The following is a 72,089-nucleotide window of genomic DNA, read 5'->3' as shown; positions in this document are numbered from 1 at the left end:
CTACCTGCACTCTACCTTTGTAGACTGTGGAGGGTCGTTGTTTCTGCAAAGATCTGGTGTTTGTATTGGATCGTGTGTTGCGCCAGTACTCAGCGATATTTTTCTTAGCAGGGTTGACCGTGCCATTGACCGAAACCTGTGTGGTATGGCAAGTAACATTTTTAGATATGTGGATGATTACCTTGCCTTTGTGAACTCTGCTGATCTCCCAGCATGGCCATTGATCTCTTGCAAGTGTTCCGAGAAAGTGGTTTCGGGTTGAAGCTTCCACAAAAGCAAGAGCTGCAGTTCCTTGACCTCTGTTTGAGATTTGAGGTAGGCCATGTCTGTTGGGTATACTTGCCTCGCTCTGAGAAATCCCTCCTAAGTTATGACTCAGGTCATTCAGGTCTAGTGGGCACGTCAGCTGGCCACCTGTCAGAGCCATGACGATCCCGTTGTGGTTTTTCACGCAGATCCTTCTATCAGCGACAGCGATGGCCGGTGCCTTTCAAGACACGCGCAGCAGCATCACGCCCGCACTCCCCCCTTCCCTGCCCAGCGGAGACTGCGCAATGGGTCCCCTGCCTCACTTGGATGCCTTGGCAAGCCTTCACCGGAAACCACCGCACTCAACGTCCGTTCCACCCGACTACTTAAACAGCCTCCTGCCTCGGGATACCTTCAGTGGGCACGTCAGCTGGCCACCCGTCAGAACCATGACGATCCCGTTGTGGTTTTTCACGCAGGTTAGTAACACGCACTCTTCGGTCAAAACCTCTAGCCAATGTCTTGTCCAGCTGGCGTGCCCTACCAGTGTTTGTACTGCCTACATGTGCCCCAAAAATTTTTTGCTCTCGTTGCTACTGCTTTGTGGTGACATCGAATCCAATCCTGGATTCAATACTGAAGAGTTGCTGAGGGAAATTTTACATGGCCAAAAAAATATGCAGAAGCGATTAGAAGCCATTGAGTCCAAACTTGCGAATGTGGAAGCTATAGCAGCAAAACAAGCGGAACTCGGAGTACACGTGGAGGACATGCAGCGAACAATACAGAGCCTAGAAAAGAAGCTAACAGATTTAGAAGACAGGAGTAGACGAAACAACCTAGTAATATTTGGCATTAAAGAATCTGCTGACGAAACACTGGATTCCCTTTTGACTACGCTTAAGGAAGAAGTACTTGCTAAGCATTTAGGTGTCCGAGTATCCTCAGTTGAAAGACTACATAGGATAGGCCGTAAGCAGGGAAAGAAGCCCCGGCCAATTATTCTGAAGTTCATAGATCACCAAGAGAAATATAACGTGCTTAGCAACTGCCACAACCTCAAAGGGCAAACCATTTCTATCTCGGAAGATTTTTCGTCAACGACACGACAGATAAGGAAGCACCTCTGGGACAGCACGGTTGACGAGAGGAAAGCAGGTATGAAAGTAAGTCTCCAGTACGACAAAATTAAGGTTGACAATCAAACATTCCGGTGGGACAGTGATGAGATGAAAAGAGTACCTATAAGTCCGCGCCAGGAACGTCCTAGTGATGAGATGAAAAGAGTACCTATAAGTCCGCGCCAGGAAAGTCCTGAAAGGCCACAATGACAGCGTTCCTGTGTTCCCGAAGAAAAACAAGAGTTCCGGTGTTTAAACCTAAACGCCCGGAGCATAGTAAACAAAACCGCGGAATTAGAGAGTGTCGTAGCTGCCCACAAACCCCACGTTGTAATTATAACAGAAACCTGGTTGCATAGAGATATCGCCGATTCTGAAATAGCGCCTCGTGGTTATGGAATCTACAGACATGACAGGGACTCGCGTGGCAGTGGTGTTGCAATTCTTTTTCAATAGACATTGCGTGTTGTTAGGCTGCCTGATATATCAGGAATCGAATGTGTTGTCACGAAATGTTTTTTAATGAGTGCAATCTAATATTGGGAGGGTTCTATCGGCCCCCGAATAGCGGCAACATATTCTTTGAAAATCTTAACGAGTTCTTGTGTGCCCATAAGAATAAGCGCTGCAGTATGTTACTTGCGGGCGATTTTTACGTTCCGTGTGTAAACTGGGCAAGCGAGTTCCCTGAGGCCCTTTCAAGTTCTGCTTAACCTTTCGTTGATATAGTTGTACTTCACAACCTTTCACAACTCGTCAAAGAACCCACCCGTATTCAAAAAAATACGCTATCAATTTTGGACCTTTTTCTTGTAAACGCAGCCGCTGCCCGCCGAACGCCACGAATTGAGGTTTTCGAAGGCCTATCAGAACACAAAATTGTACACCTTTCGTTGGAAGTGAATTTTTCCCCACAAACAGAAAAACAAGAAAGAATGGTTCCAGTATTCTCGCGTGCCAGTGATGTTGATGTATTGGACGCGCTGGATGGCTGTTTGTCTGAATTTCATGCCATGTGTGAATCAAGCAAATATTCTATTGATGAAATATGGGACTTCTTTAAGCTTTTAGTTCTAAATGGTGTCCGTGACTTTGTACCTGTGAAGCGAAAAGTGCTGCGGAACCGTAACCCTTGGGTGACAAAAGAAATAGTGCGAATCAAACGGAAGCTAAAAAAGGCAAGAAAACAACACAAGCAACGCCCAACCCCTACCACAAGCGATAGGTTTATCGGTTTACGTGCATTACTAGCTGATAAAATAAAAAAAAGCGAAAGAGTACTACCAAAAAAATCGCGCCAATCCACCCCGTGAATGTGGTTGAAAAGCAAAGCTGTAAACGGCCCCCTTAACGATTACCCATACGACGTCACTAAAATTCACTCACATCGCTCTACAAATAGCAAAACCCGAGAGAAGTGTAATGCACTTAACAACACCATTTATTACTTCAAAGAGATATTCTTGGTAAAGTTAAATCAATGCAAGATGCATGAACGGTGTTTGGTTGAGTTGTATTGGTGTAGCACAAGAGTGGAAACTTTTTTTATAAAATCAGAGTAAGCTCCAACTCGGTGTTAGACGATCTGACTTCTCCGTCTCTGCGCCGCGGACGGAGGCGACGAGATTTGCGGCAGAGAAGGAGCAGCAGGAGGAAGAAATACTTCTGTTCAGATTTCTGAACGGCCCAGAGTGCAGCCCTGGGGAGTGATTCCTTCTTTTGTGGGGCCCATACGCAGCCCGCGCGGCCTGTGTTCTGTCCACCCGCTGAAGCTGGGTAGGTAGAGAGGGCCTCGACAGCAGGATCTCCCATTGCTCTTTTTGGGTAGTTGACGGAAAGAGAGGAGGGTGCTCAGGGATAAAGTCGCACACCCCGATTACGGGGCGGAGTGTTCCTACTTCTGAGCAAAATTTCCATTCAGCGTCGTAGGGATTCGGATACATTAAGTGAAGACGCGTAGGCTGTGGGAAGGAGCCAGGATTTTATGAGCCGTAGGGTAGTTTGTTGTTCTCTGGAAAGGTCAGGGTAAGGCGAAGGTACGGTCTGTCTCAGACGGCGATAATGCTGGGTTATCTCCCTGAACGTGACAAGCGGGTGATTGTCCTCGTGCAGCTCAATAGAACGGGAGGTGAAAGCGCAGGCTTGTTGGGTTGGCGTATTTGTTGCCCTCCATTGAAGCGTGAGAGGGGTCCAGATGAGCTGAATGGAACCGTTTGGGGAGTGGTTTTTTAGCACGCGAAGTGCAGGTCAGGACACCAAACCCGACTGGTAATTCCAGTAGGCTTGCTGGGAATCGGTGACTACCCTCCGCACTCCTGGTTGAGCGAGAGCCAAGGTGATGGCTGCCTCTGCTGCTGCCGTCATTTCTTGGGTCCTAAGCGAGGTACACGCAAGGAGGTTGGTTCTGGAGGTAGCCACGATGATGGCGTATTGCTGCCCTCGATGTTTGGAGGCATCTGTGTAGATAACTCCATGATCCCCACCGAGGGTGGTATTTAGCGCTTGAGCCCGTGCTTTTAGGTGAACCCTCGTCATGTGAGGGGTTCATATTTGTAAGCAAAGGGAGCATCTTTAGTTTTAGTCGCCAAGAGTCTGGGAGAACGTCAAGCGGAGTGACATTCTGGGCCGCCCAGCCAATCTGGTGAAGCATGCGGTTACCCACCGCAGTTCTGAGTCGGACCTTCTGGTTAGAAAGACGGCCTTCTATCAGCTCTTCCACCGTGTTGTGGAGCCCCGTGCTAAGCAGCCCCTGTGTGGACGCACTCATGAGAAGACCGCCTTTCTAAGCATTATATAAAGAATCTCAATGTCTTCCTTGTCGACAAGAAGACAGTGGGTTGACGTAAGTGACTCTCGAGAGGACAAAAGCTTCAATTAATCGAAAGGTAGCGGATTCCTTTAGGCCTCGCTGCTTGGTGGCAACTCGCCTGATCATGTGTATGATTGGATTAATGTTGTTTTTGAGGCGCTGCAAGGATACGTCACTCTTGGTGTTGGCCTGGAAAAGTAGGCCCATGATCTTGATGCAGGGGCTTGGAGTGATGGCCTGGCCATCAAGGGATATTTGAATGTATTCCTTGGTTTGGTGTGAGGGCGGATGACAAGTAGCTGTGATTCTTTACGTGAACACTGGAGGCCACAGGGTTTAGCCCATTGGCGTACTAGAAGTGAGATTCCATTCATTGGTGTGAGCTTCCTTTAATTTTTGGAACTCAGCACATGAGCAAGGTGCGCACAGGGCCGCTAGACGGGCGTGAGTGGTCGCGTGACGCTTTCACGTGGCATTCAGCGATAACGCAGGGCGTAAACCCGCAGATGTGCTTGGTGAGTACACCACCTGTTTTCCACGTCTTCGCGTGGGCTCGTAGCTAAATCGGTAAGACAACGGGCTCTCGCTTTGTTAGTCTATTAGTTCCAGGTTCGATTCCCGAAGGTGCCAGTAAATTCTTTTATTTGTTCGCTGGAGTTTTCTGGTGACACCAACGGTCGCGAAAGAACCCTTGGGGGGTAGAGGTAAAAAGCTTTCCTTGAAAAATAATGCTAAAGAATTTCCTTGTGTCTTCTCCGGGAAAGTTCTGGCAGCACTTATCGTCAAAAAAGATAGTTACACCCAAACTCTGTATTGGTGATAACATTTTAACTGAAAGTGGCGAAATCGCAGATGCGCTTAACAAATACTTATGCACGGTGTTCACGCGTGACGACGGTATCAGCCCGCAGTTTTCTAGCTATGAACACATTATGCCAATTGGTAATGTTAGAATTTCAGAGGAAGGTGTCTTAGCTCTTCTGCTTAATCTGGACGCAAAAAAATCACCCGGAGCTGACGGAATTCCGAATGCATTTCTTTCTCGGTACGCCGAGTGGTGTTCAAAATATTTAACCTTATTATTCGAGAAATCACTGTCATGCGGGGAACTCCCAGCTGATTGGAAGTACGCCAAAATAGTCCCCATACCAAAAAATCACGCCAATACACCCCGTGAATGTGGTTGGAAAGCAAAGCTGTAAACGGCACCCATAACGATTACCCATGCGACGTCAGATAAATTCACTCACACCGCTCTGCAAATAGCAAAACCAGAGAGAAGTGAAATGCACTTAACCACGCCATTTATTACTTCAAAGAGATATTCTTGTTAAGGTTAAATCAATGCATGAAGCATGAACGGTATTTGTTGAGTTGTATTGGTGTAGCACAGGAGTGGAAACTTTTTTTATAAAATTAAACTAAGCTCCAACCCGTTGTTAGACGATCTGACTTCTCCGTCTCTGCACCGCGGACGGAAGCGACGAGATTTGCGGCAGAGAAGGAGGAGGAGGAGGAAGAAATACTTCTGTTCAGATTTCTGAACGGCCCACAATGCAGCCCTGGGGAGTGATTCCTTCTTCTGTGGGGCCCATATGCAGTACGCGCGGCCGGTGTTCTGTCCACCCGCTGAAGCTGGGTAGCTAGAGAGGGCCTGGACAGCAGCATCTCTCATTGCTCTTGTTGGGTCTTGGGTCATTGCTCTTGACGGAAAGAGAGGAGGGTGCTCAGGGCTAAAGTCGCACACCCCGATTACGGGGTGGAGTGTTCCTACTTTTGAGCAAAATTTACATTCAGCGTCGTATAGCGATTCGGATACATTAAGTGAATTCGCGTAGGCTGTGGGAAGGAGCCCGGATTGTATGAGCCGTAGGGTAGTTTGTTGTTCTCTGGAAAGGTCAGGGTAAGGCGAATGTACGGTCTGTCTCAGAAGGCGATAATGCTGGATTATCTCCCTGAACGTGACAAGCGGGTGACTGTCCTCGTGCCGCTCCTCACACGGGAGGTAAAAGCGCAGGCTTGTTGGGTTGGCGTATTTGTTGCCCACCATTGAAGCGTGAGGGGGTGTCCAGATGAGCTAAATGGAACAGTTTGGGGAGTGGGTTTTTAGCACGCGCCGTGCAGGTCAGGACACCCAACCCTACTGGTAATACCAGTAGGCTTGCTGGGAATCGATGACTACCCTCCGAACCCCTGGTTGAGCAAGAGCCAAGGTGAAGGCTGCCTCTTCTGCTGTCGCCATTTCTTGGGTGCTAAGAGAGGTACACGCAAGGAGGTTGGTTCTGCAGGTCGCCACGATGATGGCGTATTGCTGCCCTCGATGTTTGGAGGCGTCTGTGTAGATAACTGCATGATCCCCACCGAGGGTGGTGTTTAGCGCTTGAGCCCGTGCTTTTCGGTGACCCTCGTCATGTGAGGGGTTCATATTTCTAAGCAAAGGGAACACCTTTAGTTTTAGTCGCCAAGTGTCTGGGAGTACGTCAAGAGGAGTGACATTGTGGGCTGCCCACCAATCTGGTGAAGCATGTGGTTACCCATCGCAGTTCTGAGTCGGACCTTCTGGTTAGAAAGATGGCCTTCTATCAGCTCTTTCACCGTGTTGTGGAGCCCCGTGCTAAGCAGCCGCTGCGAGGACGCACTCATGAGAAGACCAATGGCGTGCTAGACCGCCTTTCTAATCATTATATAAAGCATCTCTATGTCTTCCTTGTCGAGAAGAAGTAACTCTCGTAAGTAAGTAACTCTCGAGAGAAGTAACTCTCGAGAGGACAAAAGCTTCAATTAATCGAAAGGTACCGGATTACTTTAGGCCTGGCGTTTTGGTGGCAACTCGCCTGATCATGTGTATGATTTGATTAATGCTGTTTTTGAGGCGCTGCAAGGATACGTCACTCTTGGTGTTGGCCTGGAAACGTAGGCCCATGATCTTGATGCAGGGGCTTGGAGTGATGGCCTGGCCATCAAGGGATATTTGAATGTATTCCTTGGTTTGGCGTGAGGGCGGACGACAAGGAACTGTGATTGTTTACGTGAACACTGGAGGCCACAGGCTTTATAGCACATTGGCGTACTAGAAGTGAGATGCCATGCATTGGTGTGAGCTTCCTTTAATTTTTGTAACTCTTAGCACATGAGCAATGTGCGTACAGGGCCGCTAGACGGGCGTGAGTGGTCGCGTGACGCTTTCACGTGGCATTCAGCGAGATCGCAAGGGGTAAACCCATAGATGTGCTTGGTGAGTACACCACCTGTCTTCCCAGTCTTCGCGTGCGCTCGTAGCTAAATCGGTAAGACACAGGGCTCTCGCTTTTTTAGTCTATTAGTTCCAGGTTCGATTCCCGGCGATGCCAGTAAATTCTTTTATTTGTTCACTGGAGTTTTCTGGTGACACCCTTGGGGGGTAGAGGTAAAAAGCTTTGCTTTAAAACAGGAAATCTGTCTGTCCCCACATCGTACAGGCCAATATCTTTACTCTGCGCATGCACCAAAGTCTTGGAGCACATAATTTTCAAACACATTTATACCTTTCTAAACGAGAACGCAATAATTGATGCAAGACAACACGGCTTTCGGCGAGGCTTTTCGACCGTAACCCAGCTCGTCGAAACAGTTCACGACATGGCAGCAGCTCTAGATAGGCAAAGCCAAATTGACCTCATATTCTTAGATTTCGAGAAAGCATTCGACCGTGTCGCTCACTCCAAACTACTGCTTAAACTAAAACCTATTTTAAAGAACGACACTTTAGTTAACTGGATTGAAGCTTATTTGTCACTACGAAAACAATGTGTGCAAATCAATGACACTTCATCGTCACCTGCAAATGTAGGCTCAGGCATTCCGCAAGGATCAGTATTAGGGCCGCTCCTGTTTATCGTCTTCATAAACGATATCGTTAGCGACATACGCATCAAGATAAAGCTTTTTGCAGATGACTGCATCCTGTATAACGAAATACGCAATTCAAGTGACCAGGCAGACTTAAACACCTCGCTAGCGGTAGTACACACATGGTGCTCGAAATGGCAGATAACTATAAATTTAAAAAAGTCTGTTACAATGACCGTTACCCGCAAAAAGAATCCCTTAGTTTTCTCTTACAGCATCAACAACCAGCCTCTATCCGTCGTGTCTTCTTACAAATACTTGGGGGTAGTAATCACATCAGATCTTAAGTGGAATGAGCACATAACATACATTTACAATAAAGCAATGAAGAAACTTGGATTTTTAAGGCGGTCTATAGGAAACGCATCCCCTGAACTAAAAGTTTTGTGATATAAAACATATATCCGACCTTTTATAGAATACGCTTCGGTTGTCTGGGATCCCCACACGCCAACCAACATCACTAAAATTGAGAAAGTTCAGAGAAAATCGGCTAGATTTATTTACAATTCATACAGCTGGCGGACGTCCCCGTCAAATCTTTTAAAAGCTGCAGAACTAGAGAACCTTGCAACAAGACGTTATCGAGACCGAATGAAATTTTTCTACCTACTCTACAATGGTCAAAGAGGAATAGATAAAACTTTATACATTCTACCGGCTAGCCACCGTTGCACGCGCTCCTATCACGATAAAAAGGTCAAAAACTTTTCATCAAACCGTGCCTGCAGCTAACCAGAAGAGGAACTCTAAACGATTACAACGTCATGTGATCATTATTTGTTATACGGGTCTTCCCTTTTTCTTTTCCCCCCAACCCCCACCAGGGCCTCAGGCCTCTTCCCAAATAAAGGTCATTCATTCATTCATGCAGGACTAACGCGTTTAAAAATTCTTTCTTCCCACGCACGGTTTCTGAATGGAACGCACTGCCCGCCCCCATTGTTGACTTCCAGACTGTTTCATCATTTCTTTCTGCACTTTCAAATAAATGATAGCTTTCATATCCCGTCTTTCCCCGTAAAATCGCGGCACGGAAAAATATCCTGTCCTGATTTTTGTGCAGTTTCTCGTTCGTTGCCTGCTTTCTTGTTAATTTTTGTCAGTTTCCGAAGTGGCAAGGAAAAACATTTCTTTGTGCTGAATATTGTGCATTTATTTGTTTATTGTCTTCTAGCTTGTTGATCTGTGCTTGTATCGAATGCCGACTCCTGCCTAAGGCCTTGTTACAAGGCTGGCAGTACTTATAAAGTAAATAAAAAATAAATAAATAAATTAGTGAAGAATGGAGTGTGTTTTTCTGTGTTGCGCTCAGCCTCAACCCACTCCTGCCACCATACAGTGAAGGAGAGCTTCGAAGGTCAGTTAAAGAGGCTAGAGGCGGCAGGTTACCCTAGGGCAGCGATCTGGAGTTGCGGTAACAAGTTGATCAGGCATGTTAAGTCTCGCGGGGACCCTGATAAGGAAAGGAAAAAAACCGGATGGAAGTAAATTGGCCGTTATTCCCTATGTGCACCATACGTCGCATGGTTTGAAGACGTTGCCAGTCGGTATGGTGTCAAGGTGGTTTTTTCCGCCCCACGTAGATTGGAGGGAATGTGCGTTGCCGTACAAAGAAGGCTTCGTTGGAAGAAAGGGCCCCAAAATCAAGGTGTGGCACAAACCATGAGCACACGTATGTGGACTGCCAATCCGGTGTCGTGTACCGAGTCCCTCTCACGTGTGGCGCATCATACATAGGGCAGACTGGCAGGTGTGCTAATGTTAGATTGCGAGAGCATGCGCTCTCCTTTGACAAGCGTCCGCGACCGCGTCTGCCCTCACACTGCCACACGTGCGACTGCGACCCAGTGTTTCAAGAAACTGATATTGTTACCAAGCACCCGAAGCAGCTACACCGCCAGATAGTTGAAGCCTATCACATTAGCAAGAGGGGCGAAAAGTGTGTGAGCCACCCTTCAGTGGTACTTACTGATAAAGAGGTCCAGTTCATGCATAACGACAAATAAGTCAGGTTCCCGCTTGCACTTTTATCTGGTTCTGTTTGTTTTCTTTGTATGCTACTCTGACACGTGCGGCGTTGTTTGCCTTCAGTATAAATGTTTGTTGCGGGTTTTCAATAAATTAAGTTGAGAGTCAGCGCCTGTCCAGTGGTTGTTCTTTCTGTCTGCCCGTCCTTCGCGCTGTGGTTAAGTATGAACACGTACCAACTCGCCCAACTTGCAACTGTCCTGCACTTGGACTCCCACAGCCCACACCTATGATAGGCTGATCATACGTTCATTCATACATACATACATGTGGAGAGCCGAAGACGACGAAGGCAGGACTAGGGGCAGGGGAAGAAGAGAAGGTTGAGGAACAGAATAAAAGGATGGTTCCCAAGTGAACAGCATCGGATCATTACATTGGCGCAGTCGACAGGATTACTCTGCATGCCACGCGGAACTCACAAGGCAAGTTTTACTTCTCGTCATGCCAAGTCGACGACGAAGTGCCGTACGTCTTGCCCGAGTGTATCGCAACACCACAACTGTGTGACTGGGTGGCAAAGTCCGGCCAGACAACTGAGGACCTGACTACCCAGTCTTCTCTCAAACTCAGTGTGAAGCTGTCCGAGTTCCAGGAATACTTCATGGAGCCAACCATGAGGGCGTCAGGGAACACGAACACGACACCGAATGTTAACTTTACCACCATTGACCCAGGCCTTCTTCTGGTTCTGCAAGAGCAACAACGGCAGGCAGAGAGGCAACAGCTGCTCATGGAGACCCTCATCGCTACGGTCCAAGCTCAACAAAGACAGCGCACAGAAATGGTGAAGCCGGATCGGTTTGACGGAGAGAGTTCAAGCCCTGAGGATTGGATTCGTTCCTATGAATACACATCCGAGAAGAACTCCTGGCACGAAGCTACCGACCGAGTGGAAAATATGCGGCTGTTTTTGACTGGACTTGCAAAGAAGTGGTATGAGCTGCACTTCTCCCTCCACACACGCGTCAGACAGCTGGGACAGCTGGAAGGCAAGCTTTCTCGCAGCGTTCAAGGAAAACCCCGTGGAAAGGTGGGACCGTGCAATTTTCTATAAATACCTATCGGGCAAACCCTTGGAGTATTTTTACGAGAAAAGGCGCCTACTAAAAATGGCTGATTCTAATCTCCCGGGGTCTTCATCTGTGCCACTGATTATTCACGGTTTGCCTAAGGATCTTCAGAAGCAGGTGCAGCTTAAGTCCCCAAAGACAATCGAGTAATTTTTGGAGTGTTTTCAAGGCTTGTGCATAGATGCTCCTCCGAGAATGCAGGGTACGCGACGTTTCAATTTCAAAACCGGGCAAGTGTCAAAGAGGTCTGGAACTTCCGAAGTGTCATCGGGTACACAAAGAAATTCGTACCGAGGACATGGTGTCATTAACCCTGCAACCCCTGTAGTGACAATATAACCTCGGATGAGTCCCGTCAAGTCGAAGCACATAGTGACACTGAAGCAACCAAGAAAAAAAACAAATAAATGAGGGTGATCAGTCCCACCCAACGACAAAAATTGAGACTGTTTACTTCACCACATTAAATCTTCTTTTCATAACTTTGGGAGTTAACGGCACCGACGTCACAGCACTAGTTGATAGTGGCGCTTCCGTGTCGATTATAAACAAGTCACTTGTGTCTGAAAAAGATATTCTTAAAGGGAGACCAGTACAAATACAGGGCTTTGACGGAAGGAGACAACTTTACGATGAGTGCATAAAAGCCAAGGTGCCGTACCAAGGTCAAAGCACAGAGATCGACGCCTCAGTTGTTAATGGGTGGGAATACCAATTTCTACACTCAAGACCTGATATGAAAAGACTTAAAATAAGCTTATACTGGAATGATAATGTCTGCGTTGACATGGAGGCCTGCGGTTTCCTGAGCACAACAGACCGACTTGTTCGGTGTGAGGAGGACGTTCGCCTCAAGTTTCCAGAGCTCGTTTGCGTCGGTACTTACCCGCCAGCAACAACAAAATTCTCTGTTCCTTTCAAGCTTGCTGATGTAACACAAAGCCTTACAATATGTCCCGTGAAAGAAGACTTTGGCTAAAGAAAGAACTTCAGCACATGCTGGAAGCTGAAATAATACGCCCGTCAGTCTCCAAATTTGCTCCCCCCATTACATTAGCGTTAAAAGAAGATGGCTCATTGCGTTTTTACACAGATTACAGGATTCTAAACAGACAAACTGACCTTTTCCCATTTCCGATGCCACGAATAGACAACATCATTGAAGAGACGGGAGGCTGCCACGTCTTCTCTCGCATACACTTGTGCAAGGGATTTTCGCAGATTCCTCTAGAGGAAGAGTACAAACAGTACACGGCTTTTGTCACACCCTTCGACGTGTACGAATACAACCGACTACCTTTCGGGTGGAAGAACAGCCCTGCCTGGCTTCAGAAGATGATGAATTTTGAAACCATTTTTGAAACCATTGAAACCATTTTTGGGCCTATTTTGCAATGTTTATGTTGATGACATTATAGTGTACTCCAAGGATGATAGCTCACATGCGGAACATTTGACCGCTGTCTTGACCGCCCTGAGTGCAGCCAAGCTGAAAGTCAATTTTAAGAAAAGTGAGTTCTTTAAGCCGAAAATCACAATTCTCGGGCGCGTGCTGGATGGCTTCACTAAAAGCACGAAAGAGGAGTCCGTTGAACGGGTACGAAATATGAAGCGACCTGAAAACATACACGCACTGCGAGTTTTTCTCGGTCTGGCAGGACACTTCCGGAGCTTTATTCCGGGTTTCGCTGCTCGTGCCAAACCACTAACAAGCCTGCTTCAAAAGGGTGCGGCTTCTCAGTGGACAGAAGAGTGCGAAAAAGCGTACCACGACTTAGTGTTAGCCATTTCATCTGACCCCGTGCTCACGCTGCCAGACTTCTCACTTCCTTTTGAGCTCCCCACGGACGCTTCTCATTATGGTGCAGGCGCCGTCCTATACCAACGAGGACATTCGGCTACAAACGATCAAAAACTACACGTGGTTGGATACTACTCGTATACGTTCAACAAGTCTGAAGAGAACTACTGTACAACAGAGAAAAAGGCTCTGGCTGTTGTGCTAGCGGTGAGGTACTTTCGATCGTACCTCGAGGGCAAGAAGTTCAAGCTTTTTACTGACCACCAGGCCCTTACATATCTCCTGCATGACAGTCAACCTAAAGGACGAGTATCTCGTTGGATTAGCGAATTGCAGCAGTTCGATTTCGACGTATTGCACCGATCCGGGCAGTTGCTTTCAGATGCTGATGCCCTTTCCCGTCTTCTTATTGACATAAGCTGCAAGACGGGTGAAGAAGTAAATGCACTGATGGCTCTGAGGCTGTGGGAAGGAACAGAAGAACTACAGTGTGTAGATGGACGGTTTCACGTTCCACCTACACTGGTCAGAAAAGTTCTGGAGTTCTACCACGACAGTCCAGAGTCAGGAGGTCACGACGGCTTCTGGCGAACCTATTACAAGATGAGGAAGAGGTTCACTTGGCCACACATGAAAAGAGATGTAAGCGCATACATCCGCTCTTGTCACTCATGCCAAATCAACAAGGCCAAATACAAACAGAAAATGGATGCAATGACTTTGCCAGCCCATTCAAAAATACCATTTGAGACAGTGCATCTCGATTTTGCGGAGCTCTAAAAGAAGGGTGAAGAGGTAAGAAGGACACAGTCTTTCTTATTGTGTATCGATGAATGCTCCAGGATAGTGGCTGCAAAACCAGGAAAGGAGGACGCAAATACTGTAATAGCGCTTTTGAACACAGAGATGTTTAATGGCGTAAAATACGTTGTGTCTGACAATGGACCTGCTTTCAGGAGCCGATCAATGATACGCTGGGCGGAAAGCAGAGGCATCACACTCAAGTTTGCAGCCCCATATCACCCGGCGGCTAATGGTCTTGCAGAACGTGCCATACGAGATATTAAACAGTACATCCACTTCTGCCCTAACTTTCCCGGGGGTTGGAAGTGCTGTCTGGAGGCGGCGGTGACGCATCACAACCGGTCGCACACAAGTGCGCTGGGGTGCAGCCCTCAGTATGCAGCCTTTGGTAAGCCATCATACGTGCCCGCTGACGAGATCCTTGGTCTGACGACAAGGCTTAGACTTCAAGAAACGAAAAGGACAGTCGAGAGTGAAATGAAGTATAGGGAGACGATGAAACGTTTCTTCGACAGGCGCCACAACACGAGTATTCCGGCTATTTCTCCAGGCGATTTGGTCTTGGTGCGAAAAGGATGTGGCAACTCAAAAACCAGACCTATCGGGCCCTTCGAAGTTATCAAGACAGCATCTACCAATGGCGTTTTGAAGACCGTGTGGTACATGACGGGCAACGGGACTGTGGAAGTCGCGGCCATCAGCAACGTGGTTCCCTACACACAGAGGAAGGACGAAAACAGGGCCCCGGAGAGTGTGGAGAGCCGAAGACGACGAAGGCAGGACTAGGGGCAGGGGAAGAAGAGAAGGTTGAGGAACAGAATAAAAGGATGGTTCCCAAGTGTAGTTCAATAAAATTGACAGTTGGGCTAGTTGGTTTTGATTCATCGTAAGTAGCGCTAGAGACGGGACACAGACGAGAAGACACACACGACGGCGCTAACTCGCAACTGACTTTATTAGGCGTAAACACAAATATATACCCAGAAAGAAAGATTACGTGCCCAGTTCAACCCCTGGAAGTCTATTTCGAGGTGCGTTCCGGAAGAAGACCGTCCACGATTCATCGCGGAAACCGTTGATGTCATCTCCAGGACTCAAGGCGCACGGCGCAAGCCTCAGCCGGTACGCGAGTGTGTCGAGTTTGCTGTGAGTAACCGGTTGCACGTGATGACCTCTGATAAGGAAGGGTGCTTTGTCATCGTTCCAGACAAAATGTTTTCCATGAAAGCTTTAGACGCCGTTCGTAAGAATTTCCGCCCCGTAGATGTTAAATCCTCAAAGGTAAAATCCTCATAAGCCCGATGTGCCTTTTCGAGCCATTGTTTCTGAGCGGAGCTCCTGGCAGAGGTTAGTGTCGGGGTATTTGCAAAAGCACTTGGACTGCCTACGGTTTGATGATCCGCTTTTGATCCCGAATTCGGACAGCCTTGTAGAATTTTTGAGTTCGAACAACCCCGGCACGTGCCAAATGTTCAGCATAGATGTTGAAGATTTGTATTACTCTATTCCTCATGATGAACTGATGAACAGTGTGAAGAGGTGCATTACCGAGGAAAATGGTGAAATGCGGTTTGCGAGTAATTGCGGTGTTCCTATAAGTGGTTTTCTCGAAATCCTGTCTTTTTACTTACAGTCCACCTTTGTAGAGTCGAACGAGGGGTTGCATTTGCAGAAAACTGGAATATGTATAGGTTCCAGGGTGGCTCCCGTCCTCAGCAATATTTTCCTGAGTGCAATTGACAGACATATACAGCAAAACCTGTGCGGATTGGCTTTCAAAATAGTGAGATACGTGGATGACTTTCTTGTGTTTGTGGAGAACTGTTATGTTTCGCGCCAAGCCGTTGATGAGCTTAAATTGTTTCTGGACTTTATTTCACGTGTGAGCTTCCGAGAAAGGGATGCCTACAATTCCTTGATTTGCGCTTACATTTGGAACCAGGGCATGTCTGCTGGCAGTATTGCCCTAGATCTGCGAAACCACTTCTAAATTTCATTTCAGGGCACTCCAAATTGGTGAAAAGTGGAATAGCCTTTTCTGTGTTAAGGTCTGCGGTGTTGAAGTCCTGTTTGCATAAAACTGAAAATAGTTTCCAGGCGCAAATTACCAGGCTGGACGCCTCCGGTTTTCCGGAGCACATAATGCACAAGACTGTCCAGAAGGTAATTAAAGTAGTGGGTGCTGCAGCGCAATCTAGGAAAGATGGGCTTGGGGCAGAAAAAATGAAAACTAGTGTGATTCCATATATCCACCGTTTATCACATGGTTTGAAGAATGTTTCCGGGCGTTTCGGGGTTAGAGTCCTTTTTTCCGCTCCGAATAAGCTTGGTAAGTTGTGTAACATGGTGGAAAGAAGGTTGTCCGGTCAGAAGTCTGACAGATATTGCAATGTTAAGCATGCTTCGCCTTTTGTCCCGTGCAAGACAGGAATTGTGTACTCATTGCCATTATCATGTGACAACGTTTATATCGGCCAATCAGGCAGATGCATCAATGTTCGTATGATGGAACACCGGAGTTCGCTCAAAAACAACCCTCATGCACATATCACTCGACATTGCGCGACCCACAAAGATAAGACCCAGGCGCAATGCTGTCCACTTTTTGAAAACAGTAGTGTGTTATGGCGACACAGGCACCAATTGACACGCGAGGTAACCGAAGCTTTTTATATAAGAAAGCACGATGATAAGCCACGCGTCGGTGGCACTTCATGAAAAGGAATTTCTGTTCTTGTCAAATGCCTTAACTTAGATGTTTCGCTGGTTGGTCGTTGACTATGTGCAGTGTAATCGTTGTGTTTTTTCGAATCGTAATCCTGTGACCTTAGTGTTTATGAAACTGCATTTTCGGGGTTGACCTGGGCACGTGTTCTTTCTTTCTGGGTATATATTTGTGTTTACGCCTAATAAAGTCAGTTGCTAGTTAGCCCCGTCGTGTGTGCCTTCTCGTCTGTGTCCCGTCTCTAGCGCTACTTACGATGAATGGTTCAAGTGAACAGCATGGGATCATTACAACACACACACACACACACACACACACACACACACACACACACACACACACACACACACACACACACACACACACACACACACACACACACACACACACACACACACACACACACACACACACACACACACACACACACACACACACACACACACACACACACACACACACACACACACACACACACACACACACACACACACACACACACACACACACACACACACACACACACACACACACACACACACACACACACACACACACACACACACACACACACACACACACACACACACACACACACACACACACACACACACACACACACACACACACACACACACACACACACACACACACACACACACACACACACACACACACACACACACACACACACACACACACACACACACACACACACACACACACACACACACACACACACACACACACACACACACACACACACACACACACACACACACACACACACACACACACACACACACACACACACACACACACACACACACACACACACACACACACACACACACACACACACACACACACACACACACACACACACACACACACACACACACACACACACACACACACACACACACACACACACACACACACACACACACACACACACACACACACACACACACACACACACACACACACACACACACACACACACACACACACACACACACACACACACACACACACACACACACACACACACACACACACACACACACACACACACACACACACACACACACACACACACACACACACACACACACACACACACACACACACACACACACACACACACACACACACACACACACACACACACACACACACACACACACACACACACACACACACACACACACACACACACACACACACACACACACACACACACACACACACACACACACACACACACACACACACACACACACACACACACACACACACACACACACACACACACACTTACACACACACACACACACACACACACTGACTCACTTGCTTGCTTGCTTGCTTTGGAGAAGGTAGCGGCCTCAGACCTTTGCCAACGTTTCGACAAGGGGACTTGTCTTTTTCAAGGCATCAGGGTTCATCTCAGGCACACTGTTTTATAGATCCAGATTGAGTTGGAGAGAGAGGGGGGAGGTTACGAGCGGGGCCGGAAGGAGGACAGCAGAGTGGATCAACGGTGGGTTGATAGGAGCGAAATAGTGAGAGAGAAACGGAGGTGTGGCTATTGAACGGGACCCCGCAAGAGACAAAGAGGGAAGACTACGAGGGGGTCGGGGGAAACAGGGGGGAATGGTTTCAGCTGGGCTGCGGTGGTGCCGGGAGACCTCAAAGGAGGCTTCCGGGACGTTTGGGGCCGAGAGGGGCTTCTTCGGGGTGCAATTGCAAGGTTACTGAACTGCGTGTAAGAGTGAAAACTCGTAAACAACAACAGCCAGTGACTTAGCCAACACACTGGCTGCTGATACTGCACTCTGCACTGCCCTGTGAATCATGTCACAGTATTGGGACTGATATCGTGCGGCCCAGACGCGTGCGGCAATGGCCAGCTTGGGCCACTCTAGGGCGCGCATCCAGTCTGACCATGATGCAATGAGAACAGTGACATCAAGAGTGCCATTCTCATGGCGGCCGCTTTGGTGTTCGTTTTGTCCAAGCCAAAACTGATACGAATAAACAAGGCTCGAAATAATTACATACCCTGAGGTCGACTATCTAATGTTCCATTCTATGATTCAGGCCTGGTCTGGTAGGCACCCATAGCAATGGGAAAAATGTAACACGAAAATTTCATACCAGTACTTTTTAGAATATTTACATAGACACATGAACTGCGTGCTAATGGCCCTTTCTGCCAGTTGTTGCCCCCATCTGTCCACCATACCTCAGCTTAACATGAAAGACTGGTACAATAACGTGTCAAGTTTAGATTTGACAAGTTTGCAAGCTCAGTGATTCACATTGAACTTTTTGTGATCTTTCTTCACAAGGATTTAACCTATAACCACTCCTGCCTGGCTTGGCTCATGTACAATGCTTAAGCTTCATGCACATACTTTACTTGGTAGTTTCATTTACTAAAGTGAAGCTTCCAGCCTCTCCCTGATGTGTCTGTAGTCCACTCAAAATGCACTGCAGGAAAGCCAACTTTTTCTGATGATGACGATCGTGGGTGAAGTGAAAAAACATTAAAACGCTTCCCGTGATCTGAACTGAACCTGGGTCCCTCATGTTATGAAGCTGACGTCTATCCCATTGCGCCATTCCAGCACAGTCGAAGCAATTTGGATTTGCATGGACGTGGAAAATTACACAGAAAGTGCACACCTCCATCTAACGACAATGGTTGTACGTTACGGAAGGTCATGGATTGCCTGCATCAGTAAAGCTCTAGAAAGCACAACTGCAGTGCAGCAGACCATCCGGATAAGGAACAGGTGCTCAGTACCGGGCTGGTTAATTTGGTGTTGGACTTGATTTTGCAAAGCTACACGTCCCCCGTTTTTGTCGTTTCAGCAGATGGGCAGTTGATTTTTTTATTATTATGTCTTCCCGTCAGTAACTAGGCCACAGCTACATATTTGGTTCTCATACTACCAGGGTGGTCTGCGAGCACACGCAGTCTGCCTGCTGCTAATTTCGAGTGTACCACAAAAACAGCCACTTCTAGAGGCGTTCACCTGCTTTCCATGGGTACCCAGAAAGGATGTAGACCAAGGCTTGCCCTCCAGGCCCTGCACCAAGATCGTACGGGCCAGGTCCAAGCACTTTTTTTCCACTGGAAGCCCTCCTATGCAGATGCTGCAGGAACAGGATAACAAGAATCATTCAAGGAAAGGGAGGAACGAGTGCAGTGTTAACCATGCGCAGCCTTTAGTTCGGTGTACGATTGTCATGGTTTACAGAATTCCGTTGTCGTGTAAGTCCGTGTATGTGGGCCAGACAGCACACTGTCTAAACGTTCATCTCCAAGAGCATGTGTTTACAATAACGAATTCAACGGGTGCAAATCTTCCTGCGCATTATAAAAAGTGTGGATGTCACCCTTTGTTTGACGAGACTGTGGTGTGTCCCTTCTGCCTGTACGTGTTATTTGTGCGCTTTCAAATTTTCAGTGGCTTTATGCCCTGCCACGTACTATTTGTCCCATACGCAGCTTCTTCCATTCACCTTCAATGTACACTTTACTGACAGTTGCTCCTGGTGCCTCCTCATAAAGGGCCCAAAATTCCGCGTATCCTTCACAGCCCCTCGGACGCTCTGATTCTGCCGCCGTCATTTGGTCTATCGTTTCTCTCTCTCTCTCTCTCTCTCTCTCTCTCTCTCTCTCTCTCTCTCTCTCTCTCTCTCTCTCTCTCTCTCTCTCTCTCTCTCTCTCTCTCTCTCTCTCTCTCTCTCTCTCGTCTTTTTTGGATCACGGTATTCACGCTTATTTTTTCCTTCGGCAGCGATATCCTTACGTTCTCTGTACAGAAGCGACGTTTCCCATTCATCTCCCGCAATGCAACTTAATTGCCCGAAGAGCTAGAACTCTGATGCGTGCACACGACATACTCGCAAGGCTATCAAACACATGCATATTTAGGTTTGAGGAACTGCACCTCACACAACCAGGACTGCGCTTCTGAGAGTACACGTCACCGGTTCGATCAAACTTGAGTAATGTTATAGGCTCATACACAAAAGGAGCAACAACGAAACGCTTGAAACTGGGGCCGGAAAGTGTGGGTACATAGCATCGTAATTTGAATTTTGCGTGTGCTGCATACTTGGACGAGAAACAGGGACTGGGAAAAGACCAACCACAGGCACGTTGCATTGATAGACGAAGCAGGTGTTGGTTTGCGCGCCAACGTCTGGTTTGTCTTTTTCCACTGTCTCCGTTCCTCGTCAAAGTATGCAGCGCACGCTAAATTTGAATTCAAGATTATACATAAATTGTTAAGGTCACAATACTAACGGGAAAGAGAATGACAGCTAGGAGGCCGAGGGGGCCACGCAAACAAGATTTTACGCAGCTTTAGGTACACAGTACAGTGGTATAAACACACAAACTACAACAAACATAAAATAACGACGTTACTGACCTTGCTGGGAAAATGAGCGCATCGATGCACTCTTTTCCGCTCTTCCGTGTCTGTGACAGTAAACGCCGGAGACCGGCATGGCTGATCAACGCTGAGCTCAGGCTGCAAGTCTCTCTTGAAATGTCGCAGTAGTACACCTAATCGGATCTGGAGATCGCACCAATACTAGCATTCACGGTATATTCACGCATTTGCAACTGCATTTGGTAGCAATCAACACAAACTGACACGCTGGAGTGCCGACAGCGCAAATAGCCCACTCGGGGGGACCCAGGGAAAATGCTGCGCCTACTTCGGCGTTGTCCCTATGCGCTCAAAAACAAGTCCAGTGACGTCACGTTTTGATCACGTGACCCAAGGATTTCTTTCCTCCTCCTAGCCGCTCCGCCCGCAAGCTGCCAGAGCCGCCCGGGTGCTCGTGGTCTGGCGGCGAGCGGACGTCCATCTGGCAGATAGCAGACGACGCTGCTAGCAGACGACAAAATGAGAGCGGCACGGCCAGTTTCAAAATAAAATTGCGAATATTTTTCGTCCTTTCGGATTTTATGGTTCGGAGTTTATTTGATCTGAAAAATCACTTTTGCGCACATTTAAGTTTATTTCTCTCATTGCAACACCCGTTTTTTTTTAACGAGAAGTGAGATTACATATGATTCGCGCCTAAATGGTCATTTGCGGTTCGTCTTATGGCAGTCATGGAGGGCCTATTTCAGCGCGTGGGCGAGGACGGCGTCGCAATTTATGTGACGGCATGTCTGTGTTTATTACTTCGTGTAAGCGGTTCTAAGTGAGTACATTGGTTGTCGGCGTGTCATGAATGAAAGTTTTCGTTTATTTCCCCGGAAAGAAAAAAAAGCTCTCCCGCAGCACTCTGGCGTCATGGGCGCTGCAAGGAAAGCCGGCGAACACGTCGATGAACACCATGTCCGCATTGTAGATCCCCTGGCGTACGTGAAACGTCTTGCGACCTTCGGACTCCGAGGGTCTAGAAATGCGGCACCCATAAATCGCGCCGATCATGTCCTCGACGGAGGAGAGCGTGGAACGTCGGCTTGTTTAGCTCCAATACTGCTCAGTTGAGCCAGAATATTTCCAGTCCTCTGATAGAAATAAACAAATCAGATGACTTCGGGCACTGTGGCGTGAACAATTGACTCGCTCACGTCGAATTCGCGATCATGTACATGGTACACTGTGTATCGATGTACGACAGGGCAATCCGAACTGTCCCCGCACGGGGCACCTTGAGTAATCTTGGTGACGGTGTTGGCGACACCGCGGACCCCGAGCCCCCATACTCTTGCTGTAATCTACCGTGGCTACGAGTTGTAAGGTGAAGGGCAGAAACCACAAACGGTGGCCGTCGGAGCCCAGGTCAAGCTCCGGCGGATGGGCTCCCTGTCTGTTTACCAGGCAGGGAGCTCCGGGACCTCTCAGGCTATCAGGGTAAGGTTTGAGAAGGAAGTACCCCCGTCCCCTGCTTTTTTCAATATCGCATGGCTTTTTCTTTATCCCCCCAATCCAATGATCGGCCCCCTAAAAGGGGCCGCACTGAAGTACTAGCTAAAGGTAAACCAGAACATTTCCATACATTTCTTGTCATTCACTCTGCAGAAACCACTCCTGTTGCAAAGAAGTTTGTCATTCTGTTGGCAAAGTGCATTGAGTCTGTTGTTGGTTCAGACTATGATGCTAAGAAACTCGCCTCAGGTGATGTACTGGTCGAAGTAAAAAGGAAAAATCAGAGTGAGAACCTACTGAAACAGACGACGTCGGCCAACTTGACTGTCACTGTGACACCACACCGGACCCTCAACTCCTCGCAAGGAGTCATATCAGAGAAAGAACTAGAGTCTGAGACGGAAGCAGATCTTCTTGAGGCGCTCCAACCTCAACATGTAACTGCAGTAAAACGAATCGTGATTCAGAGAGCAAACCAAGAAATTCCGACAAAGCATCTAATCCTAACGTTTGATCGCAGAACGCCTCCAGAAAAGGTCAAAGTGGGTTTTCTTAGCTGCAACGTACGACCGTATGTCCCAAATCCGAGGCGCTGCTTTAAGTGCCAACGATACGGCCATGGAACCCAATCATGCAGAGGGAAGTTGACATGTGCCAACTGTGCTGAGACAGGTCACTCCTCAGAAGCTTGTGAAAGCACCACTCAGAAGTGCCCGAATTGCAGCGGACCGCACGCTGCTTATTCGCGTGCGTGTACACAATTCAAGGCCGAAAAGGAAATAATTCACATAAAAGTAAACGAAAACATCACCTATCCAGAAGCGCGCCAAAAGCACAAGCTGCTTTCGGCCACATCGTACGCAGACGCCGCCCGCCGGGGGTTGGGGCGGCGTTTGGTCAGCACGGCAACACAGTGCAGCCTTCTTGCTGACGTGTTGTTGTCCCAACCCCCAGCTGAGCAGCCACCTGCTGCCTCTACAACACCTGTAGAGGCTGCGGGGGCCCCGTCTCTTGCCGGACTGCCTTCGGTAGTCCAGAGTAGTCAGGAATCGCCCAGTGTGGCGACTCCAACGAATGTGGCGAGTGCGATCGCCGCTGGAGCTCTGCCACTCTCACTGTGTCCTCTCCACGGGCCCTAGGGACACCTGAGGGCACGGAGGAGATGGACACGGTAGGGCCCACAGAAGCTCCCATCCTAGCCCCGCCGCCTGCCCCGCCCGCGGCGCTTGCGGCAGGAACCAAAGGCACCCGTAAGGGTGCCAAGTCCAGGGGGCCCGGTCCGCCGGACACCCCCCGAACATCTGATGAGGAAATGGACGTCGGACCGTTCCTGTCTGCATCACTCCGCAAGGAACGGGCTGCGGCGTCCAAACCAACAGAAAAGCCAAAGAAACCCGCTCCAAGAATACAAGCCCCGATAGACAAAACATGAACCCACACACACATTCCAGTAGCTCTTAAAGGTACATAATGGGAACAGAAAATATCATCCAGTGGAACTGTAGAGGCCTCCTTAACAATCTTGATGATGTCTACGAAATATTGCATTCCAATCAGCCAAGTGTGATGTGTCTACAAGAAACACATTTAAACTCCAAACACACAAATGTCTTGAATAGTTACATGGTATTTAGGAAGGACAGGGCTGGTGGTGGTACATCTTCAGGTGGTGTGGCCATCATTGCCCGAAAATCATTGGCATGCCACCCTATCCAAATACAGACTGTCCTTGAGGCTATTGCCATTAGAACCATAATTTTAAATAGGCTAATAACAGTGTGCTCCATCTACATCCCTCCTGATTTCCAGCTTTCAAGCTCCGATTTCGAGGGCCTTGTAGATCAGCTACCAGAACCTTTCATTCTTATAGGTGACCTCAATGCACACAACACTCTTTGGGGCTCTCACCGCACAGATGCCCGAGGTCGCCTAATCGAAAAATTTCTAATATCTTCAGGAGCATGCCTATTTAACAAAAACAAACCTACATACCATAATATAGCACACAACACTTATTCACACCTCGACTTGGCCATTGGCTCTGCAGTACTCTTTCCATCACTTGAATGGGATGTTGGCACTAACCCATACGGTAGTGACCACTTCCCTACCTCACTAACATACATAGATAAAGGCCCTAGCAGTTCCCCTTCCCATTGCAAGTTTATAGAAGCAAGAGCAAACTGGAACACATTCACAGAGACATCTCAACTACACTACACAGACATAACACACTTACCTGTAGAGAAGGCAACCCAGCTCGTCACGGAGCACATTCTCGCCGCCGCCAAAAAGCCAATACCCCAGGCCTCTGGGGCCCCGCGCAACCCGAGAAGGCCCTGGTGGAATGACGACTGCAAGCGTGCGCGGGAGGCCCAGAACAAGGCGTGGGGCATCCTCCGTAGACACCCCACAAGTTTTAACCTTATTTCTTTCAAAAGAGCGAAGGCATTAGGTAAGCGTGTGCGCCGTGAGGCAAAACGGGAGAGCTGGCGCGCCTTTCTCACATCCATAAATTCATACACGGACACCCACAAGGTATGGACCCGAATACGTAAACTAAAAGGACAACACACACATAGCCTGCCCCTGGTTTGCACCACAGGGGACACTCTGGAAGATCAGGCTAACACACTTGCACAACACTTCCAACACGTCTCTAGTTCTGCGCACTATACAAACACTTTTATGCAACACAAAACATCTGCCGAAAAGAAGCCTATACGCGACAAGAACAAGTCAAAGTCTGGATACAACTGTGAATTTACACTCCATGAGCTGAAGATTGCTCTTGCCACTTGTAAACCTTCTGCTCCAGGTGCAGACAACATTACATACACTATGATTCAACACCTACACGCAGACACCCTTGAGACACTCCTGCACCTATACAACCAAATATGGCTATCGGGGCACCTTCCAAGGCTTTGGAGGGAGGCCATAGTTGTGGCTTTTCTGAAAGAAGGGAAGGACCCTTCTTCTCCCGCAAGCTATAGACGTATTGCCCTGACAAGCTGCCTGTGCAAGCTCTTCGAGAAGATGATTAACCGGAGGCTCATGTACTTTCTTGAGTACAATGGTCTTCTCGAGAGCTGCCAGGCAGGCTTCCGGGCAGGGCGATCCACAAACGATCAATTAGTTGCACTGGAATCTTACATTAAGGATGCCTTTATACACAAACAGTACTGCATGACCGTATTTTTTGATATCGAAAAAGCATATGATACGGCATGGCGTTACGGCATCCTTGCAGACTTAAAATTGTATGGTGTAACAGGTAATATGTTGAACACTCTTGATAGTTACCTGTCCAAACGAACATTTCGTGTGAGAGTCGGGTCAGCACTGTCCAGAGTTCACATTCAAGAAAATGGCGTGCCTCAAGGCGGAGTTTTGAGCTGCACGCTTTTTATCGTCAAAATGAATTCGCTTCGGAAAGCATTGCCTCCATCGATCTCCTGTTTAGTATATGTGGATGATGTACAAATATCTTTTAAATCTTGTAACATATCCATATGTGAACGTCAAGTCCAGCTTGGGGTAAAGAAACTCTCTCGCTGGGCAGACGAAAATGGTTTCAAACTTAATCCCACAAAAAGTACCTGTGTCGTATTCTCAAGGAGACGTGGAGTAAGGCCCGATCCTGAAATAAACCTCAATGGTGACCCAATTCCTGTTAAAAAGGAACATAAGTTTTTGGGTGTGGTGATGGATGAAAAACTTACATTCATATCTCACATCAAACAACTCAAACAAAAATGTCTAAAAACAATGAATATTTTGAAAGTCCTATCTCACCAATCATACGGTGCAGATAAACAACTCCTGCTGCGCCTTTATACCGCTTTGGTAGGGTCTCGTTTGGATTACGGTAGTGTTGTCTACGGGTCGGCCACAAAAACAGCGCTAAAAATGCTCGACCCAGTGCTGCACCTCGGGCTTCGCCTCTCGTGTGGTGCTTTTCGTACAAGCCCTGTCGAAAGCCTGTATGTGGAGTGTGACAAGTGGTGCCTGGAGTACCAGCGAATTTATGTTGATCTTTTATATGCTTGTAAAATATCATCAATCGACAACCATTCTTTTAAACCGGTTTTTATGGATACATCCACGTCACAGCTGTTTTTAAATCGTCCATCTCTGTCTCTACCTTTCTCACTTAGGGTGAGAAGGGAAGCTTCTGAACTGTCAATCTCCTTTTTGGACACATTCAGAACATCTACCATTGACTTTATAGCCCCCTGGCAATTTCGCCCTGTATTGTGTGACCTGTCCTTTACACAATTACAGAAAAGCAGGGTACCACAAATCGCGATTTCACAACGTTTTCAGCATCTGCAGAAAAAATACCAGGCTGCAGAATTTTTTAGTGATGCATCGAAAACTTCCATTGCGGTGTCTTGTGCTGCGCACGGACCCAACTTTACGGCCTCTACATCGATGCATGTGAATTCGAGCATGTTCACGGCGGAAGCGTATGGCATTTTTCTTGTTGCTGGTCATATTGTTCAACATCACATTCAAAAATCCATCATCTACACAGATTCACTCAGCGTTGTACGAGCATTATCATCCCAAAAGCGTTCTAAAAATCACGTCATAAATCTAGTTTTTAAGACTTTAATGTCAGCGTATGTCAAAAATCTTGAAGTGATTGTATGTTGGGTACCGGGTCACTGTGGGATTGCGGGAAATGAGACCGCAGACCAAATGGCCGCCGCTGCGGCACACACGAACACAGTGGACATTACAAAAGTACCGTACACCGACCTCAAGCCATACATAAGAGAACACCTTCGCAGAACCTGGCAAGCCGACTGGAGCACACAGACAGACAAGTTACACCTAATTAAACCACACCTAGGACCATACACTACTGACTCACACAACAGATTCATTGAAGTTGCACTAGCTAGATTGCGGATAGGCCACACACACGCAACACACTCCCATCTGCTCACTAGTTCTCCAAGACCCTTGTGTAGCACGTGTGGGGAGGGCCTATCTGTAATTCACATTCTCATTACATGCAGAGCACTCCACAGAACAAGACGCAAATATTTCCCACGACTATACAGAGAACACATCCCACTACATCCAGCACTGTTTTTAGCGGATGATCCCATAGTCCCCCTACAACGTACTTTTAGGTTTCTTAGCAAAATCAAATTTTTACAGCTTATTTCCTATCACGCGTAATTCTTGCACGTAGTTTCATGCCCTGCACTATCACACCCTGGCCTTTTACACCAGCCATCCTCATCGTCTCACTGATTTTACTATTTTAATCTCTGCTCTTATTGAGTAGTCTTAGGGATTACATCTTCAACCGTCATACATAACCATTGCTTTGGCGCTCTTTGCCCTAGTTGGCCTTGCGCCATAAACATCCAATCATCATCATCAGCAATCCGAACTGTCTTCTGGGCAGGCATTTCGGGGCATCCTCCCCAGACAACACTCGATGTCCTCAGGACGTACTAAAAACGCACAAATGTCCTCAAGGGTTCAAGAATGTCCCCAAAAAGTGCTGAAAACGTCTAAGGCTGGACGATCCCCAAAACGTCCTCTTAGTGACACGTTCAGGACATGACGATGCTGGTATAGTCCTCACAATGTTTTTTTTTTGAGGACGTATGCTGGAAAACTGCTCAATAATTTCTATAGATTACATTATTTTCAGAAATTAAACGTTGCCAAGTGCTGAGACATGGGCATCTGCCCATTTATTTTTTTTTTGGGGGGGGAATCGAGTGGTTGGTGGACAAACTTATTTTATTTGCAAAATTAAAAACAATTTTTACTTCACTGCACTCGTTAAACCACAATAATCAAAGGCGCTCTACCGCACTACCCAGCATTGCCACCGTAACAAATAGCATGGCATGGTACGCCGGCTTTATCATTTGGAATTGCTCAGAACTGCTCCAGAGAAGCTCTGTACTTTATTATAAAGACGATAGTCTTTCTTGGGCTACTTAAACCCAGAAATTTCGGCCTGTCTGTATGTCTGTCTGTCTGTAACTCGATTCAGCCTCCCGGCCAAAGCAAAGTAGATATTGCGCAATAGTCTTATATACTCACAGCCAAAGTCTAAGCCCGGTTTATATGTTCATACTTGTCAACTTTGTTGAACAAGAACAAGACATAATGCAAATATAAGACAGGAAATTAGTACACAAGGGATATTTACAGTGTTCCTTTGTTAAAAAATTCATGGATGCTTGGTTTTTCGATAGCAAATGATATTCTACATCTACTGCAGAATATGACAAATCATGCGACAACAGCATTGAAGATGATGATGTACTCAAAGATCTTAGCAGGCACCCACCATGGGGGATTGGCCAGGGCTAAATCGGTTGTTCCACTAGCTAGGTTCACGTTCTGCTTGGAACGCTCGTGGAGCACGGCCACGCGGTTCTATAAACCTTGAAGTCGGCCGCCTTGATTCACGCGCGTCACCGCCGTACTGCAGCGCTGGCATCCAGGAACCCGGCCTGTAGCAGTGGAACGCGGTATATTCAAATCGCCTTGAGCAAACCCTTGGTGTGTTTACCTTATGATGAGCGCGACAGTACAGGAACAGCATGACAGGTGAGCGGGAAAGCAAAAGGGGACATTTCCTTGGCAAATGTCTACAAAGACTATCGTCTTTTGACGACATTTGCAACGAAAGGAGCAGATACGTGGCCGATTTTTTATCTCGTAAACTTTCTATTGCAAGATCAGATTCGGAACCAGGAACTGCCCGAAACTGCTCTGAAAAGGGACCTAAATAAGGCTTGCGCGCACCCGTGTGCCAAAGATGCCTACTGCAGAACAAAACCGTTAATATTTGCGCAAAACGCGTAAGAGCAGAGACACGTACGGGCGTCGTCACTTGTTCAATTTACCACGGAAGACGCCGCCCTCAATTCCCACACGACTCTCCCACTCAAAAGAAAATATGTTGCACTGGCGCGACAAGCACATCACTTGAGTGAGGGAGAACAACTTTATTGAGATCGCCTCTCAGATCGGTTTAGACGTCCCTCAGCTTGGAGGGCTTGTCTTCGCCGCGACGCCGCCTGGACGTTGTCCTGGCTGACCCCCCAGGTTTGCTCTCGAGTTCCACCTAACGGGTGTGGAAGAGACACCGCCCTCCTCATCCTAGGCGTCGCTCGTTCCCTGCCTCTCTAGGGCCGCCGAGACCTGCTGGACGGCCTGGGGTTGAATGTCGTAGTTGTAGGTCCACGTCGCTTCTTCTAGCTGCGGCGGGATTGTCGTCATCCTGGCTGCCTTTTTCGCGTTAACGCTACAGTCCCACAGAATCTGAGCCAGCATGGCTCGCTCCTTCGCGCACAGTCTACACACGTCACTTTCGTACACCATTGGGCATATGTGTTTCGCAAGCACCGGGGTGATCACGGAGTCCGTCTGCAACTGTGAGTGAGCCTCAGGTGAGGGGGCGGCATCGTCCTTCTATTGAGTCTGTACCACTTCACAACATCGTTGTAAGTAGTCATGGTGTTCTTGGTACCGTTGTCATCGTTGCCCGCGACCACGCCGCCGGAGTCGGCCTGGCTAGTCGTCGTCGCGCGGCTGACAAGTCCTCGTGCGACGGCGTTGGCCGTCGCGTCGTGGTGCTTGTTCCCTCCCTGGCCCGACACGGTTTTACCCATGTGGGCGGGGAACCACTTCATCACTACTCCACCACTGCTGCCGTTGGCTTTGGCCTTGCGCAAGATGCGCGCGGCGTCACTGTACACACTGTTCTTGGCAAAGTTCCGCACCGCCGTCCTGGAGTCGCACAGCACCGTCGTGCAGCCGGGATCGGCGATGGCCAGGACCACGGCCACCTCCTCCGCCTTGTCGACCTCCGAAATGACTTGCCCTCCTTCCGTGCGCACGGTGATCTTGGAGCTAGCGCGGTCGTTGTCCTCGCCGTACTTTCTCTTTCTGCCCGCGTTCTTCGGCGGGAGCACCAGTTGTTCCGACTTGGACGGAGAACAGACTAGCCCCGACCCTCAAAACATGCTACCAACCTGGGACAGTGAAGTAAACACTGCTGGACCACTGCGGGTTGCGACAGAACACCGCGATAACACCAGGCAGACTTACTGCAAAGTATTATTACAGTAGGAAATACACACGTTTGCATTCACGCCACAACACTCGTATCATGGCGCGCAAAGGTAGATTCTTTTCAAAGGCGCAAACAATCCCGCTATCCATCTAGCCGCCTAAGAGGAATAATCCACACACGTTTCTGCGCACTTATTAGTCACTTCCACACATGAACAGTGCTCACGGATTGAAACGCGACACTGCGAGCGCGTGGCCGCCGGTACATGCAGTGCCGCCCGTGGACGCCCGTTGAAGCTAGGTGTTGCATTGTTGTATACCGCGAGGATGAGAGCGAGTTGACCGTAGGCTTACTGCTTCCGGTTGCCAATGAGCGGGACTGTGGTTCCCCGCAGCGACAGCGGGGCGCTGCGAGCCTGGAGCGCTTAAGGTCCCTGAAATTACTAAGGTAGCGCCATCTTTAGATCTCGCCGCCTTTCGCCCTCGCCCGCGCTCCTTTCCTCCTTCGTTTTTTGCCATTTTCTTTTTCGCCGGCGAACGCCGCGCGCCATTGGCCAACGGCCAGTGACGTAATACCTCGTCCCCGCGTTGTTTGTTTTTTCTTCTCTTCGCCGCCACTGTCCATTTAAATTCGCCATTTTAGGCTCAGCTGCCTCGGAGCAGGCCTTAGCTCCATTCGATTCAGAAGGGGTGCACGGCAACGTTGCAGAGGAAGTTCTGTGGTGCGCAGTGCAGCAGCGTGGTTCCGCGGTGCCGTGCATCACGGTTGCACCGTCAGTAGCTCCCCTGCGTGTTTACAATCGAGCGAGGTGCAGGCATAGTCGTCTGCTAATCATTCTCGCCTGTCGTCCTCTACAACTGGATGTTTACGGCCATCTGGATTGCGTCGTACGCATCAGCGGCGACGCAAAGTTTGTCCCACGCATCTTCGAGCTCGACGGACATTTTCACGCGGTCGCCGCAACTGCTGGTAGCCGCCTGCCAACCCGCAACACCCGAACGCTCACGGCAGCGAATCGCTGCACCTCCTCCGTAGCAGGTGCAGCGGTTCTCTGCACCGCTGCGGCACCGCTGCAGCACCATAAGCAATCGAGCGACGCGGTGCACGGCACCATTCCTGCAGCGGCGAATCGAGCGCTTTGGTGCAGCGCACCGTGCAACGGTGCAGGCGTTGCAGGGAATCGCGTCTGAATCGAATGGAGCGTATAACAACCGATAACAACCAAAGAGTCAGCTGCTCGTTTCAAACAAGTGTTGCGTCCACTTCACTTTATGTAGCTTCGCGATGCCGAGTTGTTGTGCCTTCGGCTGCTCGAATAAGGTCAGCGCAGTCTCGGCCAGCTCGGCTGTAGCAAGCTGTAATTTATCAAAGCCCACACATGAATCAATGTTAGCTGTACAGCATGAAAAGGATTCACAATTGCGCTTGTTAGCGTGATTCTGGCCTTGGAATACGGTAGTTATTATAGAATTGGGGGCTACAGCTAATTGTAAGCTGAGCGCATTCTTTAACTACGCGTTCTTTGTGCCAGCCTTTTCCAGATATGCCCGACAGGGCCTTACTCGAAGTAATTGTGAACGCCAATCGCTCGAACATTGCTATGCCACGGACGCACTGCCAAAAGTACAGCCGTCATGGGCGAGGCCAACGAGGAGACACGAGAACTTTGACCCTGACAGCAGCCTATAACGACGTGAAGGTGACATATATTTTGCAACAGCGTCAAAGCACCGTAAAGTGCACGAAATAAAGGTGGCACGAATGTCAGTAGCTAATGCGGGGCGCATACTGAGCGCTGCCTAATGATCTACAACTAACGCAAAAAACGCGAACGCAAAAAAGCCAGCGCAGCGCTCGAACTTCCGCGAACCAAGGTCACCGCGAACCATGCGCAAGCCCTGTGTGCAGCGCTTGCACGACCACAACTTAATCACGCAAATGCAAGAACGGAATTACGGTAACAGAGCAATTTTAAACGTCCACGTTCGATCCTTTCGCGTTCACGAACTATCCTGAGCATGCCGCACACGTAAACAAACAACGCGCTGTCCGTATGCGCCAGCGCAATCCATCCCGCAAATATCCCCTTCTACACAAAAATATACAACAAAACAGCCTCACTTAGGGCGTGTTGGTAATATGGGGCTCTAGAAATACTATGTAACAGAGTAGTTTGAAACGTCCACGTTCGATCCTTTCGCGTTCACGAACTATCCTGAGCATGCCGCACACGTAAACAAACACCGCGCTGTCCGTATGCGCCCGCGGCATCCACCCCTCAAATATCCCCTTCTAGACAAAAATATACAACAAAACAGTCTCACTTAATGCGTGTTGGTAAAACGGGGCTCTAGAAATACTATTAATGCTACCAAAGAGCGATTGCGGCGCGAAAACAAGAGCAACAAGCACGAAAAACTGCAGCGAGCGGCCCGAAGCGTTGCGAGGGCGTCTGCTCTGAGGAAGCCAACAAACATGGCGGCCCCGCCGCGGAGTTAAAGGGACCGCGGCGCCGCGGGTGAGGGGAGAGAAAAAAGAGGAGGGCAGCGGAGAAGGAGGGAGCCGTTGGCGCTACCTTAGTAATTTCAGGGACCTTAGGAGCACTGGAACGCGTTTGTGCGCCGACGGTTGTAGCACGGCTGTGCGGGCAGCCGATTTCGCAACTTCGTGTGCACGCGTTCTTGTTACGCGTGCCCTTCCAATGCGGGACAGTAATGTTCATGTAATGCACAGTCAAGCCCATCTGAATAAAAGAAACTTCTGTACCAAAGAACAGCAAACTTTATTCCATGTTGTAAACTAAAAAAAAGGAAAGACGTCTTTGCAGGCACGTTCGCGTGTGGTACGTTAGTACTTCGTCTGCTCTCCTCTTTTTTTAGTTTATATCATGAAATAAAGTTGGCTGTTCCTTCGCGCAGACGCTCGTTTTATTCAGATAAGCGTGACCGTGCCTTACATGCACATTACCTGTGTCGCATCGGAAGGACACGCGTAAGAAGAGCGCGCGAGCTGACGATGTCGCGAAATTGGCTGCGCGGACTGCCGGGCGGCTACCACCGGCGCACAAACGCGCTCCTGCGCTCCAGGCTCGCAGCGCACCGCTGTCGCTACGGGGAACCACAGCCCCGCTTATTGGCAACCGGAAGCACCAAGCCTACGGTTAAAACGCTCTCATCCTCGTGGTATACCACAATGCAACACCTAGCTTACACGGGTGTACACGGGCGGCGCTGCATGTATCCCAGGCCACGGGCTCGGAGTGTCGCGTTTCAATCCGTGAGCACTGTACGCTGTTCGCTGATTCGTACATGTGCACGGTAAAGCCGCTGGCCAGAGAACCGAAGAGCACTGTACTGTAGGACGCTTACCGACGGCGGGTCGACGCCATTTGCAATGCCGGATGTAAACAAACCCTGGGGTTCCGGTTTCCGTTTAAGTTTCGGTTTTGCTATATAGTTTTGCGATTGCGCCGTCGCAGTTTTTTTTTTTACTTTCTCGTATTCTATGTTGCGTATAATGGTAAAATAAAGCAGTTTTGCAGATTTTACTTTTGAAGCGATTCCGTGCTGGGAATCGCTGGAAACCGTGAAATAGTAACCGCCAAGGAGACAAGTTGTTTCTAAGCCAAGACAATCCGACGTCTCTACGCTTGCGCGCCGTTTACGTTTTGGCGCGCTGGAGCCTGGAATTCGTTTTTGGCGCCATGGCAACTTCGCAAAATGGTGAGTGCTTCGCATTTACTACTTTTTGTAAACATGCCTGAAATCGGTGAGCGCCAATTTCGCCGCGTAAGGAAACGGCGCCTTCAGCCATGTCTAGAGCTCGCTGCACCCTTAGAAGCGGATGTGTTGGCAGTGCAAAAAGACAGCGTGTGTGTGAAAATTCTGTGCGGCGCACGACAATAACCGTGGAGGTAAGCGCTCCTGTTCCGTCACCAAGCTTCGCATATGGAGATGATCGCTGTGCACAAAGAAGTGACAACGAAGAGAGCGCCTGCGTAAGCGTGCAGAGTTCTCGAGGTGACCGCGAACCTGGTCATGGTCGAGGGGATGGCCGTTTAGAACAGATGTGCGCATCGGCTGATGTTACAAATGATGAAGCACAGCACGACGTTGATGCTGTCGACTTCCGACGTATCCTGCAGTTATGGGCATTGGAATCCAAGTACTCGCACAAAGCAGTCACATCGTTGCTCGGAGTGCTCCGCAAGCACAAATGCCTTGCATCGCTTCCATCCACCGCCAGAACTTTACTGAAAAATCCACAGTCTACGCATGTTTTGACCATGGCAGGAGGGAAGTTCCATCACTTTGGCTTGGAGGCAGGTCTACGGCAAGCGCTGCAGAGCTGCAAAGAGCTGCATACAGAACTTGTCATCAACGTCAATGTTAATGGCCTCCCCATCTCGAAGAGCTGGAAGGGACATTTTTGGCTTATTCTTGGTCTTGTGAAGAACTTGAAAGGTGCTGCACCATTTGTTATTAGGGCATTTTTCAGCGACAGTAAGCCCACTGATGCGAACAAGTTCATGCGTAAGTTTCTTGAAGAACTGAATGCTCTTGGTACTTCTGGCATTGTTGTTGGAACGGCGAGGATTCCTGTACGGCTGAATGCCCTAGTTTCTGATGCGCCGGCGAAAGCTTTCGTGCTATGTATTAAGCATCACACAGGCTATTACAGCTGCTCGAAGTGCACCATCAAAGGCCGTTACAGAAATAAAAGGGTCTGCTTTCCTGGCACAAAATGTGCATTGAGGACAGACCGCTCCGTTCGGCGCAAAACAGAGTGGCAGCACCACACTGGGCCTAGTATTTTAGCAGCGCTCCCTATAGATCTCGTGAAAGATGTGCCTCTGGATTACATGCACCTTGTCTGCTTGGGTGTCGTGCACGAGTTGATCGTGCTGTGGTTTCATGGGCCAAAGAAAGTGAGGCTTGGCATGAAAGTGCGCTTAGCACTTTCAAACGCAATGTTGCGCTTGCACAGTTCGTCCTATTCGAGTTCAACAGAAAACCACGCAGCCTAGCAGAGCTAGACAGGTGGAAGGCCAGAGAATTTCGGTTTTTCCTGTTGTATGGGGGACCATAGTTGTTATCGTCCCTTCTTCCTGATCACATGTTTCAGCATTTTCTTATGTTGCATGTGGCAATCACCTTGCTTTCGATGCCTAGTGTCACACCAAGTTCAGTATGCTGGACAGCTTCTTGACATTTTTGTACTACGCTTTGCTGCTATCTATGGCCAGTATCGTGTGTCGCATAATTTGCATGGCCTCAGTCATCTTGCAGCCGACGTTGAGAACCTTGGGCCATTAGATTCATGGAGTGCTTTTCCATTCGAAAACTACATGAGTACACTGAAGAAGATGGTCCGAAAACCAGAGTTCCCACTTGAACAGCTCTGCAACTGACTGGCAGAACAAGCACCATTGTTCGAGAAGGCTGTAAAAGTAGACAACAGGCCACTTTTTAGTGGACCACATAACTGTGGGCCACTTATAGGGCCTTGTCAAGGGCAGTGGTTTCAGAAAGTTAAGCTACCAGGCAATGTTGTTTTGGTGCTGGAAAGAAGAACAGCTGTTGCGTGCTAGCTGATGGGTCCGTAGTAGTCATTGAGAACATTGCACATCTGCCATCAAAGGCACCTTGTATCATAGGGAGGAAGTTCCTACAGCGTAAAGGCCTATATTCCTCCCCTTGTCCATCATCAATGCTTGGGATTCATGTTTCACAACTGTCCAACTTGAGATTTTGGCCACTGGAAAGTGTTGAGCAGAAATGTGTGAAGCTTGTTTTTAAGCGCGAAACTGTTGTTTTTCCTCTTTTACATACAAGATAGCTACTTGTTTTCAACTGTGTTTCTTTGTCACTGCCAGTCATATTGTCCTTTGTAATTAATAAACCTACTTGTTTTTCCCTTAACTAAGGGGGTGTCTATGTCCTCGTGAAATTTCCCGAGGAAAACAATGACATTGCAATCGTGCATAAGAAGTGGATTACGGAAGACGGCTGCTTGTGGCCACCCCGGATGAAAGACGTTAGAAGTCTTCTGAAAGGAGGGGCCACACCGGGGCCTGACTGGAGCAGGGTGCGCTGCTGCATACTACAGACGTATGGTAATACCGTGCTTGCTTTTTACCCTTTTTATTTAAAATGGCAGACATCTTTTGATGGTGAATTTACTATGATATAAGTTTTGCTGATGCCCTGCAAAAGCAATGTGCTGTTCAAGGTAGTTGCTAAAGGCTCTTGCTCTTCTGAGTCGTACATGTTTTATTAATTGCAGCAGAACAAATGGTCCTCTTTTATTGTTTCATTTAACTAGTCACTACAAAGCTTTACCCTTAGCTATCCCTATGCATAATTTGGGGTGTAGGTAAAAATTGTCCCGGAAAAATTGGTAGCACAAAACGCTTTTGGGGAAAGGACAGGGGTACACCTCTTCACTGTTCCAAAAGGATTGTGTTTTAAGCAGGAAACATGGCATGAACAACTAACCTACAACCAAGTTTGTGTTGTCTCTTTATTTTATATATTTTTCAAACTCTGGTAGCTCGAGTCTCGGTTGTTTGTTGTTCAGGCTTACTATCCATGCAACCTTGCTTTAGGGGTAGGCGATTGATCGATTAATGCATTGTTCGCAAATAAATTCTTTAACCTGCTAATCGGTTGAACTCACACGAGGCGAGTAGACCAGATATTAAGCTCCCCAAAACGTTGCATAAGCATGCTTGAGGGAATCGCCTCACATAGCAACAAACCATTTTTATAATACCATGGTTAATTGCAACCGCATATAGTCGAAGACGAGAGGCGGCGGCCTCACTCCTTCGAGAAATAGCGACAGTTCAAGGGGCGTTCGTGCCGCATCTGTACCACGTGAAGGTTTGTTTAGCCCACATCGACTCAGTCACTTTAAAATGCGGGAATGTATACGGTTTCAACGCTTCTGTGTTGATTACCTCATAGCAAGAAATGATGCTTGGAACACGAAATCTGGTAATATTTTTTATTCTTTCTGTAACCCAAACCAACTGATAAACGAATCATTTAATCAATTATTGCCTGCAAATTCACTAAATTAAAATTTTTAATCGATGCTCAGCCCTACCATTCATCAGTCTGTGTACCTAATTTTCTTTGTTAGATTTTAGCCTCCAGAAGCGTTCATTTCTGGCCCTTATATGAATATTAATGCATCCCATCTGTTTCTCAACTGTTAGCTAAAACTCAAAGGGAGGAAATTAAAAGCACAAAAAAGTGGAGATCTTACTAACTTGAAAGGAAACACGTCAACCCTAGCATGGGACCATTTTTTCCGGGAACATTTTTGCGTGTCCCATAATTTGGCATGGTTGTATTTTAGCTACAACTGTTTTATACTTTCCCATTCAATTTCATTTCTTTGGCTTTTCTATACATGCCTAATATCTTGTGAGTGTGTGCCACCTCTGAAGAATCAATTACAAAAATATTTTCACAGAACTACAAAAAAGCACACGATGCCTTAGGAAAGGCAGGGGAGACGTCTCACCTCCAGTGTGACGAAGATTTGGGGCGCGGCAAGCGCAAGAGACAGCCCAGGAGGATTACTAGCGCTGAGGACGAAGATTTGCCGCTGCCACAGCCACCCCAGGCCATGTTTAATAGTACGTCCACATCTGTCTCCAACCTCGTATTACTAGCACGACGGCTTGTACTATTGGCTTGTACCATTTTTAACGTCCATTGCAGCTGCCTCGATCCTCTTGCTAATTCTCAACACTACATTCTTTTATCGCTTGTGCATAGCAATCCTACCCGCAGCTTCTTTTCTCGGTCAGCTCAGTTGCACGGAGTATGCCAGCTCCTGTAGTGCGGCACCTGAAAGCCATTTTGTTCTTTTAACCTCGCTAAATCGTAAAATATCTACGCGCGTTGCAGAAAAAGCGACATAGACGCAAGGTGGGACAAAGGCACACGGTGCGCGAGCACGGTAGCTGCGAGTTTCCCAATCTAACGCTCAATAACGATCAGCAACCAACACTCCGCTCTCAAGAAAGTACGCCTGCCTCCGCTAGCGATTCGATTCACGCTAGCACAACATACGCGCGCTTGTCAACTTCGGGCAAAGAACTTTTCTCACATGCTTCATGTTCCGAGAGCCAGCCCCACATTGATGCGCTAAATGTGGGATGTAGGGCAGGTACTTTCCCATGTAATACCAAAACCGGCGACGAGGAACATTGGTATCTCATTTCGCCCAGCTAGCAAGCTATCTCCCACCCGCGGCAGGTCATGGCTCGACTGAACCAAGGAAGCGACAAGTGTTTTCGCTCATTTGATATTTATTACTGCAAAATAAACATTGCAAGAGCATGACGGCTAGCTGGTTAACAGCGAGGATCTATTAAATTCCTCGCCGGGCAATTTGAGGGAATCGATGTGCATCACCGCGACAACCGTCAGATCCTGGACGTCTCAGCGGCGCGCTCGCGTTTGCCTCGCTGGCGCCATTGTCGCGCTTCTTGCCCGATCATGCGAAGGACGCGGAAATCGCCAGGCGCGTCCTCTTTCTCTATCTTTCCCCTCCGAGAGAGAGAAAGAAAGTGTTTATTGAGCAAAGCCCGAAGTCCGCACTCTCGCCGGCCATAGTACACTCCTTCGGCGAGGAGGGTCTCCCTCGCCGACGTCTTGCAAGCAAGTTTCCCGCATTCCCTCGCGTTCGGCTTCGCCGCGTTTCTTAAGCAAGCAACGCGGCGAAGCAGAACGCGAGAGAACGCGCTGATGTCGCATTCTCACAAACTATAAGCAATCAAGAACTGACGAAAGCGTGAATTAAACAGGACTTTTAGATGAAGCAAATCACAGTTACATAAAGGGTGACGAGAAAAAGCAAATGCGCAAGTGTAAAAGCAACGAAAAATGTAGGCCGGCACACACACACATTACAATTCCCGTAACCAAGTACAGCCTCCCAAAATTTTAATGATATAGCCGGAGCGACGACTGATCGGCATGCCAGCGCCTTATCTCCGTGTCCAGCGGCGAAATAGGCGAGAGTACGCGCACGCGCATGGGGCTATCTGCTGCATGGGTGTCGTCTGCTACGCTGTTTCCTTGAGAGTGGTACATCACCTGCCACTGCATCTGAATGACTTTGTTCACAAAAAACCGTGGTTATTTCAAACGCAAGTGCATATCAAATGCGCGTTTGATTTTTCTTTCGGATTCACTTGCCCCGCACAGCGAGAATAATAGGGTTTTTTGGCCGGAATTGCCTCAGGCCGCTGCGCGATCTGATATAAATAAAATTCTGTGCCCCACGCTGCTTAGCTACCTTCGGCGGTAGCGAAACGGCCTTGCAAATTAAGAAACACAGGGGGTGTGTTGCCCTGAGGAGAACAGCGGAGCAGACGGCGCTCCACGCAGCAGATAGTTCTATGCGCGTGCGCGTACTGTCGTCTGTTTCGCCGGTGAACACCGTGATAAGGCGCTTACAAGCCGATCGGTCGTCGCTCCCGCTATATTATTAAAAATTTGGGAGGCTGTACCTTGGCCCCAAGAGCAACACACAGTTCAGACATGCAGGTAACACAAATCAGAAATAATAAATTCAGCTTTCATATTTTAACGTGTCGTTCATAGCGATGTCCTGTCTACATAGTGAACTTCGCCAAAGCAGGATGTGAAGCTATTGCCACAGCTTGAAGTACCTCCAAATGTTTTGTGACTCGTTCCTGCTAATAATTTGTGTACATGTTTGCATCATGCGAACATGCATCATGCAGTAGATACGGATACGGATTTATGAAACGGGCAAACTACCTCACTTGAGAATGCTATGAATGCCCTAGCCACACAGTAGTCACTGTGCTGTGTTGCCAACTAAAGTTTGCTTTTCTGTTTCTGTTAAATAGGAATAAGAGATCAGACGGGGCGGAAGTTGACTAAAACCCAATTTCGAGGAGCAGCTAGCAGCGCTGCTATAGGTAAACACCATGTGCTTGCAATTCTACCAGTTTTTTAATGTTTCTACCACAGGAAAGCCTGCTGAAACCTGATATAAAGGGAATTGCATCTTCCTTGCTTTAGATGGTGCATGCACAAGCAGCTGTACATATTTCAGTTTAATCCTAAGTAATTTTTTTCAGGGACAACTGACTCTCTATCTTCTGTAGCGCTTCAGAAGAGAAGGAAAGTCACTTGCAACACATTTTTCAGATCATTTTAATGTTAGCATATGTTCGCCAGAGACTATTTTTGTGCTTTACAGCACATTTTGTGTGTGTTGCATGGTGAGAATCCTCCTTTGTAGCCTTTATATTATGTGTAGTGCGGCTTGAGGATTGAAACAAGTTTTTGTTTTGCATTGCAGGGCACACGAACGAACGCAGACCAACCAGCGAGTCAGCATCTGCAGGGAATCACCTGGGTTACCCTGGTAATTTGCGCATTGAGGAAGGGTTTAACAAAATCTTACAGACAGTATACCTTAGGTACAAAAGTTCTGCTCCAGTTTCTGCGAGAGACTGAACTGGACAAATCTCTCTAGATCACAGACAGAGCAAGTGTGTCACATCTACTCTTTCGCACTGTGGCGTTCATCTATTTATTTTTCTAGGTTGGTGTTGTTGCTCATTTTTTCCCGTCGTTTACTTTTCATTTTGTTTCAGCGTTTTCATTAACGATTTCTTTTTCAATTGTATTTTTTTGTCCAGACTCTGCTGGCAGCATTCTCTTGCTTTTCTTGTCATTTTTTTTGTTAACGTTTCATATTTGTCTTCCTGCTGTAGCCCTAATGTCTGATATCCACCACTCATCAACGTAATCACCCCCATCTGGTGTATCTGGTGTAGCAAGCCTCGTCCCTAGCAGGGCTGACCTCACCAGTTCACATTAAAGAGCATTCTCTCTCTCTGTCTCTCTCAGGCATAGGCAAATGTTTTTCTTTTATTGGACCGGATTGGTGTAAGGCTATATTATAGTATACTTAAACCTTTAAAGAGATGAAGATGACAACACCCAACTTTGGTCCTTTCAAAAGATTGGCTGCTACTTTCCCACACTTGACTTGTGACCTAATAATGCTAATTTGCGCGATAGGCTGTTGACAGCAAAAAAATACGCACAAGTTGGATGGGCTTGCATATTTAACCTGTCGTGCTTAAAATTCAAAACAGCTTTGTTTTGCAGTAATCCCAGGCAGCACAGGACTGTGCGGCCTAAATCAAGCCGGCGTACTTTGGCCGGTGATTTTCTGTCCGGCCTTTTTCCGGCAGCCATGTTCGGCCCGTGTCTAAATGTGGGCCTTTTGGCCGTATACGGCCGTACTCCCATGGCTGTCCAACGGCACTTGTCCGTCGGCCAGTCGACCGGCTTACGTTCATACGGCCAGATTCCAGCCACCCGTGCACGGCCGAAGTACGGCCACCGGAGGACAGCCGAGATGCGGTCGTCGGACTCCAGCCGAACTAAAGCTGCCGGAAATACGGCCGTGTTACGGGCATTCAACTTCAGCCACAGTACGTTAACTGTACTAGGCCGGTCACTGCATGTCGCGCAAGCAGATGACTCAGTCACGCTGTGGAGCAGCACAAACCCAGCATGTTGGGTCCAATGCAGCCACATCAAAGTGAGCCCGCGCGCAACCACCAGCCGTCCAGCCTTCAGCGCAGCCTTGCTTAATTATCAGCGTCAGTTGACACCAAAATTAATTTATTAAACAGTGCTCACAAATTGATGTGCCCCTTTTACTGTCGAATACAGAAAATATTCAGTTCTTTGGAATAGATTCAGGTGGAATAGATGTAGTGTCCATGTCCTTCTTCTTCTGTGGGGCGGCTTACCTGCAATAAACGGGGAAGGAGGGGGGGGGGGGCGGAGGCGGAAGGCTGTTAAATTTCACAAAGATGAAAGTGCCGCTTTTAGCCAAATTCATTTAGGACAATCTTCCTGAGCACTTTCATGCTCTGACTAAATCAACTATTTTTACAACAGTTGCTTGACCAGTTTTGTTGTATATAAAAACAAGCGCGAATGCCTTTACGAAGCGTTTTGGTACTCCACAAAAACTTAGGAGCATTCAATATAATTTCCTTCACACAAAAAAGTATGTCCAGTATTTGCCCATTTTTCTCGCAGAGAAATTTTCTACTCGATCAACTTTTCTGATTATCTTTCACAGGGCTGATCCTAGGAGAGATCGAACAAGTGCTTTCATTTTCAATCTATTTTTTATGTTGTTTTTATGAGTTACGTGCACACCACTTAGTAGCCCAAAAGAACTTAATTTTCCTCTAATGTCGTACTACGGTAAAAAAATTCCAGACGCGTTGCGAATGACGCCTTGCTTGAAGTGGCTGCAGTTGTATTTCTCTGTGTTCACGCAAGGAAAGGCGTAAGACTAGAGTTTCGTAATTTGTTTAAAACCAATAACATTGCAATGGTAGTATTCATACAGCAAACCTTGCATACTGCAGCGAATAAAACAATAAATATTTTATTGGTCAAGTTTGAATCCATAAGGTTCTCAACCCGTCGGAGGCGAACTTGCGTCTCCGCAAGTTAATTTTTATTTATTTATTTATTTATTTATTTGTTTGTTTATTTATTTATTTATTTATTTATTTATTTGGTACCTGCGTGTCTTTGCAGGCATTACAGCAGGGAGATGCATAACACCAAGCATCAAATATGTGACCATATAACAAAATATTTCCACAAAGCGCGGTGAAAATCGTCATTATAAACAGTTTGTACAATATACGTGGAAGGTAATTACACTCTCGTATTGATCTAAGATCAAATGAATCGCGCAAGGCATCACCTTTAAAGGAAAGTTAATAATTTGCTTTAAGCTAGCGGTCTTTGGGATATGTAGAATGGCGCTTGGATATACTTCTCCCCGTCTATTCCAGTTTTAATGATAGATATTACGAAAAAATATCAACCTCAGGTTTCGTCTCTGATATTTCCAGTCTTACCATTCAAGTTTAATTTTACTTTCCCTCATGCTAAGTTGACAGTGCCAATTAGCTAATAAGAATCGCACTGCCCTATTCTGCATGTTTTCGAGCGTATCAACCAGCTTTTTGGTGTAGGGATCCCAGAAAACACATGTGTACGCCAACATTGACCGCACATGAGTTAAATACGGCTGTTCTTTTAAGGTAGATGGAGGTTCGCTGAAATTTTATCTCAGAAAGCCAAACACACGTGCAGCCGTAACTTTTGTGTTGTGAACGTGCCTATTTAACCTCTAACCTCTCATTAAATAAACTCCTAGTTATTTATATTCCCCGGCCGTTCTTAGCAGTGTAATTTATGGTATACGTAATAAATTGGAATGAAGCTTTTCCTGTAAAGGTAACGTTAACAAACTTTTCAAAATTCAACGACTTTTCTGAATCAGCACACCAGGATGTTATTAAATTAGAATCATGCTGCACGTTCATTCGCTATAGTCCTGTAAACTACAGTCATTCGCGAACATTTTGAACAAAGATTTCAGGCCAATAGTAATAACATTTACACATAATAGAAACAAAAGAGGGCCCGCAACTGACCCTTGGGGAATTCCTGAAGTCACGGGAACATATCCGGACGAACAACCATTGAGAGAGACCGACTGCTGTCTTAGAGAGATATAGTCGGCTATTCATGCTATAACCGATTCATTCAGTTTATAGCCCGGAATGTACTAACAAGAAGCTGATATGGAACACCTCCAAATGCTTTTTTGCAGTACATGAAAATACAGCCAACTACTTTAAGCTTATCTATATTCCTAGAGCCAAATCGTGCGTGAACTCAACAAGATGCGTTGAGCAAGAAAAACCCCACGAAATCAGTGTTTGCTAGGATGCTGGCGATTATGTTTAAACAAATGAGTCATTTCCGAAGTGTAGCTAAGCTCACCTTCAAACCCCGCAACTAAATCAACATCCAGGCTTCGTCATTCACAAGCCTCTGTTGTTATGGCAAATTTAAAATAACACGTGCTTCTAAATAGACAGTCATAACATCCCATGAAGCAGGGCACGAAGTTGAGCCTACCAATCGAAGTTGAGCCTCTTCACGAGCTTAGCCTCTTCTACGTTTATCACCAACAAAATAGTGCAACATTGTTTTTAGCAGTATTATTGTAAGAAGAACAGCCGCAAACTTGCGCTTTTGCGTGTCCTTGCCTTTCTTAGGTTGGGATACTTGACATGGCGCCGGTTGAGCTCCTGCGTTGATTGATTGATTGTAGGGTTTAACGCGCCGACGCAACGCTGGCGATGAGGCGCGCCGTAGTGGAGGGCTCCGGATTAATTTTGACCACCTGGGGATCTTTATCGTGCGCCGAAATCTCGTACACACGGGCGTTTTTGCTTTTCGCCTCCATCAGAAAAGCGGCCGCCGCGGCCGGGATTCGAACCCGCGACCTCGTGCTCAGCAGCGCAACGCCTTAGCCACTGAGCCACCGCGGCGGGTTGAGCTCCTGCGTGGCGGCTGCTTGCTCGGCGCCCTTTAAAGCCACTTGTTTTGGTGAACCACCGCCACCTCGCGTCGAACATCTCTGCCGTGTCGATGTCTCCAATGGTCTCCATTTCTTGAGGGGGCGAATAGCCTCGAGCCAATGCGTCGAGGAAGCCGGCGGGCGATGCGTGGTAGCGGCTATGACTGGCGAGGCTTAGCTCACCCGTCGGTGTGGCACAGTCTTCTTGTGGCAATAAATGGCATTCCGATGGCCTAAAACGTTCCCGGGTCCTTGAACCTTGTTCGCTCACATAGAACACTCATTACTGTTTGACAAACGAAGTTCGTTCATTTAAGACGTAGGAACACCGAGCGGATAAAAAACGCGCCTGCGTAATTCGGCTCCCTAACGGCTCTTTCTTCACCCAAGGAAAAACTGGTCCTACACCGGCGGGTCTCCTTCCAAACACGTCTGTGCATGAATTCTCGGCGCCCAGACCCGTGCCGTTGTTCGGTTGTACGCCACTTAACGAAAGAATGACGTATAACCTGAGACCTTACGTAGGCTGGTCTCCTCTTGAACACCGGTTGCCAAAAATTCTGCGTCCGTTCGCTTGCCGTAATTCGGCCGAGGACCGCTAACCGAATGAAAAATGTGCATTCTGGGGCCGTGCGTCGGCCGGTCTCCTGTATAACACCGGTTGCCCGAAGAAAACGAATATTCTGCCACCGGACGCGCGGTTCACCGTTGAAAAAGCGAATGCGAGGTAGCCGCGGTCCTTTCCGGTCTCCTTTCGAACACCAACTGCCACAAAAATACGGATATTCTGTGGCTGGTCGCTTGCCGTGCTTCGGCTGAACACCGCTTCCCGAAGGAAAAACGGTTGCCCTAAAGACGTACTTCGGCCGATCTCTTTCTCAACATCGGCAGCCGAAAGTGAACTGCAGCGAAAGCGAAAGTGAACAGCAGGGTAGCTGCCGTTGTGCGTCTGAACACAGGCGGCCGGAGAAATACCAAAGCGCTGGTTGCCGAGTGTTGGCCGCTCATCGTATGATCAGTGGCTGCCAGAACCTCGATGCTGGCCGGACATGCCAGAAAGCGGCCATAGACGGGCCGGTCTTGGGACACACTTTCTGTGCCGCCTGGGATAAGGTACAGTACAAGACATGCAAGAAGGTAACATAATTTGAAGGTATACACTAGGAGCACCAAATGCACTGACTGGCCACAATTGGTACATCACTGTGTGGGAGGTAGTATAAAATCCTGCCACACAAACACTAATACAACAATGGCGGCAATGCTTGCTCATTGTTGAGCAAAATTTTAATAAGCTATGAGCTGCCCAATTTTTCATATAATACAAAGTTGAGTTTTGTCTCCTTGGTTTCTTTAGGGCACACTTCTGGGCTAGTGGGCCCATACTTGTTTATATACCCAAGCGTGTGCACAAGAATTTGCTTTTATTGCAGATGGGAATGATGAGGACGTACCCTATTCCCCACATATCAACAGCTCCACGTTATGTACAACTGGCACTTGTAAGTGTCTTGATTACTTTGGCTGATAACTTGAAGAGTGTGGAGTCAACATTTCGCTTTTCGTTCCCAGGGCGAGGCACCACTTTCTGCAGCCAACGACGGGACGGGATGCGGGGTGCACAGTTACGTGACAGTCCTCGCCCAGACTCCTGCAACTCATGTAAGCTAATATAAAAAAAGGAATTGTGGGAAGGAGTGGCATTCTTTTATTTTTTCACAGGGTACGCAGAAAGTTGCAGCAGCTGTTTGCAAAGACCTGTACAGCTTTTGCATGAAAACCGAGAAGAATGTGAGTTTGAGTTTTCAGACATTCTCTTAGACATTTTGGCCTGAGTTAACTCTGTTTTCAAAACAGGGCCCGGAATTCAGAGTGCACGAGCAGACCGAACATCAACATTTCAGTCGGCATACATTCCCCATGAGAACCGTCAAGATTGGAGCAATTCACCTGGTAAGAATTTGAAAATATTGCTTTATCTTTCAGTTAACATTTTTTTGTAACCTTTAGAACACAGGGCAAGGTCTGGTGGGCTGGCAACTCCATCAGGCAACCCACCTCCAGCCAGAAGCTTTAAGCCTTCTGGTAAGAACGTTTTCCGGTGCCTGCCTCTTCTGTCAACATATGACATTTTCTCAGCTGTTTCAGTTGATAGCCCTTGATGTCATTTCTGTGATAAACCTAGGTGTCAGCATAAGTTGACACCAAGTTTTTTCAGCCCAGAATTGGCTAAAACCAATTATTTTTGTGATTTGGCAACATTTTGCAGTTTCAGCAGCTGATGAGTAGTGATCAAATGTAGCGCAGAAGAAACGCGGGACGGAAAGAATACACACAGACGAGCGCTGTGTGTATTCTTTCCGTCCCGCGTGTTTCTGCTGCGCTACATTTGATCACTATGAACTACCAAGTAGCCCAGTCTACAGCTTTACTTAGCTGATGAGGGCGATACATACCATAGAAATGCGATGTGAGCAACACAGCAGGCAGTTGGATGCCATCATACGCAAGCTAAACAGTGACCATGAAAGCCCTGCCAGAGAGAGGGATGAAGAAGAACCTTGAGAACATCGAAAAGTTTGATGCTGGGCTCGGCACAAATGGACGACTTGAGACATCTCTCGTAATGCATACTTTACACTTGCTGCTAGGGGAAGAAATAAATAACGTGGCATTTCTTTTTCAGGTGCACCAATTGGCCGGTCTCGGCGGCTCAGCTGCAGCACCAGCTACCAGGCGAATCCTGGAGACCATTATGAGCCAAAGAGTTGCTGTGCAGTACAGCTGGCTGGGATAGAAGGGGAAGAAGTTTTCTGTCCTAAACGTCGCAAGCTTAATCAGTAAGCCACATTGATTTATTTTCATTGCCTTATAGTGACCCCGTATAGTGTGTATCTAGTTTTGGCTGAAATGCAGACAATTTTAATGCCTTTTATTGGAAGCCTGGTAAATGTCCTCTGCTTCATTTCACAATACAAGTGAAGTAAATCTTCTTATTGCCTTGGTAACAATTTTTCAGAGGCTGTAAAGCGAAATTTTGCCGATGCGAAACACGCCGAGGTTGAGGCTGTCATTAAGACGTGGCTGCGCCACTCTGGCGAAAAGTTGAAGAAACTTGAGGCGAAAACAGCAAGTGCTCGAGATGAAGGTAACGTGAATTACACGGAGTGCTGGTTTGGTAGAACATGGCAAAGAATAGAAGGACTAAGACAAGGAGAAGCAAATAGACACACAGAAGGCACTAACTTCTTTGTCAATTACTGGTTTTACAATGCTCTTAAGCTCACCTAAAAAAACAAAAAAGAAAGAACGACCCTCAGCAACTGAAAGCACCACTTCATGTTTTTGTAAAGCTAACCAGGGGTATGTGCAAGCCGGTCCAATATTTGTTTTTTGGCCCATTCTTTGGTATTTATGATATCTGTGAAAGGCAGGATCTGCAGGCAGTTTGTCACGGGTGCATATTTGGGCCGCGTATTGCACCTGGATAAAACACTATTTAGAGTTGTACCACTTCATATACTATGCGGTATGTTTTGTTAATGTACATCGTGTGAGGATCATAATATGGCAAATATTTTCACCCTGATGTACAGCCATCCAGGTCTGTCTTGTTTAATAGAAATGCAGTCCTGTCTGTGAATAAGTATTTTATGGAGAGATTGAATAAATGCAGGCATACTTAAAAATGGCTCTACGAGTCAAAAACTGCATACCTGAAATTTATATTGTTTGTTGTCTGTCAGTATTGCCAGCAGGCTCACAAACCCTGCACAAAAAACAACTGCTGAAGTACATGGTGCAGTTTGATGTGGATGGTTACAAATAAATGCTATATCTGCAAAGTTAGCCGGGAAACATGCTCTTCTGTTCGATCACTGAATTTCACTGCAAACAGACCACGTTTTCTACTTTTCTGCGTTTGTTTCTTAATGTTTCATTTTGCCGATTCGTCACTATATAATGTTTTCAGGAACAGGGTCGTCATTTACTTTTTACAATTACTTTTTACAACTACTCATTTACAATTACTTTTTTGTAGCAGGTAGAAATGCATTGAAGTTGACCTTTGCAGTTTTACCTCATTGGACATTTCTGCCGTTTCAAATTTTTTCCAGAATCCATTCCCGAAGACTATGCTTCAGAGTGAGATTAAAGGGGGGTTGGTACATACATGCTGAGTTATTTCTGAAGGGTATGCCTCCAAATGAAGCATCACAATGGCAGGAAGAGGAAAAAGGCTGGTTCCTATGAGTGCAAATAAATTTCATAACAAGGATACTTTGTTTTATCTCTATTTGTGTGTTCATTCATACTGCTACCGATGTCCTAAAAATGAACTAGGAAGGTAAAAAGATGCTCTCCTGAGGATGTGCTGAGGATGTCCTGAGGCCGGACACCTGGACCTTTTTATATATTTTGAGGATCACTTGAGGTCGTCCTCAGGACGTCATAATGTACTCGAATTGTCATCCTGAGGATGTCCTCAGGATGTCTTGGTGTTGTCTGGGTCGCAGGCCTTCGTTGAAATTCGGCGACCAGGGCTGCCACTCTACGGCGCGACAGGCGAAACAGTCTCCTGAACTCGAACTCCAGGTAGGTCGGCACAACGTACAGACCGCAACAGCCTTGTCTAAACTTTACTCGAGCGGCGTGCCGCGGGCTGCACCGGCAACGTCTATCGGTGGCGCCCATGCGACATCGGGTTCGAGATAGCGTGCGCGGCCACCCTGGCATGATCAGCTTGTCTTTGTCGGCTGTTTTCGCCGCCAATGTTCATAGAGATAATACCAATGTTACAGAGGATGCTTTGGCCGCCGGGAGCGGTGTCGGCGGCCCCGCTCGTGAGGCGCGCAGAGCGGGCGCCGCTCGGCGCGCGTCGCTGCTGCGTCGGCGTGTTTCCGTCTCCAAAACGCTGTACCGCAAAAACTTCCGGTGACGTCACACAAAAATAAAAAACAAAAAACAAATACGCAGAAGCCGCATATGCATTAAGTAGTCATAAGGATAATCATAAAAAGTAAAAATATTGCTGCGGGTGTAAGCATTTGCATCGAAACGTTTCACGCATTAACGAAAGTGGGGCGGATGCACCACGAGCGCCTACTAGTGGTAGAAAGGACCCGTAAAAAACAAAAAAAAGAAACTGGCGTCTTCTGGCGTGTGCGATGTGTCCACGAAGTTTGTGTAGGAACTGTTACGAATGTAGTGCATCATAAGGCTCTAAAGCCGTCTGCGCAGCGCGATCATCGTACAGGAGGCGATGGCGCGCTGCTTGTGTTTACATTCTCGAGTGACAATGGTTGTGATGGTTTTCATCGCATTGTTTTTCAGCAGTATGCCAAGCTTTTCACATGGACCATTTCAGTGCGGTTGCTTGCCCCGAGGCCCGTCGCCGAAGCTGTAATTATCGATGTAATTATTAAGGGTATTTACTAATTAACAGTGAGCGGTAGCGGTATGGTAAAAATGCACACAGACTGCCTTCACTGCGAGTTGTGAGCCGGGAACGCTGTTTGGCGCTCCGCCTGGACGGAACGATATAAGCAAGGGCTTTCTCGAAATCCCCGTCACCTTATCTACGCTTGATAAAGAGCGCATCCTGCACCTGTAGTAACTATTTTTAGTCAAGTTCACGAACAAAAACACAGCCTCCGAAAAAGGTGTAGTTCTCGGTATTGTATTTCTGAAATGCAAGGGCGGAAGGTACATTGCACGATTTCTTTCTCAGCCAGCTAACAAACGATGATATACAGTCAAACCCGGCTATAACGAACCCGGATAGAGCGAATTATGCTATATATCGAACAAAAATATTTCAGTTACGGAAATACATGGGAAACATATTCCTTATAACGAAGTTCACATCCGATATATCGAACTTCGCGCGCCTAGAATGGCCACCGAAATGCATGATCTCGGAGCGGCGATTGAGATGTGGACTCGCCGCGAGCACGGAGCAAGAGCCGCGACTGGGACATTGCGCCTTGCACGGAGCGACGTGACAGCCGACACTTCCCGTAACTTTTTCCGACGCGTGGGACTTACGACGGAACACGCCCAGTCAGCGAGTCCGGACCAAGACAGCAGCATCGGTGAACTGTGGGAAGAGCTCGCCAACGTTGCCGATGATGTCGCGAGTGAAAGCCGTCCGATGCTTATAGTGAAGCGGTTTCGGCAGTCGATGTGCTCCGCCAATGCTTCGTCGATTTTGGAGAACGCAGACTCGTACTGCTGCAAACAATGTTTCGTGTAGAGAATGCTATGCTAGTTTTGTAGCTGCCACAACGAAAGTGAAAACAAAAATCACCGCTTTGTTTTTTTTTTGTTTTGTTTTTTTGCAAAATACGCAGTTAAGGCGGAAAGAAGCTTTATTAATTGCAATAAATGTATTATTTCGGGTATGGTTAGTGGCTACTTTACTGTGTTCGTTTCTGCATGCGGGGATGGTGGAGTTGAGGAGGGGGGGGGGCGGCTACCGCGCAATGCGAACTCGTAACAATGAGCTCGTTATAGGCGGCTGCGGCTGTATCGAACTGTTGGATATATCGAACAAATCGCGGTGCATATTGCAGTTCGCTATAAACGGGTTTGACTGTAATCGCAGGAATAATACTGCAGCATCTGAGTTGGGACCATTTTTTCAGGGGCCGTGCTCACATTTCTCGAAATTTCTATTTCCCCAGAACGCGTATGTGTCAAAATTGGAAGGTTAGCAGCAAAAGTAGATAAAGAGAGCGTTAAAATTAAACTGCACCTATTGACTGTCATTTGCGAACGGTTTTGTTTATTGTCCGTACCATCTAACAGTGGTTCAGAGACCAGAGTCACGTCACTTTGTTGGTACAGTGTAGGGTATGGGGCATCTCATAGCACCATTCCCTAGTAGGCTGCATTGCAGGTGCTTAAAATATAAATTATAACCTACATCTGAGAATGTAATTCCCAAAACCTGTGTCATCGAAATCATGCAGGTGCCATTGACAAAACTTTTTTCACTTATTCTCTACAACTCCAATGCCACTATCTACCACCAGCTCAGCTCCAATTTCTAAACTTTCAGTAACTGGCGACAGTGCCAGTGTTTCAGTAAACTACTTATGTGCTTTATTGCCGCTTTTCTGTTTTCGCTACAATTTGCGTAGACTTTTTCTCCCATTAATTGCAATTTTTGAGCTGAAGATGTGCGCTAGCAGTCTCTTTTGATCAATCGAATGGGGACACAAACAAAAAAAAATTGCACTTTCCAGCCACCTCATTGCATAAAGGTGATTTCCTGTACAAGATGGGTCAACTTTTCAAGTGTAGTCACACGCCAGGAGCATCTTCTAGTGGTAACAAGGGCCGAGCACCAGGCTTGTACCTATTTTCTCAATAGGTGCCCGGCACCACCAAGGCACACGAATGCACATGGTGACTTCCACAGCTACGCTGCACACTCTACTCAGTAACCGCCTGTGGTAGGACATGCCGCCAGACTCTTCCTCCCTTCGGCAATGCGGTGTTGTAGAAGGCCGGGGCCCCACCAGGTTGACAAAGGTCGGAAGCCCCTCGCAAGGGTAAAGGCAGCTTTCCAGGCGTGAGTTATCCTTTCAAAGGTCCGCACTCGACCAGGGACACCTGTACCCATTAAAGAAACCAGTGGGTGCCCGGCGGTGCACAGATTCGAACATATAACTTCCCCCATATGAGGCGAGTGCAGTACCTCTGAGCCATCGCTGATGAGGCATAGCCACATTACGTTTCTGCAGTGCACTGCAGAAAAGTTGTGTCCACGTAATCCAGGAACACATTGACCGCCAGACTCGTAGGGTTTTCTGCAGAGGGTTTTCTGACACCAGTGCTTAAGGCGGTTGCAGACTGCCTCCGTATCAAGTTTAAAAGGCAAAATGAAAGTGCAGAGGCCCGATGAAAACAAGGAGAAAGTGATGCCGTATCTTCATAAGCCGTCGCACAACATAAAGAAAATTATTTCATGGCGCAGTGTTCGAGTAGTGTTTTCCGCACCATGAAAGCTGTGCACGCACATTGAAAACGCCAATACTGGGAGAGCTGGCAAAGGTGATGGCGGAGGTGTGGGTCCTATACAAAAATTACACTGTTGTATTCATGAGAAGCACCAACTTCACAGTCTCAAGGCCTGGCATGTTCATTCACCGCGGTTTCATGGCTGTAAACAAGAGGTGTGCTTGAGAAGCAGCGGCTTTACAGCCCGAGGGCCTCACATGAATCCATTCCAGCGTACTACATAAGTCTGCAATTCTTGCCGTAGCCTTCTAGTCAGAAGCAACAGCCCACCCCTGCAAAAGGAGCAACATTAGCACCTCGAAGGACTGACATCAAACCATTGCAACCTGCTGGGCAACTGGTTCCTATTCTTACTGCAGCTGTACAGCCAGAATATTCTTGAAATGCAGCAACATGAAGCGCTAAGGTGCATCATTTTCTATTCTTACTGCAGCTGCATAATCAGATGTAACTGTGAATGCTTGAAAATCAGTGACACAGCACTCTGAAGCCCCTCCAACTCGTCATAGTTGCTAGAACAATAATAACTTCCAAGTGTATGGAAGAAGTGTTGAATCTAAACAAACTAAAGATTTATGGGGAGTCTCTGAAAAAATTGCCCCACTTGGTAGAATAATGGCTCTATCGTTGTAAGAGGACGCTGGACACCTGACTGTTTGCCAATACACTTTGTAAACTCCTTTGGAAAAATGTATACTCTACTGTTAAACTGCACAAGCACCAAAGTGTAATCATGAAACTCCAGCCACCACTATGAAACCCAATTTCAAAAGCACATTTTTATTGCTCACGAAGGTCATTCTACAAACTCTGAAGAAAAATAAAGGAAAGATAAATTGCTGGGTTCATTCCTCAGAAATGCACTGCACAATTCCAAAATAACTGTAATAGCTGACGACACTTCAGACAGAATCCAACACTGCCAACAAAATAACGGCAATTTGAGATCAGTACACCCTTAGTCGGCCCCTTTGATGCCACCTTCATTAGCAACGGGAACAACGAACCAGCAGCGTAGCAGGCATAATAAAACACTGCGTGTATGTGGATTTTTAAAATCAATTTATCAAAAACACGTGAAGTAATGCCGCGGGGCCACATACTTTCAGGTTTCTGCAATGACGGGGTCCAAATCCAGCAATGTATTTGGTTCCTTTTTCATAACTTGTAAAGAATACTACTGTAGTGTCCTATGTAGTGGCTGTCATCCCGTACTCCGGAAACACAGCCGCATGTGGAAATTGCGGCGCACAAAACTGACAACTGTCTACCTCCGTAGCCCGCGGTTGAACCTGCTTCACGTGTTGCCACCTCGAGGTCACTTTCAACAGTACTGTAGAAGCTTGCGTCACGGGCGTGAAAGAGGCCGGCCGCCGGATTGTTCCAGAGGAAGGCGCTGAGAGTGTCATGAACATTCTTACTGTTCACACTGATAATTAAGCGTACGGGTGTCTACTTTGATGTCGGGGTTCAACCTGTTTCTCTGGCATCACCCCGGCGCATCATAAAATTTTTAGTGGACACTGGCTCAGCTGTATCGATAATGGGAGAACAAAGCTTTCAAAACCTATTCAGAGACCAAGTTGAGCTGAAGAAATCGCAACCAACATTACTGGATTTTTCACGTCGAAAAATTCCTGTGCGTGGACAGTTCCCTTCCCTCACTGTGCACAAATCGGAAACAGCTGTAGTGACCTTCCACATTACCCAAGGTGGAACATCACTTCTGGGTATTGATGCCGTACAAGCTTTGGTCTCCAGATTGTGGGCACAGAATTACACTGCCTTACTATGGCCAAACATTGACACAAACCAAGTAAAACGTTTACACAAGGCCCCAAAATGCATCCACAGCACTCAAACAAGTTGTCACCGCCCACCACGAAACCACGCGAGTCTGAAGAAATAGTGTCTTTGGTGACGTCTGTACATCAAGATGAACTGAGACAAGCGACAGTGGAGGATAACACTCTCCGAGAAGTTTCCCGTTACGTGCAGACATCGTGGCCGCCCCGCAAGAATCGGGCACCTAAGCTGACTCCATACTGTGAAGTCTGAGAGGAGTTGACAGCAGTTGATGGCATGCTCTCCCATACTAAGCGCATCGTAGTTCCTGTCAAGCTCACAGCGACTTTTGTCCAGCTGGCTCACAAATCCCACCCTCGTATCGTGAAACAATGCCTACGAGAGAAGTATGATGGCCAGGGTTAGGCTAACATGATGAAACAGCTATCCGCAGTTCCATTTGTCAGCACGCGGAAAAAGTGCCAAGATCACACCCACACCACTTCAGCCAATTCCTCTTCCTGACAAACCTTGGGACAAGATAGCTATTGACGTTGTTGCTCCTTTTCAGCGTGCACCTGGAGACTACCGATTTGCCATTTCAGTAGTTCATTATTTTTCAAAATGACCAGAAGTGGCTTTTTGCACTGACGTTACCACCCACACGGTGACGAAGTTGCTTCTAGCACTCTTCGTACGTGAGGGTTACCTACTGAAATAGTGTCTGTTCACGGTCGACTTCACATCAAGGGAATTTGAGTCCTTCCTTGAAGACCGTGGAATCAACCACATCTTTTCTGCCGTGGTCAACCCACAGGCAAGTGGTCTCGTTGAGATTTGATTGTGTACTGAAGTCATACATTCAACTGGCTCTGCTGGAGCAGCGTTCAGTGAAGGAAACTGTGACTGAGTACTTGGGAGTATACAGAGCCACCCCTCGCAGCACCACTGGTCTCTCCCCGGCCGTTCTTCTACATGGCCGACACATAAGAACTTCTTTGGACGTCATTGGTCAGCTGACAGATGACTTCAGCACAAATCCTTCACGGGAGATGAGTCCGCTCGGAAAAAGAGTCGCAGAGTGTGAACGAAAAAGTAAGGCATACGCTGAACAACAGCGAGCTGCAAGAGTCCCCAAGTTCCAAGTTGGCACCTACATACGAGTGAAGAAACCAGTTCCTGGCTCCAGGTTATGGACCACTATTAAAAATCCTCAAAAAAATTGGCCGCTGGTCCTTCTATCTGGAAGACGGTATAACTTGGAACGCTTCACAGCTATCAGCGGTACCAAAAGAGGCATCACCAGGGCAAGAAACTAAGGACAACTCTAGCACGTACAACATGCCCCCGTTGACGGACTACCAAAGTAGAGCTGCACCATCGAAGACTTGGATCACTGCACCTGGGGGTCCGCCACAAACACAATCTGCGAGTTCATCGGCAGATCAACTTGAGTCTTCACGCGCTGTACCACCACATGTGCCACCGAGCCCACCACAGCCGCAAGGTTCGCAGCCACAAAGTCTGGCTCCAGGCTCTAACACTGAGGAGTGCAGTGTACCGGTGGAGGGAAACGGACTCAATGCCAGGGCCACCACCTGACCGGCCCAGGAGAAATCGCAGACCTCCAGTGCACTTCCAAGATTACGTGCAGTGATTCGACAGCTTTCAGGGCTCATACAGACAGTGACTGTATTGGTGATTTCTGCACACAAACGGTGACCGTATTGGTGATTTGTGCAGACAGGACTGTCTAGTCTAATGATTGTTTGTTCCCCGGGAGGGAAAGATGTAGTGGCCCGCAGAAGCACCAGGCGCCGCCATATTATCCGTAGATGCCAACATGTGGCACCACCTGTGTAATATGCGTACGCACACACACACACACACACACACACACACACACACACACACACACACACACACAATGTGCAGTGTATCTGTACAGCCGACATAACTACTTATGCTTACGAACAACCATAGTCCATAGCAGTCATGAAACACTCTATATAACGCCTGCGCATTTGATTACGTGAACAATATTCGCGCTCATTCATACTGCTTTGCTTGTAAGATACGCAGTCTCAGGCGATTGTGTACAGGACAAAAACGCATCGTTGCTCCGATTGTACTACCGCCCAGAGCAACCTGCGAAACCACTCCGTAAAGGATACCTTCCGTTGTCAGTAGAGTGAACTAGAATGTGAGTTGTAACACCAGCTACGTAGGCCTCACGCTTAACGTCGGGTGAGCCCATGTTCACAGCCAGAAAAAGAACCCTTGTAGCTTGTCACCACTGCTGTCGTAGAACAAAGCCACTCAAATTCCATCAGGGAGATTTTACAGACACACAACACACCAGCAACAAATAAAGCCAGGACATTCTCGGCAGGAGATAGGTGACGACGCTACGAGTAAAAACAGCCCACCACGACTTCCTCACGTACAAATGACTACTTGGCAAGATACACACGGCGCAGACGACTTTAGAGCCTTATGATGCACTACATTTGTAACAGTTCCTACACAAACTTCGTGGACACATCGCACACGCCAGAAGACGCCATTGTTTCTTTTTTTTTTTTACGGGTGCTTTCTACCACTAGTAGGCGCTCGTGGCGCATCCGCCCCACTTTCGGTAATGCGTGAAACGTTTCGATGCAAATGCTTACACGCACAGCAATATTTTTACTTTTTATGATTATCCTCATTACTACTTAATGCATAGGCGGCTTCTGCGTATTTGTTTTTTGTTTTTTATTTTTGTGTGACGTCACCGGAAGTTTTTGCGGTACAGCGTTTTGGAGACGGAAACACGCGCTGCGTCGCTGTTCCTGTCGTGCGTCTGCGCTCGGAAGAAGCTGCCGCGTCATGGTTCTGCCAAACTGCTGCGTGTAATGGCGCGTTGTGGGCTGTGAATTTATGCGCCGTTTCGGTAGTTGGTCGACGGCGGCGACGGTTGGATTTCCTAGAGCGGCTTTTATCGTTCCAGTGGTCATGCTTTGAGGTCAATGGGCGCAATGAACGGAGAGTGAGCGGAGGGTTTTATTTTTATTTATTCGAGTACCTACAGCGCCCAAATTTGGGCATTACAGTAGGGGGGGAGACATAAAACTTGAAATTTGATACAGGGTATGAATACCGATAACAAAACAAGTAAGCATGCTCAGCTTATACACTGTGTACACATTCTTGCGAACACGAGGCAATCAAGGAAAAGTAAAACACAAACAGAAATGCAGACAGAAATTGGCATATTTAATTTAACAAAAAATTCCCCCGCATTTCCCCGAGGGGGAGAATGTGAAAGTGCGAATGCACGGTTGTCGGCCCGCTTGCGGCGCTTGCGCTCGGCCCCCGCAGCCCACCGCCTCGCTGCCTTCTCTTCCATCTCTTCCATCGGGTTTGTAGTATCACGTGTACACCACGCAGTTATCAAGCCGCTATAACGCCGCTGAGTCGCCAACGCACGCCGCTGACGACGTAGTTTGAATGCGTTAAAGATATAAGGCGCGTCAACACTGATATCACCGTCGCGTCCGTGGCTTGATCGGTAGAGCGTCGCGCTGCGGCCGCAAAGTCCGCGGATCGAAACCTGGCGCCGGATGCTGTTTTTCTTTATAGAGGAGCACTGCGGACGCCGCCGACGCCGCCGCCGCCGCCGCCGACGCCGGCGGTGGATGGTTTGGGGTCGCTTATAAAGAGCATTCGCTCTTAAAATTGTGATAGAGCATTTTGAAATGAGGGTGGCGGGGTGGATACAATATATTCTGGTAGGTTGTTCCATTCGTGTGTGGTTTTCGGGAAGAAAGAGTTTTTGTAAGTATTTATACGACATCGGTATTCGCGAACTTTGCGGGAGTGATCTAGGCGAGAGGATACATAAGTGGGATCTTTAATGTACACGTCTTTATTTAAACTAGTGCTACCAATATAAATATTGTTACAAGGCATGGTTATGTTGTTGGCGAGCAGGACCCATGATACAAGGTGGACAATCTACGCACCTAACTGCGATCATCATCATTTGACCCTGTCATTATCATCACGGCTCGCTCTCTCGCACTCGGCCTTGTTCGCCTAGCCCGGTGCTTGCATCTCGCTGTACCAAGCCTCCAAATACAGCCTTTTCCCCGTAACATTTTGGTGGAGGTGCGGGGTAACGCTTTACGCACAACGGAGCTCCGCAGCGGACGTCACCTTGCTCAACTACCAACGACCATGGCCAACAATGGGGCCACCGGCTCAACCACCCCCCTTATCGTGGTTTCTCAACAACCCCGTGAAACTCGTAAGTTCACCGGAGCCGACGACTTGGACGTTGAGGACTGGATCGACTCGTTCGAGCGCGTCAGCGCCTATAATCGGTGGGATCCAACCATCATGCTGGCCAACGTCGATTACAGTCTGGACGGACCGGCCAGGACCTGGTTCCGAGCTTATGAGGCGGAGGTAACAAGCTGGGACATCTGCAAGGAAAGGCTGCGCAAATTGTTCGGCAACCCGGCTGGTCACCAACTTGCAGCCAAGAACGCGCTAGCCACACGCGCACAGACCTCCACTGAGTCATACGTGGCCTACATTCAGGACGTCCTGTCCCTTTGCAAAAAAGCTGACGCCCAGATGAGTGAGTCCGATAAGGTGGGACATGTACTTAAAGGGATAGCCGATGACGCTTTCCACCTGCTCATCTGCAAAGACTGTGCTACGGTCGAGGCTATCATTACCGAGTGCCGCCGGTTCGAGCAGGTGAAGAGCCGCCGAATTACGTCGCAGTTCACCCGGCTCCCAAACACTGCCGCCACATCATCTTGCGAAGACATTCCGCCACAAACCCAAACCCGTTCGCCTCCAATTTCATATGGCGTGACCACGGCCACGGCACCACCTGACGGTTTGACAAGGATAGTACGTAGAGAGCTCGAGGCCATGGCCCCCGCCGCTCTGCCCCAATACGTTGCCGAAGACAGCAGGCCTCCCGTCCCGCTAATTCAAGCGGTCGTGCGCGAAGAACTTGCTAAGCTAGGCGTTCAATCCGTCTGCGCCATTAGCCGCGGTAACTTCCCATCTGGTCCCTTTCCACCTACCAGTGATGGGCGAGCCCCCTATACTCGTACTTTGAACTACCCGATCAGAAACCCTGCGTATTGGAGAACGCCTGACGACCGACCCATATGCTTCCACTGTCATCGTGTTGGCCACGTGGCGCGATACTGCCAGAGTCGTCGATTTATGCCTCCCCGACCCCGATTTCCTGCTTAACAACCCGGAAGAAGGCCCTGCTCGCTTCTCTCCCCGTCCTCAGACGCCTTCCCGAGACGACGACGCCCGACCACGCCGCAACAATCGCTCGCCGTCACCGCACCGCCGCCAGTCCCGTTCGCCGCAGCCCCGCCGCTTCCTGTCGCCGACCCCGTATGACCGCTCCTCTCCGGAAAACTAGGCAGTGCAGCCCCCGGAGGTGACGCTGCATCTATGACCCGGCCACCAAATCCTCTGCTAACTTTGCCCACCAGACGAAATTTACTAGACGTTACTGTCGATGGTATTCCAGTAAGTGCTCTCATTGACACCGGCGCCCATATTTCAGTTATGAGCTCAGACCTCCGCCGCCGCCTGCGCAAAGTTCTCACTCCGGCGGTGCCCAGTGTCGTACAGGTCGCCGATGGAGGGACGTCTGCCGTCGCCGGAATGTGTGCTGCCCGAATTCACATTGGGGACCACGACACTGTTGTTCTATTTGCCGTATTGGAGCGATGCCCTCATGACCTTATATTAGGCCATGATTTCCTGTCCGAGCATTCAGCTCTTATCGATTGCTCCACCGGTGTCCTCCGCCTTCACTTGCCTTCTCCCAATTCGTCCCCTGAAGAACCCGTCCAGATGCCTTCAGATGTACTCCACGCCGAAGAACCTTTATGCCGTATTGTCTCCACTCATGATGTTCGCTTACGGCCCCAAGCAGCAACCTCCGTTGCCTTGTTGTCAAGCCCTCCGGTACCTAACGGTGACTACGTGCTTTCGCCTGTTCTGGAAGTGTTGCTATCGCGTGATGTGGCTGTGCCACACACTGTTGTGACAGTTGTGGACAGCAGCATTCACCTACCAGTCCTCAACTTTGGATCATCCCCCCAACTTTTACCGAAGGGCATATCTCTGGCTACACTGCGGCCGATAGGTGACCACCAAGTTTTAGCTTTGTGCGTGGACCCACCTCAACATTCCGATACCCAAACCACTTCAATTCTTTCTGTCGAGGATTTCGCCAACATGATCGCCTCCGACCTTCCCACAGACCAAGCTGCCGCTCTACGCCAACTTTTGAGCACCTACCGAGATATTTTCGACTTCGATAATCGTCCTTTGGGTCAGACTACTGCTGTTCAACATCGTATAAACACCGGTGATGCCAGCCCTGTCCACAGCCGTCCATACCGTGTGTCCCATGCTGAACGACTGGTCATTCAGCAGGAAGTCGAAACCATGCTCCGCAAGGACATCATCGAACCTTCGTCGAGCCCCTGGGCTTCCCCTGTCGTTTTAGTAAAAAAGAAAGATGGCAGCTGGCGGTTCTGCGTTGACTACCGACGCCTTAACCAGATCACAAAGAAGGACGTTTATCCATTGCCGCGCATTGATGACGCACTGGACTGCCTGCATGGCGCCAAATACTTTTCATCTATAGACCTCCGGTCTGGATATTGGCAAATTTCTGTTGACGAATCCGACCGCGAAAAAACGGCGTTTGTTACACCCGACGACCTCTACCAGTTTAAGGTAATGCCTTTTGGCCTCTGCAACGCGCCTGCTACCTTTGAGAGGATGATGGACTCGCTACTTCATGGGTTCAAGTGGTCGACGTGCTTATGCTACCTCGATGATGTGATTGTTTTTTCCCCTACATTCGACACCCACCTCAAGAGGCTTTCGGCTGTCTTGGAAGTGTTCCGACGTGCAGGCCTTCAGTTAAACGCAAAAAAATGTCACTTTGGTCACCGCCAAATTAAGCTTCTTGGACACCTTGTCGACGCCAACGGCGTTCAACCCGACCCCGATAAAGTTCACGCTGTGCAGAACTTCCCAAAACCACAGTCGTCAAAAGATGTCCGGAGCTTCGTAGGCCTCTGTTCCTACTTTCGTCGCTTTATTGCGAATTTCGCCGACATTGCCCGTCCTCTGACAGACCTTCTTAAAAAGAACGTCCCCTACGCATGGGGCCCCAAACAGGATGAAGCCTTCACTACGCTTATCGCTCTCCTTACGTCGCCACCAGTTCTGGGCCACTTCGATCCATCGGCACCAACCGAAGTCGGCACTGACGCAAGCGGCCATGGTATAGGGGCGGTTTTGGCACAACAACAGGCCGGCCAGAACCGCGTCATCGCCTACGCCAGCCGTCTCCTGTCTCCAGCCGAACGCAATTACTCCATCACGGAACGGGAGTGTCTTGCGCTTGTCTGGGCCGTCGGCAAATTCCGCCCATACCTATACGGTAGGCCATTTAGTGTTATCACAGACCACCACGCTCTCTGCTGGCTTTCGTCTTTGAAAGACCCCACGGGCAGGCTTGGTCGATGGGCTCTCCGCCTTCAAGAGTATACTTTCTCTGTGCTCTACAAATCTGGTCGCCTACACCAGGACGCCGACAGCCTGTCACGGCAACCTGTGGACCGTCCAGACCTGAGTGGAGCAAGTTCTGATGTCTCCCTTTTTGCCATCTCCGACCTCCTGAACATTGCTGAAGAACAGCGCCGTGATGCATCATTACGCCTAATCTTTGACGGTCTCGAATCCGCAACACCTGACCCTTCTCTACGTGCCTATGCAATTCGTGATGGCACCCTCTATTATCGCAACTTCCGCGCCGATGGTCCCGAATTGCTCCTTGTTATACCTCAGCACTTGCGTGCGGCCATCTTGCACCAGCTTCACGATGTCCCTACGGCTGGCCATCTCGGGATAACCCGCACGTACGACCGTGTGCGACGTCGCTTCTTTTGGCCCGGGCTATACAAATCCGTGCGACGATACGTCACCGCCTGCGACCTCTGCCAACGGCGGAAAACACCGACCACGCTCCCCACCGGTCAGCTTCAACCGATCGAAATTCCCCTTGAGCCATTTTTCCGTGTAGGTTTGGACTTACTGGGCCCTTTTCCTCTATCCAAGTCTGGAAACAAGTGGGTGGCCGTCGCGACGGACTATGCCACACGTTTTGCCATCACCCGTGCCCTGCCTACGTGTTGCGCGACCGATGTTGCCGATTTTCTCCTTGCCAACGTCATTCTGCACCACGGAGCTCCCCGTCAATTGCTCACCGATCGTGGCCGATACTTTTTATCCAAAGTTGTTGACGACCTTCTGCGCTCATGCTCTACACAGCACAAATTTTCCACAGCATATCATCCGCAAACAAACGGACTCACCGAAAGACTCAACCGGACCCTTACGGACATGCTGTCTGCCTACGTCTCAGCGGACCATCGCGATTGGGACGTCGCCCTTCCATACGTTACATTCGCCTACAATTCTTCGCGCCACGACATCATGGGATTTTCCCCTTTCTACCTTCTTTACGGCCGTGAGCCTGCATTGCCCCTGGACACCTTACTGCCCTCTTCTGCCCCCTTGTCCACCGAATACGCTCAAGATGCGATCACCCGAGCTACTTTTGCAAGGCAGATCGCCCGCGACCGTCTTCACGACTCACAAGCCTCCCAGAAGAACAGATATGACCAGTGCCACCGGCCAGTACACTTCCCTCCGGGATCATTGGTCCTTCTCTGGACACCATCCCGTCGCGTGGGACTTTCAGAAAAACTGCTCGCGCCTTATACCGGTCCTCAGAAGCGCCAACTACGGGGGGGCAGTGGGGCTCGTGCTCCCCCTGGACGGCTTTACGGGGGGGCAGAGCCCCCTCCGGCCCCGGCTGAGGATTTTTTTTTAAGGGCTTGGCTCGGCTCTGCGCCCGTCAACATCGGACCGTCCTGTCTGTCGGATTCTCCGGACCGTCCGAACAATAGTTGGCCGTCCTGTCTGGCAACTATTGTTTACAATAGGGGTTGGGATCTTGAAAGACAGTTCCGTCCTCCCGATGGGCAGGGGGAAACTCAGGGCCATGTTGCTGTTCTTCACGGTGAGTTAGACGTGCTCAGTGTGCGGATTGTTGACAACAATGTAGCGCTGCGCTTGGCTATGGTGGCTAGAAGGGTGGCCCTTCTAGCCACCATAGCTTGGCTTCAGCAGCACGCCAGCAAAGCGACATTTTGTTGGGAGCATAGGTCGGCGCACTCACTCGTGAGTACACTCATTTGTACTCATTTGTACTCAAACTCACTAGTGAGTACGATGATGAGTGAGTACACACCCAGATTAAAAAAGGGAGTATGATGACGATTGAGTACAGGGGTAAGTCCACTACTCGTGAGTACAGAACTCAGGAGTACACTACTCATGAGTATGAGTGCTCATGACTACAATACTCATGAGCATGAGTACTCATGAGTATGAGTGCTGGTGAGTATGGTATTCATGAGTACACAGTACTCATGATTACAATACTCATGAATACTGTATTTTCGAGTGCTTGCACTCGTGAGTACATGCACTCATGAGTACAGCAGTGCCAGCAAGTTATATCATAAACTCAACTCTGGACGCACGTGTACGAGTTTCAGACATTCAGCGGTGTCGCCGTACTGCTTAACTCTCAAGGATGGTAAAATCAGGCAACGAAAACTGCACCCCCCTCCTTTGCCTGTCCTTGTTTGGCGCTATTAACGTTTTTCGGCGGTCCCTCGCTAAGGGGTCACGGTGAAAAGGGATAAAACGAGGGGGTTAGGTCCCGATGGGAAGCGCGGCCACAGTTGCTCTGTTTATACGGCACCTGTTGATTGGAGCAGTTATTTTTGTTTACAAATGCGCGGCCTGGGAACGCGTAGCTGCTTCGTTCCGCTTGCTTCATTCAAATTGTTTTAGGGGAAGCGGTGGGGGCTGCTCAAAATGCATGCACTACGCGCACCGAAGTCGCTCTTGTCCGGTCTTAAGCAGTTTCCATAGAAGCATGTCATGCTCTGGAGTCGTTTCGTGAGCGGAACCGCTCATTTAAACAGTCGCAGTTAGTTTACGTGATTCGCGTCAAATTGACTGCATGGTTTGTGTCGACCACATGGTTTTATTAGGCTCCCGTTTTGAAACTTTTCAGTGCGAATGCACTTTATAAGCGACCCCAAACCATCCACCGCCGGCGGCGGCGGCGGCGTCCGCAGTGCTCCTCTATATTTGAAAAAAAATTCCCCCGCATTTCCCCGAGGGGGAGAATGTGAAAGTGCGAATGCACGGTTGTCGGCCCGCTTGCGGCGCTTGCGCTCGGCCCCCGCAGCCCACCGCCTCGCTGCCTTCTCTTCCATCTCTTCCATCGGGTTTGTAGTATCACGTGTACACCACGCAGTTATCAAGCCGCTATAACGCCGCTGAGTCGCCAACGCACGCCGCTGACGACGTAGTTTGAATGCGTTAAAGATATAAGGCGCGTCAACACTGATATCACCGTCGCGTCCGTGGCTTGATCGGTAGAGCGTCGCGCTGCGGCCGCAAAGTCCGCGGATCGAAACCTGGCGCCGGATGCTGTTTTTCTTTATAGAGGAGCACTGCGGACGCCGCCGACGCCGCCGCCGCCGCCGCCGACGCCGGCGGTGGATGGTTTGGGGTCGCTTATAAAGAGCATTCGCTCTTAAAAAATTCCCCCGCATTTCCCCGAGGGGGAGAATGTGAAAGTGCGAATGCACGGTTGTCGGCCCGCTTGCGGCGCTTGCGCTCGGCCGCTTATAAAGAGCATTCGCTCTTTATAAGCGACCCCAAACCATCCACCGCCGGCGTCGGCGGCGGCGTCCGCAGTGCTCTTTAAAGAAAAAACAGCATCCGGCGCCAGGTTTCGATCCGAGGACTTTGCGGCCGCAGCGCGACGCTCTACCGACCAAGCCACGGACGCGACGGTGATATCAGTGTTAGTGACGCGCCTTATATCTTTAACGCATTCAAACTACGTCGTCAGCGGCGTGCGTTGGCGACTCAGCGGCGTTATAGCGGCTTGATAACTGCGTGGTGTACACGTGATACTACAAACCCGATGGAAGAGATGGAAGAGAAGGCGGTGGGCTGCGGGGGCCGAGCGCAAGCGCCGCAAGCGGGCCGACAACCGTGCATTCGCACTTTCACATTCTCCCCCTCGGGGAAATGCGGGGGAATTTTATTTGCTCAGGTTTGGTAGGACTATGTCCTCGTGCTGTCCATTTGCAAGTGAGCATATACCCCACCGTGCAGGTTGCGGGTTGTTAATCGGACATCATAATGCCCAGTCGAACGCGTGTGACGCCTTGTTTCGCCTCGCATATTTTGTCGAACAGCGCTGGCATCTTGCTGCTGGAGGAGCGTTTTGCTTTCGAATGGCAACCCGATGCGCTGCTTCTCGTTTATGCCACTGTGTAATGATGAAGCTGACGACGACGGTGAATTTCGGTGGTTGTTCTTCCCCTACCTTCATCTGCTGTTTACTGGCGGGGCGACCACTCCTCGCTAGCAACTTGTGCCGAGTTTAAGCTCGCACTGTGGAAGGCCTCGTGAAAGGGCCGTTTTATATGATGAACGCCAACGCCAGACGTTGGGTTTTTACCTTTAGCTCGCGTCTTGGAACGTCTCGTTAAAGGGACACTGAAGTGATATGTAAACATTGCGGGATTACTAGCGCAAATTGTAGTCCGGAGTCCCCAGGCCATGTTTCAACCACTCTAGACGCGTTTACGCGATTTTATTTAGTAGAAAAACTAATTCGAAAATGCTATCCTCCTCTCTTTACGCTCGCACATTTTCTGTGGCGTTTTCGTGTGACGTCAGGAGGGGATGAGCTGGCAATTGGCTGCGGCGCTACTGCACGGCTCCCCGGCCAACAGAGTCAGTCGGCCCAGCGTTTCGTCCGCCGGCCGCCGGCGGGTCGTCGCAGTCCAGGAGGTTAAAAAAATTGCTTGGTCGCAATTTGTTCGCTTAGTTGAAACGAAGCCAGGACACGTTTGTGAATGGAAGAATGTGCCTTTCTTTACTTGGTTTGTTTGTACACTGTATCTAGCTCCAAGTCAAGGTCGCTTCACACAAGCGCTGCACAAGCGCACATGCGACGCTTCGCTGACTGGTACGCCAGTAGGAAAATATAAGGCCTCTTGAAGGCGGGAGAAGAGTCAGCGAAGTCAATATAGGTACTAAGGAAATAAAATCAACTGATATTTTTACCGTACAGCGTAAAACCAGGGCGCGGGAAGCACTTTTTTGCGCTGGCGAAGAAGCACAGCGGTCAGCAGCACGACTACGCATCTGCGAACGCTTTTCCGTCTACGAAATGCAATTGCTAGACGTGAGCTACTGTGGAAACTCGGGCGACGCTTACTGCACGAGCGCAGTACAACAAATAGCCACCTAAGCTGCTTGAAATGCCAAAACTAAATAAAAGTGTACACCGGTTGTACAATATATACCCTATATTAGCCAGGCCTTCGCGTGCCGCTCCGTGGCTGAGTTGTCTGAGGCGCTAGGTGAGTCACCGCAAGAGTTTTGCAAGTCACGAGTTCAATTCCCCGCGGGTACGTGCTTTTTTTTTTTTTGTAAGTTAACTTTCTTGTTTTCCGCCGATGTTTTCTATATTGAGTTCACCTTTTTTTGGGCCGCAACGTTCATGGCTACACGAACTAGTTCACAAAACGCGCGGAGGCTGGCACTGGCGCGCTAGCGAGTTCTCGTTGGCGTGCAGTTACCATAAGCACCGACTGCTTGCAGGCAGTGGGCACATGCCAGAATGAACAGACCCTTGGCCTGGTGCGAACACGCTTTTTACGATACAGGCATGAGGGAGTAAAGCTCCAAATATGGGGGAAAAGCGCACGACATTTGGGCGTCTGCGGGAACGCGGAGGGCGTTCATGCACTGCGTAGGTCTCGGCTAGTGAATGCTACGACTACAAGCCGTCCTGGGAGGCTTATCTTGTGCATTTTACAGCCGACAACATGGCAGTAGCGCGGTACGATGATTACTGAGATATTGAGAATGCCCATCCAACAATGCCATTGGTTATGTTTTACAGAACCGAAACCGAAACCGAAACCGAGACTTGTTTGATTGCTAACCTTGGGCATCGTCCAATCACGGCGCCCCTCCTCCCAACGTCACAGCCTTAGTTGGTGCGGCCGCCGCAAACCGCGCATGGTAGTTTTTCTTCTTTCGCGCTTTGTAAAATAATTACCGATTTGTCAACCGGATAAACGATGAAAAGTGTGCTAATTTGAGCCAGTCTACGCAGTGCAAGCAAAAACGGGAGCTTGACAAATTCACTTCAGTGTCCCTTTAAACATGTTGCTTACCCATAACGACGCCACCGCACTTTTTTATCGATAGCTCTCAGCTTCATAAGCGCTTCTCGAACCAAGAGCTGGAGATTTCCGCTGTGCAACCAACGCACCAACAGGGGAATACAGTGACGTCAGTGCAAGCTATGACGCCTCCGAAAAGCCCGCCTGCAAACTTTGTTTTCGAGGTCACAAAGCTCGCCAGAGCAGTTGGACAGTGCTGTAACAGCTGCCAAGCACCGGCAGCAACTGGGTGCACTGCGGCCGTCGACTGCGAGCGATACTCGCTCCAATCCTCCAAAATACATACACATACACTGTTGGGACTGGGCCATCCCAGCTCAGTCACTACTGTTGCGACGTTGCCCTGCCCAGTCCGCTATCGACGCGGCGCAGACCATAGCGACGAAGTAGCCGAGCTGACAGTTATTTGAAGCAGCATTTATATACAATATATACGAAGGTAGCAAGAGCGTTACATGGCTAAGACAAGCGCGATAGCATTTCTCAATTCAGGGCCTTCGATTAAATGCCGCCGCACCACCGCTGCTTCCGGGCTGGTTTTAAACCCCCAGGGTTCTGTTGCAGCCGCGTGCAGTTCCAATGCCACCCAGTCGGAGCTATCACTGGCCGCATTATGAATCTGGTGAATGGAGGCGAAGCGATTGCGTCAGCCGAGCCGCCACGACCGTCAGCCGAGAAGGCGACTCTGCGGCGGCGTGTCCAGGCGCTACTTGCTGCGTGTCTGCGGGGATTAGTTCGTCCCAGGCATGATTTGGTCCCGTCATCGCGGTGGGAAAGGGAGAGCAGACTCGGCGGCGCCTTTCCCGCAAAGTCGCGGCTCGTCTGACGCGGGCGGTTTGACCTAGGCGCGAATCAACCCCGCCATCGGCACGTCACCAGGTGCAGGGAATTTGTGTCGGGCGCTCTGGCACAACACACGCACGGATACAAAAATGAGTGGTCAAAGTCAGACCCGTTTCGGGGGCTCTTAACGGAAATGAACATAGCAGCGCGTAGCACCCCTGCCGTGTCCCTTTCTCGTGTCCCTTTCTTTTTACCCCCGAACTGCCCATTAAAAGAAAAACAAATCGACTCGTTTTTTTTTGGGCTGATGGTTCAGTCATGCAATATTTTTGAATAAATATGACCAGTAAAACACGCATTCAAAGAAATTTCTACTGGCTGCGTCAAACCGCTGAAGTTCCCGGTTCATAGATTGCGGGACGTCTTATTTGGGGACACCTCGTAGTTAGCCAACACAATGTAAAAGGCCCTCACTGCTGCAGGTGCCCCTTATGATTATGATGATGATAATGATTAGTGGTAGCCTCTTTGCAGCGGGGTGATGACGTGTCATCTCATAGGGACCCCCGACCGCTTCCTCCCCCCTCCCTTGGCGCACTCCAGTTCTGCCCCCCCCGGAAAAATAAGAAGTCTACGCCACTGCCGGTCCTTACCGCGTTCTCCGCTCGGTTACGGACGTAACATATGAGATCACCCCCGTCCTTCCTTCACCTTCCGAGAGAACCCCGCCTACTAACATTGTGCATGTGTCCCGCCTCAAGCCATACTGTGCACCTTCGTCGACTACAAGTTAGCGTCGGGACGACGCTTTTCCAGCGGGGAGTCATGTTACAAGGCATGGTTATGTTGTTGGCGAGCAGGACCCATGATACAAGGTGGACAATCTACGCACCTAACTGCGATCATCATCATTTGACCCTGTCATTATCATCACGGCTCGCTCTCTCGCACTCGGCCTTGTTCGCCTAGACCGGTGCTTGCATCTCGCTGTACCAAGCCTCCAAATACAGCCTTTTCCCCGTAACAATATTATGAAATAGATTTAATCTTAAAGGGGCACTGACACAAAAATTTTGCATCTTGTTTTTTTTGTTGCGATAAGTAGCTAGTGACCTACTTATAACCTGTAGAAACCTCATTTGCTTCAGCGTGCGACGGTTGTTTAATTAGAGGCATTTTCAATGCGGCCAGTCGCAGTTTCGGTTTCAGCGAGTGCCGCGAAACGATGGATTTTGTGGATTTTGTGTGAACAAAGCTGACCACGTGACCGTCGGAGGGATATCACAGAGCAGAGCCGCCGTAGCACTGTCGAATCCGCATCGACGGCAGTTTCTGCGAATGCCCCCACGTACTGATCTCGTGAGACGCTTAATTAAAAAGCGACCGTGAATGTGGCGCAGGCGCTGCGAGTGCAAATGCTACCGCGGCTAAAGAACGACGAGCGACGCTCGAGACGGTGGGTGGCAAGACGCGCGCTGGGAGCAGCCGGCCGGTCTGCCTAGAAGTCCGCCTACAGATGTGTTCGGCTCAGCACTGCGGCGGATATTCGAGTGCCGCTCTCGTAAGCGGTGCAGATGACAATTTTTAATGCAACCCGCCATCGCATCATTAACTCCTTTCTCATGTAAGCCACCATGGTCGGGACTTCGGGACAATTTCGTGCAGCGGTAACAAGCTATCACTCGAGCTACTTGCGCCGGCCTGGGCCACTTCGCGGCCGTGGCCGCCGCCTGCACAGCGACCGTGCGGCTAGCTCAGTGAGCTTTTCGTGCCTCCGGCGCGTTTTCGCATCCAATGATAATAAACAGTAATAGAAACAGAGTGCCTGGAATCGCTGTAGAACGTTGGTCGCGGCCAGCTGCCCGATTAGCTGACGAAATCACGGCGCCTCCGCCGCCAAAGATCGCGTCGTTCGTTCTCGCGAGCAGAAGCTCCGCCCTCCGGCCCTCCGATTGGAGCTGCGAGCCGGGTGAGCCGGATAAAAACGCCGGTAGTGCGGAAGCGGCAAACACAAACTCGTGACGTGTTTGGATGTTGTTTATTTACAATTGCGCGTGGTCCTCTGCTGGCTGCTCAGTTGCGTTTCGCACACTTCAAAATTGATTTTAAATATGTTCTAGGCTGTATTCGCCGCTGATATTTTGCAGATGATGTATATGTGTTCCCACCAATCTATCTCCGACGTTATCTCGCCTTCAAAATTTTGTGTCAGTGCCCCTTTAAGAATTTGCGTCTGTCCTGCAGGAGAGGCCAACCCAAATGTTCGCGAATGCACGAAGAGCGGTTAGTGAAATCATAGTTACCAGACACAAATCGCGCTGCTCGTTTCTGAACCCTTTCTAGCGCATTAGTACATATTTTAGTGTCTGGATCCCAAGCCACACAACCGTACTCTAAAATTGAACGAACGTTAGAAAGATAGAGCATTTCCTTTAGTTTAGGTGGGGCCTGTTTAAAGTTACGTCTTAGGAAGTTCAATACACGGCTCGCTTTGGCATCGACGTATTCAATGTGGTCGTTCCAGGATACGTTGCTCGTAAAGAAAACGCCTAGGTACTTATATTTAAACAACTTCCAAACGATTGTCTCCTAGAAATTAATTCGTATTTAGAATGTTCTTTTTGTGTGTGAAGCGAACGGTATTACATTTTGAAAAGTTGAGTGTCATGTTCCATGTGGAGCACCATGATAACACAGCATTTAGATCACTTTGTAATTGAGCAGAATCTCGAGCAGACGTGACATCACGATATATGCAGCAGTCATCTGCATACATGCGCATGCGACTGGATACTTGTTGGCTTATGTCATTTATACATATCAAAAAAAGAAGGGGTCCCAGAACAGATCCCTGGGGGACCCCTGATAACACATCGACTTCAGATGAATTCACTCCCTCGAGAACAACCCGCTGTTTTCTACCAACAAGATACGCTTCAAGCCACTTCAGCAAAGAGGGAGGGATATTTAGAGCAGACAGCTTAAGTAACAATAAATTGTGTGATACAGAATCAAAGGCTTTTTGAAAATCTAAAAATACACAGCCCACTTGGCATCCATTGTCGATCGAGGCAGCTATATCATGACTAAATTCAATTAGTTGAGTATCGCAGGACAAC

General features: G+C 48.6%; 1 long non-coding RNA gene and 1 pseudogene across 1 annotated transcript; both read left to right on the top strand.

The window, feature by feature from the left end:
- The first annotated feature begins 34,547 nt into the window (after positions 1 to 34,547).
- LOC144141055 (uncharacterized) lies at positions 34,548 to 49,112 on the top strand (annotated as a pseudogene).
- Positions 46,343 to 46,792, top strand: LOC144164921 (uncharacterized). Its single transcript, XR_013321256.1, has 3 exons — positions 46,343 to 46,464; positions 46,535 to 46,624; positions 46,685 to 46,792. It is a non-coding gene; the product is annotated as an uncharacterized LOC144164921 (long non-coding RNA).
- Positions 49,113 to 72,089: the final 22,977 nt, after the last annotated feature.

This window comes from Haemaphysalis longicornis, unplaced genomic scaffold (assembly GCF_048455015.1).
Source record: "Haemaphysalis longicornis isolate Haplotype H1 unplaced genomic scaffold, Haemaphysalis longicornis Haplotype H1 scaffold_1, whole genome shotgun sequence".
NCBI classification, from domain to species: domain Eukaryota; kingdom Metazoa; phylum Arthropoda; class Arachnida; order Ixodida; family Ixodidae; genus Haemaphysalis; species Haemaphysalis longicornis.
The sequence above is the reverse complement of the archived record's forward strand: the minus strand, read 5'-3'. Positions and strand labels throughout refer to the sequence as shown.